This window comes from Hippocampus zosterae, chromosome 2 (genome assembly GCF_025434085.1).
Source record: "Hippocampus zosterae strain Florida chromosome 2, ASM2543408v3, whole genome shotgun sequence".
NCBI classification, from domain to species: Eukaryota; Metazoa; Chordata; class Actinopteri; order Syngnathiformes; family Syngnathidae; genus Hippocampus; species Hippocampus zosterae.
Window position 1 is genome coordinate 5,223,815 of NC_067452.1, and position 71,797 is coordinate 5,295,611.

Sequence of the window (71,797 nt, forward strand, 5' to 3'; positions counted from 1 at the left end):
GCGCCGGGCTCACAGGGCAAACCACGTGTCGATGCATGTGCTGCTTCATTACGTCACGTGATTGACACGTGAACTGCATTGACACAGTCCAGGCTTCTAATTGACACACCGGCTGCGTTGACACAGTCCAGGCTGCTAATTGACACATCGGCTGTGTTGACACAGTCCAGGCTGCTAATTGACACGTGAACTGCACCGGTGCAGTTTAGACTGCATCGGCTGCTTGGCACAGTCCAGGCTGCACCACTTTGTCCAGGGGGCGTCGACTCGGTGCAGAGGGCGTTGACGCAGCAAAAGCCCGCCACACAGTGTTTATAAGGAAGTGCGTCTGGCTAGTGGCTACACAATGCCACCTGCCGAAACAAGCCAGAACTCACTCACGCTCGCTTGTCGAAGTTCGTGTCAGTGCAGACTTCGTGTTCGTGCCTTGCCTTCCTTGCCGATTATGGAGCAGAGACGCAAATCATCCGCCGTGTGGGACCATTTTGATGTCCTGGAGAATAAGGTATTATTTATTTATTTATTCAAATCGCCTTCTGTTGCCGAGTGCCTCTCAGATTATTGACACGTGTTTTACCATTCTAATCCAAATACATTTCAAGGTAACTCTTAGTTACTTCTTATTCACATTTCATTACAGGTGAAATTTCGAATTTGCCGGGTCGAATTGTCATACACCAACAGAAGCACCTCCACCATGCTGAGGCATTATCGGGCCAAGCATGAGAATGAAGTTCGCGATACACCCAGTATTACGCCAGGTATACAAACGTTCACTCATCTTTTCACGGTTGCTATGTTGATGATTAATTGACAATCAGTAATTATTATTGGTTGACTCTCCACTGCATGTTTGGCAATCAAGGTTCCAGGAAGCAGCTGTACTGGAAGGACCAACACACTTCTTTCCCAAACCTCTCCCACCTCGCAAAGGAGTTACTTTGTACGCCAGCCTCATCCGTCCCTTGTGAGCGTGTGTTCTCCACAGCAGGAGAAATTACTTGTAAAAGACGCAACAGGCTGAAGTTTAAAACATTGGAGCATCTTATTTTTCTCAATAAAAAATTGTGAAGTCAAAGCCCACAAGCATCCTCATTCAAATTATCTTCACATTATTTGAACACATTGAATGTTGCAAAATGAATGCATGGATGTGAATGATATATGTATACACTTCATCATCAAATCGATGAATGACCTTATGAAAATGTCTTGGAACAGATGCAGATGCAAAACCATGCTGGCAGCTACATAATAGATAATAAAAGAAAAATATCCCAAACCATAGGGATCCTCCCAAAAACTATGGATGTGCTGAATAAGAGATCCTTGTACACATTATACTTTTATTACTTCCATATTTGACCTATTGTGTGGAAATATGGGGAAATGCCAGTAAAACGCACTGTTTTAAAACTACAATACAAAGCAATCAGAACAATCACTGGCTCCAAATAGACGGAACCCACAAATCCACTGTTTATCAAATTAAACGATGAAATCGCCTGACCTGCTTGACTTCAATTAATGTACAAATCACACAACAACCTCCTTTGCCAAAACATCCAGAAGCTTTTTAAAATTCGAGAAAGTTGTCATAATTAAAGGGGTACTAACCGCTTGATCCTCACTAGGGGGGTGCTGGAGCCTATCCCAGCTGTCTCCGGGCAGTAGGCGGGGGAAAACCCTGAATCGGTTGCCAGCCAATCGCAGGGCACACAGAGACGAACAACCGTTCGCACTCACACTCACACCTAGGGACAATTTAGAGTGTTCAATCAGCCTGCCATGCATATTTTTGGAATGTGGGAGGAAACCGGAGCACCCGGAGAAAACCCACGCAGGCCCGGGGAGAACATGCAAACTCCACACAGTGAGGCCGGAGCTGGAATCGAACCCGGTACCTCTGCACTGTGAAGCCGACGTGCTAACCACTGGACTACCGGGCTGCCCGGGGTACTAACCTATACAAAAAAATCCAAATCACGAACAAACATCACGCAAAGGAGTGTATCTGTAATAGGTGTAAATCTGTGGAATGATTCTGAAACGGACCAGTAAAATGAGTAACTCTCTTGCTGAGATTAAAAATGAATTCGAGAGTAGTACAAGACAACTACACAAATCAGAATTAAGCTGATAAATTCGATACACTCATGAAATATAGCAATACATCAGAAATACATTGATGAGATTTAATATATTAATGAAATGTAGCATCCATTATGAATATTAGAAAATCGACATATACATGTGCTCCAATGAGTATGTACTGTATATACAAACCTAAAGTTGTAAAAATGTATAAATACAGCATACATAAGGGTAAAAGCATTTGTTGATATGTAGACTTTCTTTCCTATTTTGAAAAATGATCAATTCATATATAAGAAGGGGTAGGACTCGGGGTAGGTTTTTTACTTCTTTCTACTCCTTTGAACACATATTTGTGATGATGACTATTTTCTTTTCCTTTTTTTATATCTTACCTTCACTTTTTGCCAATTTATTACTGAATTGTATGTTTATATGTTCAATATACAAATAAATTTATCAGTCAGTTCAGTCTGTTAAGTGGGTTGGCTGCAGGGATCTTGAAGGTCCAGCAGGTTGCAGTGGTCAGTGACACAGTATCAGCACAGTATCAACACAGTGTGTCAGTGTGTCGACACGCCTCATGAGGCCTCATGGACCCATCACTGGAGCCAATGATGTCACTGACAGTTGTGACTGTCACTGACATCATTGGCTCCAGTGAATTGAACCTAGTGTCCCCTTACTGGTCCAAGTAGAAACCCGTTGTCTACCCATAGTGTTTTATCATCTCCAGCAATTATAAAACAAACGTAGCCCTTGTTACACTATTTTGCAGAAGTGGGCATTTCCTCTGGATAGACGGATGGTCCCTCACTCCGTGGCGGACGCTCGTTTTCCTGATGATGTGGGGAACTTTTAAAAAAATGACAGACTAAGCACTGACGTAGGTGGATTTTTGTCTGTCACTGACCGGGTCAAAGACCAGTCTGTTAGAAACACACCCCACCTGTCTTGTGTGTTTATTTGCTTGGCTGAACAAGCAGTGTTGCTTTCATTGAGTACCTGTATACATGTAAATGCTTTGTGCCTCTGTACAGTAGGTGGCGGTATACACCATCCATCCATCCATTTTACGATCCGCTTATCCTCACAAGGGTGGTGGTGGTGGGGGGGAGGGTACTGGAGCCTGTCTCCGCTGTCTCCGGGCAGTTGGTGGGGGACACCCTGAACCGGTTGCCAGCCAATTGCAGGGCAGAAAGAGACAAAGAACCATCCGCGCACACACTCACACCTTGGGACAATTTTGAGTGTTCAATCAGTGACTGATTGATCGAGAATTTGGCAAATTGACGCCACAGAGAGTCACATGCTGAAAGACATTCAAGGCTGTCTGATATTATAGATGACCTGTCCTCTAAATAAGTTGTTATCTTTCACTGGATGAAAAAAAAACACACGGACGCGAGTCCTATCCCTCCTATTGAGGAGAATGGTTGGAGTCTATCTGTTTTTTTCCCCTCCTCTTCCCGACTGTTTCCTTTCACATGTAAGATATCGGGGCGCTTAACACTGACCCACTAGGCTTCTCGTTCTTTCTCCCCCATGTTGGTTATTGATGTCTTGTCTATGTTCCTCTGAACGGGTTGTAACTGGGAACTAAATTCCTTGTGTGTTTCTTGCAAATAACTGATTCAGATTTAACTCATGTCACATAATTACCCCACGATTGTAAGTATTCTGATCAACTGCAGAAACATTTTCAAGACGCAGTATTACATTTTATGCTACCTGTGGATTGATAAGGAGAGGAAAACGGGTTACCATGTTTTTCATGTGTGGACTCGTTGATTCTGAGCCTCAGCAAGAGTAGAGGCAAATGCCTGGGCACCGTTTAGTAAACATTTGCAACCTTGAACAAACCCTGACGAGAAAGCAACATTCACTACCTTTGAAAACCCATGCAATTTTTCGCAGCTCAGTGGGATGGGAGCTTTATCCAAGTGTAGATGACCGGTCACAAATGACAGATGATGGAGAATTGATAAATGGTAGATGGGAGTTTTTGGAGATTTTATTTTGGTCATGGACTGTACCAAACAAAGCAAGCTTGCAATGTCCTCTACTAACCTTGTTTACTGTTAAAATGTGGGTGTTTATAATAAAAACATGTTCATTTTCTTTGCTCTGGCCCAGCATTTATTAACATGTAGCATCTCAGTGTCAACTCCTTGTCACACATTTCCGGCTTCAACTGCAACCAACTGTATAACATCACCCGCTATTTGTGTCACTGATAATAACCATAAATCATATTGAGACATCCTTTCTTTTTTTGAAAGCTTCTCTCTGACAAATTTGACCTGGTGCTGAACAAACATTGCGCATATTTCCATATTGACACACAAACCATGGCAATATGAACAATGCAGACACACTATTTTCTCATTTTACCAGTGAGGTTTCCAACCTCTCAAACAAAACAGCGTTTGAGCCCCAAATTTTTTTTTCATCTACAAATAACTTTTCCGCTAACTCAAAGTGTCTGATTAATAATCCTAAGTCCTTGTAGCATGTGTAGAGTGTCAATAATACTATCCACTTGTATTTTGTCATTTTGTCTCTACTTGACGGGCCCATATTGGGAAGGCTCGTGCGCGATTTGGCTCCTACGCAAGGACACAAATCTCAGAGTTTACTACTCTTTCCCACACCCACTCCTCCTCCTTCGCCCTCTTTTTTCTCAGGTAGGAGAATGAAAAGCTCAGCAGGTTCAGAGTAGATGTGTGGGACAGACGTGGGAATAGTGATGCAGAATTCAACCATGTGACTCTGCGAAGCGTCGCAAAAGGAATTGTTTGAAGACTGAAGAAAGGAGGAGATTCATGGAAAACCCCTGGAGGGAGAACACAGGCAATGAGATGGAAAAGACTGAGAAAACTCATTTTTACTTGTTTCATTGGTGATGTTCTTTTTTTTTTTTTTGGGGTGAGGGGGTGTCTAATGGTTTTGTCCGGTGGTTTACTGGTTAGTGCGTCGGCCTCACACTGCAGAGGTGCAGGGTTCGATTCCGGCTCCGGCCTTCCTGTGTGGAGTTTGCATGGGCTTCCCGTGTCTGTGTGGGTTTTCTCCGGGTACTCCAGTTTCTTCCCATATTCCAAAAACATGCACCATAGGTTAATGGAACACACAAATTGTCCCGAGGTGTGACTGTGAGTGTGAATGGTTGTTTGTCTATTTGTGCCCTGCAATTTGGCTGGCAGCAGGTTCACGGCGTACCCCACCTACTGCCCGAAGACAGCTGGGATAGGCTCCAGCAAGCCCCGCGACCCTTGCGAGCATAAGCGGATCAGAAAATGGATGGATGGATATTGTCCCTCAATTTAGGTTATGAACTAAAATACTATTACTATGGAACTGCTTTTGTGACCAATGTGTTGGTTAAAAGCCAAACCTTGTGTTTAGTGTGCGTGTGCTTTCCGGCCTGATGAGCTGACGCTGCAGTTGGTCACATTGGCCAACGTCAGATTGGTGTGTAGAAGCCTAGAAAAAGGGGTAGGGTTGAGAGGACCCTGAGAGCCTGTTTCTAGCGCTTGCAAGGCGTGCAAGGACCACCCAGGAAGCTCTCTTGCTGACAATCACATGAAAGTACCACACAGATTTCATGCTCTTGTTGAGTTGAATAAAAAAATGTTCTTCATGTGACCCTTTAAAGCCGTATCTCACTGAGTGGTTTACAAGTGTTACAAACAAATGTTGGTTTTTCCAACAGTGTTCGTTCACTGTTGCAAATGGTCGTAAAGAAGAGTTTATCTTGTCAAAGAAATTTGACATGTTCAAAATGTGATGGCGATAATAAAATCTATTTACAACAAAACTGTTTGGGGGTGTCTGGTGAACACTGTTTGCAAATAGAATGCTATGTGCATGCACTCAGTGAGATACAGACTATTTAGGAAAATAATAGGTTGCGAATGTCAGTGTAACATTTGACATTCTAAAACTGCATACCCTCTCGACTTTTTTGGTGTCATGGCCACCAAATAAATCCAGAGGCAGAGGGAGGCTACCTTCTCGTCCACCGGTGTGAACCCCAAAGTACAGCCACTGAGCTCTTCCCTGCAAGAGAGGTGACATTCCGTGTCCCTCAAGCTAGCTTTTGGAGCCGGGGATCAGACCGCCAAGGTCCCCGCCTTTGGCCGGCGCCTAGTTCACCTCATACCTGACCCTTTTGGCCCCTCCCATAGGTGGTGAGCCCATGGGAGGGCGGGGACCCACGTTGGCTCTTCGGGCTGAGCCCGGCAGGGCCCCATGGGTGTAGGCCTGGCCACTAGGTGCTCATCAGTGAGCCCCACCTCCAGGTCTGGCTCCAAAGAGAGACCCTGGTGACCAATGTCCGGGCAAGGGAAAACGCTATCCAATTTTTTCGTTCCATTATAAGGGGTCGATGAGCTGTGCTTTGTCTGGTCCCTCACCGAAGATCTGTTTCCCATGAGAGACCCTGCCTAGGGCATAAAGCCCCAGACAACTTAGCTCGTAGGATCATTGGGACACACAAACCCCTCCACCACGGTAAGGTGACAGCTCACGTAGGGGTGTCATGGGAAATGGAGCTTATCCCAGCTGACCATGGTACTCTGGACTGGTTGACAGTCAGTCACAGAGCACCTACAGAGACACACCACAGTCACCAAATGAGAAGTGAACCCACTCTGCCTTCAACGAAGTCAGGCAAACATACTACTCCACCATCCGTGACTTCTTCTGTCGGTTGCAGCTAATTTCATGAGAGGCTGTTTTACTCTTTTTCTGATGGAGAATAACTTTACCCATTTGTGAAAGGTGCCATATAATAACAGTGGCATTTCCTCTTCTTGCAAACTCATAATGACAAACATAATTCTGTAGAGTGTGTCATGTCCCGTGTTTGCCAGCAGGGGTCTAATTACACGGGCTTTATTTGTGCGCTCTGGCAGTTGACTTACTGTCGGAGTATTCCACGCCGTGCCAATCTCTCACTTACTACTAATTCCATTCGTTGCCTTGAAGCCTTGTGGCTGTAATTGCGCGTCTTTATATCCGCTCGTGTGAATTTCTATAGTTGCCAATTCATTCTCCTTGCTATTTTTCCCGCAAGCGTTTTCTGTTACCTCCTTAATTCATTCCTGGTCCTTATTTTTGACCAGCGCTTTTTGTTGTTTCTCCCGGACGGGTATTTTGTGTTTTTGTATTAAACCTCTTTTGTTCTCTGACAAACCTTTTCTGTGTCTGCTATTTCGGGGATCCACTTCCTTATTTTGTTGTGCACGAAGCGATCATTCTATCGCTTCGGGCACAACGTGACGGAGTGATTACAAAAATCAAGGATGTCAATTGCTTAAATTACTGTTGTTAAAATGCATGCACTGTATTGTGGTGGCTCTGTTATAAACTGCATGCATGGTGTGTTGCAGGTGGCAGCGAAGCCCAGTGCCACGGCTGTGCTGAGTATTGCTGCGAAAGGCCCACCACCTTTGCGCTGCTCCGAGCTCAATTATGTAGGCGGCATGCTCTTATGCAACATGAAACGGTTGATTTCATGAAAAAGTGGGTTTAAGTTTCGAGTGAAACCGCTAGCTCACTTAACAACTGTCTTTTAATTTGCCAGAACTTGACTTTGCTGACATGCATTTGTGTGGTGACTCAAGTACTTCTCCCCACTATCACTCCCAATGCTGACTCTTTTAGGCCTTCTTCACAATTTTTCTTCAATTTGTAGCCCAGACAAAGGCTACATGCTGACTTATTTTGACATTGACAACACGATTCACAGGCACCAGAATTGCCCTGTTCGTGCTCACGCCCACGTCACACCGCTGACTTATATCAGAAGATGCAGTCGGTCACTGTGGCAACAACCTAAAAGTGTTTGTTTGATATTGCTTCCTCCTGCTCATGTGTGACCGTGTGTTCCAGGGGCACTGCCATTTCTGGCAATGTGTTCAGTGTGGTCTTTCTACTGAACGCAATGGCAGTCTTGTTGCTGTGTGTGTGCATGTACGTGAAAAATGGACATGGTGCCAGGGTCGGTGTGTTCAGCACATCATGCGTCAACACAGTGACACAGGGCTACCCAGGTTTGTCCCCACTCAAATTACAAATCTCCTTCTGTATCAGGTTCCATTGAAATGCTCAATGCATGCTGCAGTGTTATATGCCATAATCTCTATTTTTTTCTTCATTAGTCCTTTTTCCTGTCTCCTTAATGCGGGGGTTGGCAACCCAAATTGTTGAAAGAGTCGTATTGGACCAAGATAAACAAAAACCAAATACCGGTATGTCTACCGCAAAAAATAAAAAACCTTATAATGAAGGCAACACATGCTGTATGTATCTATATGAGCTATATTAGCCTGCTGTCAACATGACTAAGTTGGCTACAAATACACAACGAGCGTTCATGATTAAAAGTTGTTTTCCCCCTGCAGTTCATCCTGTCGAGGAGGGGTGCCCAAACTTTTTGACGGAAGATCTACTTTTCGAACAACCAACCTCCCGCAATCAACCTGTTACCCCACACGCGTGCATACGCACAAACTTACACACGCATGCCGTAATGAGCAACAGCTATAACGGCCACGAAGATGAACGAGGCACGGCACGCACCTTTGTGCACCTTATGTCTTTTTTTTTTTTACAACACCCCCCTGATTGACATTCCGCCCTGCTAAAAGAAACGTGTGTCACAGGCTGACGCAAATATTCGTTGACGAAATGTTGACATTTAATATTTATTCTGTTGACATTTAATATTTATTCGACACATTTTTACAGCATTGGAGAACGTTAATACTATTTGTGTCATGTTTGTTCTCTGACAGAAACCATCTTAAAACAAAAAAGATACACTTCCCTCCCATCTTTTTCCATTTTTAAACATTTTTGAAAAAGCTCGAGGGAGCCACGGGGAGGGGGGGATAAAGAGACGCATGTTGCCGACCCCCGCCTTAATGTGACCAACAGCCACATGCTGAGAAGTAAATTCACTCCCCTCCATTTTGTCACGTTACGCACGAAGCAGGAAAAGGAACTGCTTCGTACGTAACAGAGCAAACGAGAATAAGTGGATCCCCAAAATAGCAGACACCAGCAATGGTTCATTTAAGGTTCAATGATTTTGTTGTTTACGATGATACTAGTGCAGCGTGTTATACCGGAGACAAATTCCTTGTGTGTTCTACATACTTGGCCAATAAAGATGATTCTGATTCTGATTCTGACCAATGAGGACTTCGTCAAAACAATAATATTTATTATAAACAAAAACTCCGCCTAATAAACAACAGAAAACGCTTGCAAAAAACGGCAAGGAAAGATGATTAAACAATTACTAGTTCACGTATGCGCTTAGAATAATTCCCTTGTGAAGAAGAAAATATAACCAACAGCAATTGTATCGCATAATGTTTACAAACATGGGCAACAACTGTGGCACAGCATGCAATACTCCAACAATGAGTTGGCCGCCGGCGCGCCTAGATATAGCAGGTGCAATCACCGGCAAATAGGCAGCATGTGTGCAGGCGGCAGAAATGAACGCCTGCCACCTGCTGCCAAATACTGAACATGACACATTTAAGTCTAACACGTATAACATATTAACAATTGTCAGAGGAATTGTTTGAAATCATAGAGAGGTTTTCATACGCAATACAGTGTTAACACCTGAGTGAATCAACTGCACAAGCGATGGGGCATGAACTACTTTCTAGTTATTTGGCCGTTTTGTAACAGTTTGTTATCACAAGCTGTCAAAACTACCGACATGGGTCATTTGCATCTTTTTTTTAAAGTCTGACGTCTACTGCTACATGCTGAGCCCTTTCATGCAGACAGTGAGGGTTCAATTCCTCGTGAGTGCCCCTGTTGCAGAAAAAGCTGTGACTCCCCTTATTGTAATTTGTGACCGTAAGGGGTGGTGTTGCCTATGGCATGCACTTCAGGAGTTTGACAGCAAAAGGAAAGAAGAGTGCTTTAGTTAAAAGTATGGGTGTGCATCTCTCTACAAAAGACAATTTGATGTGGTTTATGAGGCATGTGGTGTGAAACGATGCAAGGACTGTTCGATTTGAAAGTGCAAAGATTCGATTTGGTTCAACTCAGTGGGATTACGATTCGGTTTGGGAAAGTCGGTGAGAGTGAATGATACAATTACTTTTTTGTTGTCGTTTTATATACATTTGAGTCAAATTGTCAGGACCGTATATGTGCCACTTCCTCCTACGTGAAAGATATATCTGTCCAATAAAATACAATTTTGTACATATCTCAATAGTTTTGTATTGCACATTTGTGGAACAAGTGGAAGGATTTGATTCAGTTTGATTCGATACACTCGCATCTTTTACATTTTCTGGTTCAAATCAGTTTTTGTTGCACCTCTAGTTAGAAGTGTAAATTAGGCTTTGTCAAAAGATGATGGTAAGGAGTTGGATTGGGGATAGGTGTAAGCACAGATTTAATAGCTCACTGTACCGCTTCTGGGATCACAAATTCTGACAACTCGTTCTCCCCCCCCTGTAATGCTCCAAAGCTTGGCCAAAGCCAGTCCCATGATTATTTTGAAAAAAAAAGGGTGGATTGGATCAGGATGGCAAGGAAATCAATGGCATAGAAATTGTGCCAAACAAGTGAGGCACAATTTTTTAGTACAATAAATGCATCCTCTGTGAGGCTTATCTGCTTTCCCCAGGCAGATGGCAAGATACAAAAGGAAGCATGATATTGGATCCACCTGAGGCACAACTTCAGGCACAACTGTTTAGCTACAGTCAGTGGTAAAATACTGGTTTGAAATATTTTCACTATCGCCAATTAATGGTGACCAGTGTCCAGAAAAGCACCATGTAAAAACATTATTATTACTATTATTTACTATTAATATTATGAGGAACCACAAAGCTGCTCTTTTCCTATCCTGAAAATACTTCTTCAACCACCCCCATACCGACATGTTTTGTTCTGGATTGGGGGGGAGTGACGACTCAGCAGCAGTGTTTGCGAGTCAGCTTGCAGGCACATCGTCTGCATGTTCATCATTATTTATTTATCACCTTTCATTCTGCCTTCTTGCAAGACCGGACTGACAATTTGGCTCCGCCATGCATGCCTCTGATCATGTTTCACACACATTAACAAACTGGTGTTACAGAGCCAGACACTTAGGTGGGAGGGGAGGGGGGGGGGGGGGGGGGTTCTGCAGTTCATTAAGTGGTTAGAAGAATGAAAAATGCACCGCACCTTGGATTTATTTTGGAAACAAGAAGTCAAGATCATATTTTCAAAGATCCTTGCCTGGCATTTTTTAATTTCAACTGCCAGGGGGCTGGACTGCCGGTGTTAAGAAAAACGTGACTTCCAGGAAGGCTTCAAGTTACTTCATCCTACTCCCTTGAAATAATAACTGTGTTGAATGAAGACTGATTTCTTTCTTTTTACTTTTTTTATCTACCTTATTTTCTGTTAAATTATTACTGTATATGTATTATGTTCAACAAACAAACAAACAAACAAGTTGGAGCTGGGGCTGACAAACTCCATTTCCTTTCGTCTCAGCTCCTGTGATGTTTCAGTGGATAATTGAAAGCAACCGTGCCGGGATTACGTGTATCATATGCGACTGTACTGTTTGACCGCTAGAGGACAGAAAGGTCTCATTAAATGAGGCGCAGCATTGTAAGGGTTTATTCCAGAAGATTTGACATTAAATGTACAAAAGAAAATATCATTTTGGTGACGTGAAAGTTAACATACTTTAACTAAATCTGAGAGACAACGGTTCCTTATTCAGGAATCGGATGAATTTATAATTTATTAAAAAGGTTTTTTAAAAAACACTGATGTTGCCGACATTTATCCGCGCATCTCTACCTTTTAGCATTGATAATGGTTCCTATTATTTTCCTTTAGCTCAGGCTCCTGCAGTGTCACACAACAAATATTTTTTTTCTTACTGGCATCAGTCTCCCTAACATTAGTTACTTCTCCATTATTTGTGAACATGTTTCGTTCTGATTAATATCGGTTTCACAGTTTCATCCATCAATTCATTTTCTATAACGCTTTCTTATCCTTGCGGAACTGTTCTGAAATGGAAAACCAACCACAGCAACCTAAGGTAACGGTTATGTAATGTCGGCTGACGGAGCAACATGGCGTAATCTTTACGTCTATTAGAAGAAGCAACATATTGATGTGATCACGGACATAGTTTAACTAAATATTTGAGCAAAAGCTATCCGTACTTTTTTTTGTTATTCTACCCAGGTCCACCATCTCCATAAACCTGTGACATTGAGATGCACCGTCCACCTTTCAGATCGATTCAGTCAGGGCCGGCCAGCTACTCCCCTCTTCCTCGTTACTCGAGGTGCACGAACAAACGATTGCATGGATCTTCAACGAGTGGCTGAAGTGAAGCTCTCGTGGCCTGGTTATGAAAGCAAGAGAATGACCTCAGGTGTGTTGAGCAGGGCTCAGTGCAATAATGATTCAGCACTCAGGTTAGCTGAGCGGTGAACTGTTCCTCTGAGTAGATGAAAAAGGACCATAGCGTTGAAGAAATTAATAATAATTTAATACGATGTCGGAAAGGACAACGAGGCACTGCAACTTGCTGTGCTAGCCTGCAACCATAACCAAACGCTTATTGGGCTCTGGCTGTGCACTTCAAAGGGTGAAGCTGCCTTTTTTTAAATTGAGGGGAAATGGGCGAATGGACTACTTTTCCAAGCGTATGAGTGAACACCAGGAAGAAAATCGTCACAGTCTAAGAAATCGTTTTTTCAAAATTATTTCATCAGTCCTTGTTTCTGGAATGTAACCAGGTGGAAAATGCATTTCTGAACAAAGCAAGGCAGGGTAGAAAATGATATTTCTTTTCCCACTTTTACTTGAAACAATGTGAAAAGAATGAGGGTGAATTGAGGTCACATGCTGAGTCATTCTGAAACTTCAATATTGTGAAACATTTATCACATGAAGTGCAGTAGTGCTGATTCAAACTGCTGTTTTAATAATGTGATTGCACTGTGACTGAATGGTGGATGGTACGTAACCATTTTCAGTGCAGAAATGACTGCCTCGCTTGGCTTTAATTATTGGTATTGTGAATTCAAGATGCAACAAAATGTGGCAGTAATAGTCAACTGGGTTTCTTTCTCAGCTTCTTCCTGTTTTTTCATTGCCAACATGAATGTGTGCTGTTTACCCTAAAGCAGGGGTGGGCAATTATTTACCCGGGGGGGGGGGGGGGCGCAAATGAGAAGCAGAAAATATTGTGGAGGGCCGGGCCAAAAGTTAGAAATATAAAATAAAGAAGATAGCACAATGTCTTTGTATGCCAGTAATAATGTAACATTCTCAGCACCGGTTCTCCTCAAGGATGTGTACTGAACCCCCTGTTGTTCGCGCTCTACACATTTGACTGCTCTCCGACTCTTATTAGCGGTCCAGTTTTCGGAAAGTTTTTAACATGATAACAATCAAACCATTCTAGGAATCGTTCATATACTCGAGCCACAAGCAATTCACTCGGAGCATGGAAATTGCCAGAATCGGACTGAGTAAGAATTGCTTCCTTGTTTTTCAAAGTCTCGTAGATTTGAGTCTTTCCGACTCCAGGCGTCTTCTGAATGTTTCGTACTTTGTTCGTTTAATCAGATACATATCACTTTCCCTTCCATGGTCATTACTCTCTCCCTCTTTCTTCATCTTCCCCGCCCTCCCTGTACTCTGCAACTTGAAGTAACTCCGCCACCTGGTGTTGAAATACCTGTCATTACAAGTCCAAACAAAATGAATGCAATCAAACCTTAATTGTGCATCAATCTTCGGCGGGCCGGATCAAAAAGACCAACGGGCTGGATCCGAGCCGCGTGCCGTAGTTTGCCCACCACTGCCCTAAAGGGTCAAATTGACCCATTTTGAAATGCAAAACTCAGAAAAGAACATTTAATTACTTAATAAAAATGAAGACTTCTTCTAAAATATGTTTTTACCCTGGTATATTAAATAGAAAAAAAAGTGTCTGTTCTATTATGATTATTGAAACCATTCTTCTTTGTTACACACACACACACACACACACACACACAGAATGGTGGTGACAACAGACCACTTCTCAGTATATTTTGTGGCTGATGATTTGGTCACTTTTCAATATGTACTGGCAGTGCTTCAAATCGAGTGGTAGCATGAGACAGAGTCTTCCGCCAACACAAGTGGCTCAGGTAGTGCAGTTCAAACAGGAGGGTATATCAATTGCTGTGTCTGTCAGCGTTGTGTCCAGAGCATAGAGCTCTACCAGGAAACAGGCCAGTACATTCCGAGATGTGGAGAAGGCTCTAAAAGGGCAACAACCCAGCAGCAGGACTGCTACCTCCACCTTTATTCCATGGAGGAATATGAGGAGCACTGCGAGAGCCCTGCAAAATTACCTCCAGCCAGCCACAAGTGTGCATGTCTGTACTCACACGGTCAGAAACAGACTCCATGAGGGTGGTATGAGGGCCTCAGGTGGTGGTTGTGCTTACAGCTCAACACCGTGCATGATGTTTGACATTTGCCAGAGAACACCAAGATTGGCAAATTTGCCACTGGCACCCTTTGCTCTTCACAGATGAAAGCAGGTTCACACTGAGCACATGTGAGAGAGTCCGTGGAGAACATTATGCTGCCTGCAACATCCACCAGCATGACCGGTTTGGCAATGGGTCACTAATGGTGTGGGATGGCATTTCTTGGGCGTGGGGGGTTCTCACAGGCCTCCATCTACTCACTAGAGGTAGCCTGACTTCCATTAGGTACGGAGATGAGATCACCACACCCCTTGTGAGACCATATGCTGGTGCGGTTGGCCCCGGGGTTCTCCTAATGCAAGACCTCATGTGGATGGAGTGTGTCAGCAGTTCCTGCAAGACAAAGGCATTCATGCTATGGACTGGCCTGCCTGTTCTGCAGACCTGAATACAATTGAGCACATCTGGAACATAATTTCTCACTCTGTCCACCAATGCCACATTGCACCACAGACTGTCCAGGAGTTGGCGTATCCTTTAGTCCAGGTCTGGGAGGAGATCCCTCAGGAGACCAGCCACCATATCATCAGGACCTTGCCTAGCCCTCCTGTTGTCCTCATTTTCTGTACACACCCTGTGTCCTCTGGGTCAAAATGACCCATCTTCACTAAACCCCCCAAATAAGCAGCTTAATTGAATTTTAAATACCAAATTTCATATTGCTTGAAGAAACAACTTGTCCTTCACCACATTATGTGTGATATAGTTCTTCCTCTTCACTTGTATTTCTATAGCTTAAGAAAAGGGGAAAAATGGGCGAAAATTAGTTATGGATGCATTTGTATTCATTGCAATGACTAAAGTTTCTTTCCTTTTTTTCCTCCAGTGAACTATTTAGGACAATACAATACAAGACAAAACTATGAAAAATAAGTAGTAGCGCAGTATGCAAGTGCACAGCCTTTGCAGATATATTTCTTTCATCTATAGCACACAGTATGTGTTTTACAGTCCTTCTTTTGAGGGCAGAACTGGCATTTCTTCCTCTTACTTGCCCTCGCTGGGGAAGTGGCTGTGGAAGGTGGATCGTCAGGTTTCTCAGGAGCCCCTGTACGTTTTGTTCTGCATGCCTCCCTTTTTGGTTGAATGCTGCTGCGGACCATGTTATTTTGCCATTTTTTGAAAAGAAAGTCTCTCTTTCAGCTTCAGGGATTTCTTCTTGTTTTGGAGATGATTCATCATGCTCTGGGTTATATTCCTCCCCATCTTCTTCTGATACATCCTCCACTTCCTCTTCTGAATCAGTTGTCTTGCTGGACAGCATAAAAGAATCTGCTCTAGAGCCTCTTCAATGTCATAACTCACACTCATGGTGTCAGAACAGAGAGAATTCAGGGTCCTGTCATCTGTAGCACGTTTATAACTCCTTGAAATCCACAAAAAAGAGTTCTGCCATCTGCGAGAACGCCACCTATCTTGTCTTGTTTATTTCTGCTACTGTCATGTTCACATGTTCTACTAATTGATCTGAGACACCCGAATACCCGAATACCACCTTTGTACTTTTTTTGTGGAGCATCCATGGAAATGTGAATAAAAACAACATTTCAAATTTTCTGCAGTTGGGGCCAATCTAGGAAAAGTAAAAAAAAAATCAAGTTAAAAAAATATCATTTAGGGGATTTTTGGGGCGTTTTTAACACAGTGACGGGTCATTTTGACCCGAGGACAACAGGGGGGAGAGGCATTGTTGGGAGGTCATACAACATCTCATTTTTTTCTGCAGTTGGGGCCAATCTAGGAAAAGTAAAAAAAATCAAGTTAAAAAAATATCATTTAGGGGATTTTTGGGGCGTTTTTAACACAGTGACGGGTCGTTTTGACCCGAGGACAACAGGAGGGAGAGGCATTGTTGGCAGGTCATACAAGCACGTGGAGGCCACACACACTTCTGAGCTTCATTTTGACTTGTTTTAAGAGTATTACATCAAAGTTGGATCAGCCTGTAGTGTGTATTTCCAATATAATTTTGTGTTTGACTCCAAATCCAGACCCCGTGGGTTAATTTTTTTCGATTGATAATTTTTGTGTGATTTTTTTCAGCACATTTAACTATGTAAAGAACAAATTATTTAATAAGAATATTTCATTCATTCAGATTTAGGACGTGTTTTTAGTGTTACCCTTATTTTTTCGAGGTGTGTGCGCGTGCATGTCAACTACCAGCAGTTTTCACAGTTTTCCCTTAAGACTTGAATTTGAATCCTTTCATGTGTCATTTGGAAAGAATATAACTATCTTGATTAGGAATTATTTCCAATTGTCTGACCGAAAGACAGATAAAGTGGATACCTGCGTGACGTGAACGCGCGCGGCTCGATGACGACAGCTGGGATGTGCGCGCTTATCCCACTCCTCCGTGGTCACGTGATCCGACACGAAGCAGCTGTGCAGCTCAGGTCTCGAGCCTAGTCTGACAACGGGAGACGTTGCAGGCGCTGAATGTACGTAGTCGTGCACCCACGAAACCTGTAACTGTTCGGAGAACTAGTGCCCACAGGAGCGTTGTCCACGAAACGACATGGGGGATCGAGTGGTTTTAATGCTGCTGGCCATTGCGGCGGTGACTCTGGCTGCCGAGGTAAGAAGCTGTTTTCATTCCGTTACAATGCGGCTGTCATTGGAACTAAACCCGCTAATGTTAGCCTCAGCCGGACCGGAACCTCTACGTCCAAGCCTTTCACAACATCTGAATCTTAATCATCAAGGAAGCCCCCGACGGGCTGCTAATAACCATTGGCTGGCAAACGGTAGAAACTACAGTCTTATAACATTTGGTCACTTGGACACTTCTGTTTCAAAGCTCGGCTATAACATACAATTTTGGAGATGATGGCTATTTTAACTGTAAAAGAACCGGAAGTGTACCTAAGGCATTGGTTTGTCCAACACCGAAATTGACTTTGATATTCGGCCAAGCAGAAACCGCATTCAAATTGTTATCAAGCGATAAATATGAGAGATGCGGATGCCCCGTAATGCAATCATGTTGTGTGACTACATGAGTTTATTTTTTATTGTGGTGAAAGCCTCGGGTCAAACCTGTGGCAGCAGCCCCCTCCGCCTTCCGACCATTCGAATTTATGTTTTGATTTTTAACCTCGGAGAAGTAGCTTGCGTTTGCCCGCAGTGTCAGTGAATTTATACCCTGTCACGTTTATCTTGTTACGAGTAAACGTGACAGAGTGCCCTTTCCGTTGTTTACAAATAATGTTCCGGTTATTAAGTAAAACGTTGTACCCTTGTCCAGGAACCGAATACTAATTTTAGGCGAGTGGGCGTGTTTTGGAGTGAAATGAGGCGACACGAGTAACGCATTAAGTGTTAAAGATTCCCTCGGCGTTAAGACGCCAAGCAAAGCGACCGCGTAGACGCGACAAAATGAACAATGTGACTGACAAAGCGAGGCATTTCAGTCGTTTGATGCAGAAAAGCGAAGTAAGATGGCGGCGGTGCACTGCAGCATTAGGGTCGAAAGAGCTCAAGAGCTGGGAAGCCACGGACGCTATTGTTGCATTCCTGCCCTTATTTTCTGTTTAAAATACTGCCAAATTGTGTTCAAGTACTTGACCACGTAGCTTGCAAAATCCTTGTAAGATGTCAAAGGAAAAAAAGCACATTTCTTCTTTCTTGACGCACACTTAAAAATGAAGCACGTGTACGTAAGTCGGAACGCGCTCGAGTCCTTCATCGCCCAACTCATACGCAGTATTCATGTCTTAATTCGGGCAAACATTTCAAAGAACATTTTTAGACCAAAGCATACAAATTCCGAACAATAAGTGCAGCGGTAGCATGGCAATACTTTCTCATTGGCCGCGTGACGCCGTTGTGCTGAAAATGACGAATGAGGGAGTCGTCGTATACCGAGGACCCCCTGTAGTTCAGCCATTGAGAGGTTTTTAGTCTCCCCTTCTATTCAGACTGTATTTAGCCAGCATGCATTACTAACAGAGAGAAGTGCATAAAAAAAGACTCAATTGATGACCTTTGTCTAGAAGGCTACAAGAGTTTGCCATTTGACACACACTTAAATTAGTTTGCAGGATTTTGCAAAACGACAAAGAAATTTCCAGAAACAATTGTAGAGGGTCGAGGAAGGACAAAATGTCAGTGCATATCCTGGTACAGGTGTACATGGTGGAAATATTAATTGCGAACCTTGAAGACTTCAAAGACTTCTTGAGATAACATGCATTTTATGCAAAATAGGTGATTGACTGTAATGTCATAATTCGGGTGATGTATTGGCATCAGTCAGATCTGCAAAATAAGATTTCACAGCAAACACAACCTGTTCACTCTGGGGTGTGCGTGCGTGTGCGCGTGTGTGCGTGCGCGTGTGTGTCTTTTATTTAATTTTAACATCTCTTGAATTCTAAATTGCTTTCATTATCTGAACGCAGATTCAGCCATTCACAGATGCAATCAAGAGGCAGGCGTGTTGTTTGAACTAACCTGGAAATAGCGTAGCTGTTGACAGACACACAAAATGTTTGCTTAACCAAGGATACGAGATAAACTGCGTTCGTGACGAACGTGATTTGAGCCATGCTCACAACCCAATAAGTTAAGTTAAGTTAAGATATCCTTTATTCGTCCCACAATGGGATATATGACAATACATATAAAGTCAATCCAGTTTTTGAATCTGTCCAGCTGAATTGCAGTCAAATATAGAATGTGTTTACTATGTCACATACGACAGGTAAAAAAATGGACAAACAATTCAGGAGAAAATAGTACAACATAGCCACCTTTCAATATGAGGCGAAAAAAAAATAGGCTAGTACTTGGTGTAGATGCTAAATAAGTGTATAGACTTGAATGGCTAGCAATGTTCATGCTTTTACTTTTCATTCGTGTCAGGGAAGGAAATTATGTGAACATGTCAACATCATGTAATATATATCTCATAATATAAATGTTATATTTAATGGTAATCAGGTTTTTAAAATATTTTTTGGAGGGGTTAATGATCATTTTATTCCAATGCATTTTCTCTATGGCTGTTGAGTAAATATACAAATTGTTTGATGTAGTCACTGTTGTTTTATTCGGTTTGCCCATGCCGCCCGCATGTTGCCGCTGATGCTCGAAGGTCACCACAGAAATTTTGCCAATTGATATGCACCATGGCTTGAAAACATTGTGTTTGGTGGCTCGTATTTTCTTGATTATTTGGACTTTTTGTACTTCTTTCCATTGGCTTCAGCAAGTGCTTCTATGACTTTTAATGTTTGGCCTTGGCAGAGTGAATTGTGAATGGGGTTGGGCATTGTTTGAATTTGAACACGTCCGATTCTGGTCCCTTTTTGGGTCAGGTGATGTACAATGTCCCAAAACAATCATTGCCTGTTAAGCCGTGTGTGTGTCGATTATTTTGCATAATTTTGTCGCCTGACACGTGTTACACTTCTTTGCTGTTCAAAATTGGACGCACAAAGCGCTTCCACCGAGACCTCTTGTCGAGTGTGCTAAATCACGCAAAGCACTTAATTTCAGTCTTTTACTATAACATCTTTCCCTCTGTTAATTACTCCTCATAATCCTTTTGTGATTATTCACCGCCATGGAGGCTGTAATTCAGGCGTGGGCAATTATTTTTTGCATAGGGCCACATGAGAACCAGAAAATACTATGGAGGGCCGGATTAAAAGGGTGAACTAAATTCGACAGAATATTAATTGGATTTCTTTATTTAAAAAGCAGTATTTTGCATTTTTTTGGCACGTTTTTCAGACTTTAATAGTACATTATTCCGTCGTATCGAACGGGATTTGCTTGACTTGGCGCCACTGCGGGCTTCCATATCGTCTCCCCCTTCCTCCCTATGCTCTGCAACTTCAAGTAGCTGTGCCATCTAGCGTTGAAATGCCTGTCATTACAAGTCCAAATAAAATGAATGCAGTCATTAACATCAAACCTTAATTGTGCCCCCCTTCGGCGGGCCGGATTAAAAAGACCAACGGGCCGGATTTGGCTCGCGGGCCGTACTTTGCCCACCCCTGCGTAATTACTGATTTAAGAGCAAAAACTGCAATGTTTTTATGCGCAGTAGTAGCCAGCTGTAGCTCATTGCTAGCTAGCTGCTACGGCATAGGTAGGAGAGAGAGAGAGAGAGAGAGAGAGAGAGAGAGAGAGAGAGAGAGAGAGAGAGAGAGAGAGAGAGAGAGAGAGAGAGAGAGAGAGAGAGAGAGAGAGAGAGAGAGAGAGAGAGAGAGAGAGAGAGAGAGAGAGAGAGAGAGAGAGAGAGAGAGAGAGAGAGAGAGAGAGAGAGAGAGAGAGAGAGAGAGAGAGAGAGAGAGAGAGAGAGAGAGAGAGAGAGAGAGAGAGAATTATTCTCTTATACTAATCTATAAATACTGTTGACTCGACTTTACTCTTTACATTTGATTATTTTATTTTTCAGCACCACTGGATGAATTTCTCTTTTGATAAAGGTCTATTTAATGTCATTTCAAAATAAAGTGAGAAAACGTAACCAGTCATAGTTTGCTGTGTGATATTTATTTTTTTAATTGAATAAGTGAAAATGTATATTGTGGCTTGTCTGTATAGTGTTAGGAAATGGCCTTTGTTGTGATCGATTTTTTTTTTCGTATCACACAGCTCCATTTTGAACATTTCTCCACTTCCATATCCCTGCGTCTACACGCCCCCTGTGAACAGTTCCCGTGGAATGAATCATTTGGGCTGCACCTAAAGCAGGGCGGTGTCTTTGTTCCTAATCCTTCGCTTACATGACGCATGAACACTCTTTACTCTCTGAGCCCGGAAAAAACCTCAAGGATCGAAATCATGACAGAATCACAATTAAACCTAACTCGAAAAGGCGTGTCGTTATTAAAAGGCATGTTCAGGCTTGTTTCTGCCCTGAGAAAAACGCACAGCCCCATGAAGTTGCTTTCCCTGGTGGACATACCTTGCGTACGTTGTGGTCATGGACATCTTAGGAGTTGGATGCCTGCATTTGTGTGTGTGTTAAAATCACAGGAAACTAATTTTAGTTTGAAACTTTTCCATCATACCTTTTGACAACATGAATTTTGTCCCAGGTCAACATCAGGTCAAAACTATGTTAAGACATTATTGCTCCTGTTTATAAATGACGTTACGGGTAATTGTTGGAACATTTCAAAGTGTTTGCATCAATGTGAGCAGGTTAATTTTCCTGTACACCCTGCAAATGTGGAAAAAAAAACAATAGTTGTTAGGTAGGACGTTCGGGGTCATTTGCTCAGTTCAACATTGCCAGCAAAAAACAAATGTGCTGAATAAAATGTATTTTTTTGCTCACAAGACGTGAGTGAAGAGACCTAAGGCAGCGTAAAACTCGGCGAATCAGTCGCTCATGTGATATGCCACAATGATAGTGTAATGTGGAAATGTTTCTCGATTTAAAAAGTAACAGCGACGATAACATTTATTTCTGTCGGGCTGATCACATGTCGTGCCTCTCATTAAGTTTTGATGTCTGGTAGCTTGCTTCGCGTACTTATTCTGTATATTGCCTATCGGTTGAAGACATTGCCAAAAGAAATGTGGTCAAGAAATTTTGAATTTTATTCCCATCTTTTTTTGTCCGTCTATCTTTTTCTGTTAGCAAATTGTGACCAATGATTTACAATGCTTTGTAATAGTGTTATTTATTTATTTACTTACTTACTGGTACTTACTTACACAAACGTTCAAGCCTATAAAATCCATGAGAGCAGCTAAGCATGGCACAAATTGCACCTGCTGTTTTGTCATGAGGCCTAAAGCCTTTTAAAACAATTCCTGCAAGCTTGAAGGTGTACTGTTAGGCACGCACCTATCCACTGTCATAAGTAACCTTTCTTTTTTTTTCACCTCGATTCTTATCCGTAGGCAGAGGATATCTTGTTTACCTTTGATTTGAGTAAAGAAATACACATTGACCATAAACAGATGACCATAATTAGAAAGTCCAATTGATCTGAACAAAGAAATATATGGAAACAATTTGAATAAAAGAAAAAAAGGAAATGAATCAGCTGTTGTTTACTTTTTTTCCAGCGTGGATACGATGAGGGCCGATGAGATCATCCATTTGTACATCAAAATGCTTTAGTTTCGTTCTGATTTTAAGACACTCAAAATCTGATTCCAATGGTCAATTTGGAAAAGTTGTACTCTAGCCTGTCTTCCTTTTTTTCTTTTTGACACGAATGAGTGGGACTAATATCAAGCAAGAAGCCTCAATAATGTGCTCTACTGGGCCCAAAATGTCCATTACATCCTGCTTCTTGTCCACCAGTAGCGTCATTCATCACTTTCAGAGTGTGTCAACCACCTGTAAATGTCACCAGTGTGCTGCCCGAGCATGCCCTTCATTTCACAGCTGGCGAGTAGGCAGCTGTTAGTGCCAGATGTTATTAATAATTGTGAAGTGAGTTGTACCGATCTGCCTCCTTACTCTGCACAGGCGGCGCTGTGCGCGCTTCAGCCTGTCTGCCCTTTCACGTCCAGATGATGGTGCGGCCATGCCTTTATAGTGCAGAGATGAAAGTCCTCCGGATTTTCAAATTTTAATGAAGATTTCTCCGTAGAATTTAAGAAAAAATCCCTAAAATTAATCCGGATATTAGCTGACAACATTGAACAAACGCGCGTTTGAGTTCGTTGTTTGGCTTTCACGAGCGAAGCCATGTTGAGGCACTACCACTAGTAACAGTGAATAGATTTTTGTCTCTTTATAAACACACTTGGTAAACCCCAGTGGAGTGAATAAAAGACACCGTGGGCAAGACAGTTGTTGTCGTAAAAAAATGTATTTGGACAAAAAGGGAAACGCACAGATTGGCAGAAAAACGTGTCCGTCCAACTTCGAGTGTTGTCTCAGCTAGCTTAGTTTAGCTGTTGTCGTGTGTGACGTCGGTTGCGTCGGCGCTGATTGGTTGAAATCAAAAGACGTGCTTGCTTACATGTTCGCGCTGACGCACGCACAGCAGAGAGCAGCGGACTATGTACTAAGGGTGTGGAAAATAATCGATATTAATCGATACATCGATGCGCACGTGCGCGATCCGAGTGCATCGGCTCATTCACTGGGTACGACGCGATTGACGGGTGAAATCGCGATTCATCACGATGCATTTATGGGTATCGGTAAAATCCGATTCAAGCGCCGTTTTATTCATGTTAAACGTCACATATCTGCCCTTTCCTAGGCGCAAATGAATGCACCATCATTGCTTTGCGTTTTGTGTTGAATACGGACGGTAGCCGTGCGTCACATACAGTCCAGTACACAACGAGCGAAACATTATGGAAGTTAGCGCAAGGGGAGGCGAGGAAACTACTATATTTAATACAGCCGCAACATTAAAATCTTATATTTGGAAATACTATGGCTTCGAAAAGAAAGACGGAAAGCTTGATAAAACCTCCGTAATTTGCAAGGAATGTCGCACTAAGAAGCCATACAACGGCAGAATCACAAATATGCAGACCCACTTAAAACGATGGCACCAGATCACCGACAAGTTTCCCTCCCGCTCCCCCGCTTCCACGCCCAGTTCCTCGTCGGACACCGGAGAAACTCTTGGTAAACCAGGTCAGGATCAGAAAAAAATTGCCTCTTATTTTGGGAGTCCCCTTGCAGCTCACTGTGACCGCGCAATAGCTATAACTAAGGTCACTGCTTATTTCATATGCAAAGACCTCCAGCCTTAGCGTGGTGGACAACGAGGATTTCAGACAGCTCGTGCACGTTTTGGAACCCAAGTATAAAATATCAGACAGGTCTGTGTTCACTTACATATTCCCGATGTGTACAACAAAGTAAGAAGTGAGATTACTGTGTCGCTGAACAGTGCACAAAGAGTTGCACTTACAGTGGATGGGTGGACATCTTGCGCTATAGATTCATATATATATATATATATATATATATATATATATATATATATATATATTATATTTCATATAAGACACTCAGTGAGAATAGTCTGTTTGTGTTTACACTATAGCAACAGCTGTGAGTCTCAGGTGCCAAATTGTTTACATTTTCTTTGCACAAAACCCAATTGTGAAAAGGCTTAAATAAGTTGTTTTACAAGTTCTACTGTTTATAAGGAATAAAGTGGTATCCTTTTTGTAATACCATACTGAATTCCATCTTTTTAAAAGCTTTTTTTCTTTGCTTATTTGCAACCTATTTAATTGCACAATATCGCAACAAATTGCATTGTATCGTATCGGATCGCATTGATTTGAACTTAATGTGTATCGCATCGTATCGCATCGTATCGCCAGAAAATTCCATGTATCGTTTAAGTATCGCATCGCTGGCAGTGCATCAAGATGTGTATCGAATCGTCCTCAGTGCTGAGATCAACATCCCTACTATGTACTGCTGTGGCGTGCTTTGCTCAAGTGGCGTCGCCACAACAGTAATACCCTCGCCTTGCCAAATCTCGGAGATTTAGAAATTTTGGCGAGAGCGGAAGCCACAAAGGCTGCACCTGTGCACACAAAAGGAAGATTAATCATTGAATGTCGAGTATTTGTATAGCGTTTTGTGTAAACTAATTCATGTGTGTCTGTGTGTGCGTGTACATGTATATGTATATGTATATGTATATATATATATATATATATATATATTAGAGCTTTCAAACAATTAAAATATTTAATCTAATTAAAAATGCAACTGTCATAATTAACTCAAATGTACTAAAAAATTAATCATGATTACTCACACATTTTTTATCGTTTCTGAATTTCCTTTTACATTTTTTGGCCAATTTTTCTTCCATTTTAAGATAAGATAAGATATCCTTTATTCGTCCCACAATGGGGAAATTTACAGCCTCCAGCAGCAAGAATGTATGTAGAAAGAAGAAAGGAGAAAGAGAAAAAAAAACAACAACAAACATCTTTCAATTAAATACAATATGAACACCAATGGATAAATCGCAGTACTATTTACAATTTACCTGCACATCATTTAAATATTATTATTATTATGATTGTTATTTTTTATTCATCAGCCTGACAGCAGTCGGTAGGAACGAGCGTCGGTATCTCTCCTTCTTGCAGCGCGGGTGTAACAGTCTCTGGCTGAAGGAGCTACCAAGTGCTGTCAGGGCGGGCTGGAGGGGGTGGGAGGCACTGGCCATCATAGCTTTTAGCTTAGTTATCATCCTTCTGTTGCCCACCTCCTCCAGAGTGTCAAGGGAGCAACCCAGGACAGAACTGGCCTTCCTGACCAGTCGCTCCAGTCTCTTTCTGTCCCGGGCCGAGATGCTGCCTGACCAGCAGACAATGCCATAATGGATGGCCGAGGCCACCGCCGAGTTATAGAACGTCTTAAGGAGTGACCCCTGAACCCCAAAAGACCTCAGTTTCCTGAGTAGGAAGAGTCGGCTCTGTCCTTTCCTAATCAGGGTGTCCGTGTTTGTAGACCAGTCCAGTTTGACGTTGAGAAGAACACCAAGGTACTTGTAGGAGGTCACCCTCTCTATGTCCATACCCTGGATGTTCATCGGTGCTGGTGAGGACTTTTTCCTGCAGAAATCCACAACCAACTCCTTAGTTTTCCTCGGGTTGATCTGGAGGAGATTCTGCTGGCACCAGTCCACAAAGTCCTTTGTCAGTCCCCTGTACTCCCGATCGTCCCCTTCTGTAATGAGGCCAACAATCGCAGAGTCATCGGAGAACTTCTGAAGGTGGCAGTTTGGAGTGTCGTGTCTGAAGTCCGAGGTGTAGAGGATGAACAGGAATGGAGCCAGAACAGTCCCCTGCGGCGCTCCAGTGCTGCAGAGAAGCCGGTCCGACTCACAGCTCTGCAATCTCACGTACTGCGGCCGATTTGTGAGGTAGTCTACGATCCATGCTGTGAGATGGTGGTCCACTCCGGCGTTCTGCAGTTTGCCTCCCAGCAAATTGGGCTGGATGGTGTTGAAGGCACTGGAGAAATCAAAGAACATGATTCTCACAGTGCTCCCAGCCTTCTCCAAGTGTGACAGCACTGAGTGGAGGAGGTAGATAATGGCGTCTTCCACGCCGATGCCAGGCTGATAGGCAAACTGCAGCGGGTCCATTGACGGGCTCACCAGCGGTCGAAGGTAGGCGAGGATGAGTCTCTCCAGCGTCTTCATCAGGTGAGACGTCAGCGCCACCGGTCTGTAGCTGTTCAGCTCCTTAGGGTGGGGGGTCTCTCATCAACATGGAATCATGAATCAGTTTTCTATGTGCCAAATGCAAATACTTACTGAAATAACAATTTTGATTTTCAATTTTACATAAACATTTTTCACTTGGAGCAGTTATTCACACATAATCTCTCACACAATATTACTCTCCATCAACCACAGTGAAAATATTTTGTCAGACAACAGCTGCTTTAACAACTTTTTTTTATAAAATCAAAACAGAGCAATATAACATTATAAAGTGCACATCTAAGGTAAACTAGTACTTGGCCTATAGTAGATTTAAACCATGGTTGCATACTGCGTTTTTCTCAAGTTTACTTTGAACACAGCAGTCTGTTTCTGTATGTTTGTTGAAGAATAACGAGACACCGGACACCAGTGTTCATTATGTGCCGCTGTATTCAAAACTGTCGGCCGTACAAACAAGCGCAAGCACTTCCCCCGTGCTGCTGGGGCAAACCATTCTGAAAGGGGGGGGGTCACTCCCCCTAACACAGTCAGGCTATGTTGATTGTATTGGTCCTTCTTTTGCGGAAGTCTCTCTACAGTTTTTGTGTAGACCTCATTTCGAATGACAACACTGGAGACGTTTTATTTTGCCAACCGGTTCAGGGTGGAACCCACCTCCTGCCCAAAGACAGCTGGGATAGGCTCCAGCACGCCCTTGACCCATGTGAAGAAAAAGCGGTTCAGAAAATGAATGGATGAATGTTTGATGCTGAGTCATGCTGAAACAAAAGCCGTAGAATAAAAATGTGTTTTAAAATTAGACAGAGAGGGGTTTTGCTTAATGTTTAGCGGGAGGTCATTTCAAAGAGAGGGACCAGAAAGACTTGAGCGAAGTTTTAAAATGGGAAGTCTGATTCTTTACAGAGAGTCCTAAATGCAACACATAATTGAGTGCCGTTGTCTTTTTGTGAGCCAGTGTGTTTACATGCACAGCCACAGTCCCGTACAATTGCAGCTCAATCGACACATCAAGTGTTACCTGAACAACCTGATTCTGACCGACTAATCAGCTGCGTCTGTGTATCTGTGTTAAATTGTTTGCTTGAGGTGATCTGGTGCCGTACAGATTACACAGACACACACAATGATGAAATTCATGCTCCCAGGTGACATGAGTAAAAGTGTTGCCTCGGTTGCCACAGTGACGATGGCAGACAGAATTGTCGGTTTCCCACTGGTGGGGTGGGGGCGATGAGTTTAGCTTCAGGCTCAGTCTCTATGGTAATTATGATGAACGGAACATGGAGTGCCTCCGTCCAGATACACTTGAATATGGATTTCAATCTTGTGTGTGTGTGTGTGTGTGTGTATATTGGAGAAGTAACGACAGCCAGTGGGAGGGACATTGTGGTAGTTTTCACAAGAAGCTAGCATTATAGTCAAATTGATAATTGAGCATTTTGCTTGGCGATAAGGAGGGACATCGTTTAACACGGGTAATTTAACAGACCACCTGAAAAAACACCCCCCCAAAAAATGAAAAATCATTTAAATGTCTCACTTAGGTGAAACCACTACCCATATAAAAGTTGTCATGTTTGGATTGTTTTGTTTTTTAAAAAAACAATACAAAACAATTTCCCCCTCTTTAATACATTGCCGAAATTAGGGATTGGTACTTATCCGTATCATGAGATCCTCAAAATCAGGTGACCCAGACTCCAAAAAAAAAAATCGATTGGGACACCAGTGTCTAATTAATTTCATGTTCTGAGTTCAGAAAGAACTGCTATCACATTTCCTTCCAACAAATTATTGTATGATGCTCTTAACTAATGGTGCTTTCTTAATTTATGTGTGCATGAGGGAGCCTCATTTATTTTCCAATTGTGTGCGTGTATGTATGTCCGTCATCGGTGGCCACTCTGGGTGTGCATCTCTGCACAAAAGATGATTTAATACAATTCTTGATACTTGGTACAATACGATTCAGGAATGAAACAATTGTGGAGTGATTTGACTCAGTGATGGGTCGATGAGGCGTCATGAAGAGTGTTGACACAACGACATACTGTGTCGACGCTGTGTTGAGACATCAAAATGGTCCCACACGGCAGACAAATTTCCATTTTTGGGCCCGTTCCGTGATCGGCAAACACATCAAGCACCCGTGAGTTTTGGCTGATTTCAGCAGTTCCATCACCTTGACAGATGCGCTTCCTTATAATCACAGTTTGGTGGGTCGACGCAGTTCATCCATCGGTCACATGATTGCATTGCTCTGTGAACTCCGCGCATTGGTGTTGCTGGACCCATCACCGTTTGTTTGTTTATTTTTATTGAACAAATAAAACACAATACAACAATAAATTGCCAAAAGTGAAAGCAAGCAAAAATTGTAAAAAGGAAAAAAAACAGTCATCATCACAATTCTATGTTCAAAGGAGTAGGAGGAAGTAAGAAACGCATCGAGTCCTACCCCTTGTTCTGTAGCAATATATGAGTTAGATTGTTTTTCAATACAAAAATAAAAGAAAAATCAACATATCATCAATGCTTTTATCCTTATGTGTAGTGTACTAATGTCTCTATACAGCTCTCGGTTTGTATATACTGTACATACTCACTCTTGCATTTTTATATCAATTTTCTCATATTCATAATAAATACTACATTTCATTCATACATTTAATAAGTTGATCAATGTAATTCTGATGTCTGACAACGTGATTTTCACCTCATTATCATCGGTCACGGCTCAATCCACCAGTCAAGGTTTCCTTTGATATAGGGGCAATTTTACAGTGCGGTGCATCAAGATATGGTTCCACAGCAACCAACGCCCAACTCGGGAACAACCTCCGAGCGGTGTTGGGTGTGCCTTCGGGCTACAAACAGTTCCCAGTCAACGGCCGACAACTGGGTCTGCAGGACACCCAGGTTGCTGCGGCTTTAGGAACCGCTTTGGGACCCAGTTGGAGGTCACTCAACAACAACAACAGCAACCAACAAAGGGCTACACACATGACGCATCTTCTTTCTCACACGTAGGCCTTGAAAGCCTTTCATGCATTTTTGGGCTCGATAACAACGCCCTTAGCGAACACTCAGTGTCATAAACCCACTTTATGATTCAATTTGATCTTGTATGGCTATAGCTTTTGTCATGTTTTATTAATATGGAACATGTAAAAGCTGTCAAAAGGGCCAAATTATCAAAGTTAAATTCAAGCAACAACAAATCATCAGCTATGTCAACCCAATTTCTATCTTGCATACATCTCTCCGAAAAGACGATTCTCTGTGATGCACTAACATGCTACAGATGCATTAATTACAACTCACTTCCACATTCCAAAAACATGCATGGCAGGTTCATGAAACTCTCGAGATTGTCCTTGGATCTTTGGTGGGACAAGAAATACCACAGATGGTATGCATGCACTTGATGTAGTCTGCCTCCCCCACCCCATCCTGCTCCCCACAGCAGGCATGGGCCACACTGATAAGGCTGCATAATTAATAGTGGAGCAAGACGAATGGACAGCCAGAATTATGGGGGGTATGAAGGGGGGGGGGGCACTTCATTGAATGAGTATTCGCTAAGGGCGTTCTTATCGTGCCAAAAAATGCATGAAAGCCTTTCAAGGCCTACGTGTGAGAAAGAAGATGTGTCATGTGTGTAGCCCCTTGTTGGTTGCTGCTGTTGTTGTTGTTGAGCGACCTCCAACTGGGTCTCAAAGTGGCTCCTAAAGCCACAGCGACCCGAGTACCTGCAGACCCAGTTGTCGGCCGTTGACTGGGAACGGTTCGTAGCCCGAAGGCACGCCCAACACTGCTCAGAGGTCGTTCCCGAGTTGGGCGTTGGTTGCTGTGTAACCATATCTTGATGCACCGCACTGTAAAAATTGCTTTATGTCAAAGGAAACCTTGACTGGTGGATTGAGCCGTGACCGATGATGATGAGGTGAAAATCACGTTGCATGCCCTTTCATGATTTTACTTTCCTGCTGTTTGCAGTTTGTCTTTATAAACTGCATAACAAAATGGGTCAAATTGTCTTTGCGTTATTTACCCGGAATCATAAATAAGATAACTTAAGTCCTCCAACAGCTGCTACGTATGTCTTGCTTTCATGTTTTGGATTGGATTGGATCCCTTTGGTTTTTTCATTTTTAAGAGACCAAGGGCACCATTTACGAAAGAGATGCGTGTGCAAAAATAGGGCATCAACTTGATTGCGCACACAAACCAATGCAGAAGTTGATCTACTTCCTTCTCTCCCGAATAAAAACTGCTCAGTCGTCCCAGGAGAGCATGCGTGTTGCTTATCTGAAGCGCTACCTGAAGTCACCACGAAAGGAGGAAAAAATAAAACCGAGACTGTTGTGCTGTAGTTTGCTTGGGGGATATCAACTCTGAACTTGAGTCTCGAACCAGCTCCCACACCAACCTGGTGCCCCCATCGACCGCATGGGTAGCCTTGGGTCTGTTCTTAAAATAGCTCATCAGTCTGTCTTGTGTCCGCACGCTAATTTAGAGCGCGCTGTTTGGGATCTTAGTAGATCAGGCCTCAGTTGTTGCATGCAACGCTTAAGCCACTTGAATTTCGGCCATGCAGTGTAATTCTGTGATCCAGGTTGGTTGAATGGCCACTGCCTGCATTTTGTGTTTGGAAATCAGTAAACAGGCAGCTTTGTTCTCCGCGAAAAATGTGCCTAATTGCATCGTGTTCTAGCTTATCTCATAAAGCACCACTGCCAAGTCAAGCCAAGTCTTTCATTTTTGCTGTAAACTCAAAACACCAACACTTTGGGACCCTTTCGTCACTCAAATGAGACAGCTGGAGCAGTTAGCTCCAGTACGCTAGTAGCACATCTGTGGGCAGTTGGCTTTGGAAGCCAGCGGGGTCGCCGTTCCAAACTCACCGCGCCCCAAATTAAAAAGACAGCAACTAAATGCTGCAGAGACGTCTGTCTGCTTCCTGGCCACTGTCAACGTGCCTTTGAGCAAGGCAGCCTAAAAGGCGCGGCTCTGAATATGCACCTTTCACTCTGATGGCTTGCGTGTGCCTGATTCGGTTCTCTGTTTGGTGAAATAATAACTGTTAAAAGGTGCGTAAATCTCACTGAGAGTTCGAGGAATTGCTTGATTGCGGTGATTGCCTCACGAGGTTGTGCAACAAAATATTAAGTTCAAGGTCGTATCCCATTCGCTCAGACAAGTTTCATTTTTTTACTTTATTTTTAAGCTAAATATAGTTGGACCACAAAAACAAGCAGTGTTTGGTTTTAATTCGTGTTAAGTAAACATTTATTGCCTCGACTACTATTGACAACTTTTGTCAATTTCAGCTTGTATCCGTGGCCAATGTATTTTCTTTGCTTTATGGAAGGTACTGACAATTTTGTCCGTGTGTGCGGTCTTTTCAGGCAAACTCAAAATCTGAATCTGACAGATATTTAACGCTTTTTGTTTCAATAATCAAGGTACAATGATAGGACATTCTGTACCTCGGCAACAAAACAGACCTGTCAGTTACATGGACCAATATTTTTTGCTAAAAAGAAAAATGGAAAAGGTTCAAACAAAATGTGGCCTTTTAAGTTGCGTAGCATATGCTGATGTAAATACCTCAAAATAATTTGGCTCCTTTTTATCGTTTGAGGTCAGTTGCTGTATTGGGTGGGGGGTGGGTGGGGGTGCTTCATACTGTTTTTCATCAGATAATCTTGCAATAGTTTCGAAAGCATTTCAATTACTTTTATAGCATCATGTATAATTTCTACTGCAGTAGAATTCGCACACCTAGCAGTTATGTGCCCGGACTTTCTGCTGACCTAGACAGAACTATTTTCTCCGGGTCAAGCTCATATAACATCGGTTCCAGTTCTCCTGGTTTATTCCCTGCAGATATGTATGGCAAAATATATTATGGCAGACTCAGACTAATGGGAGATGTTTTCTCTGACTGGGTTGCGGTTCTAATCCTCAATTTCCAGACTAGCACCCCTGAGAAGTAGGGACGCCTCAATCACATCTTTTTGCACCTGAATCTGAGTCCAAGCCGCTTGATTTTGAGTTTCAGCCACCACCAAGTCCCAACATCCAATCCCTATGCGGTGCAATTCAATGGAGAAAAAGACCACATCCCACTTCTCTCACTTATCTTTCTTACTTATTTATTCATTATAAAGACAATGTACATGCCTGTAAATCGGCAGTGGTTCAAATCAAGTAAAGAACTAATACATGATATTGTAGAATTAAACTAAGAATATTTAAAAATCCGATCTTTTTAGCCGATACCAATCAGCTGAAAAATCACACTTACCCCTGATTTCTGATCACATCGATCGCATTGGGGTGACCCTACTGAGAAACAAAGCTGGAAAGGATAAAGACAGAAAAACAAGTTCCTACAATAATCAGCATTTATGCTTTGCTGTTGACAGGCTTTCGGTCTGTCAGTGCAGTGGAGCGCAATGATATTCTTGCCTTCACCAAATAAAAAAAATATTTACCGTGTACATTCGCTTTGTGCTGCATCTCATTGGGACTTTGAACACAAGTTTTGAGCGCCTATCCATAAATTCAGTTATACTCTGTTGATATTTGCATTTGGCTTGTCGACAGAACATTCTCTTAGTCTAAATCAGGGGTGCACAATCTTTTTGGACCGAAGATCGACTTATCCATAAACCGACCTCCCGCGATCGACCCGTTAACGTGCACACACATACACACGCACGCCATCATGATAAACAGCCTGACACGGAGACATACGACGCACTTTTGCAGCCAGTTAACTATCGTAGCTCGATTTCTTTGCTTTGCCCGTGCCCTCGGTGAATTGGACTTGAAACAAACTCTGAATGAGAATAATGATAACGATAAAAGATAGTTCAACAGCTCTGATCACAAGCTGCAATTGGAGACTGCTAAGCGCCAACAACTTCCGGTGACACGGGTCATGCACCACCGTAGTTTAAAGATTTACCTTCTTTATTTTATTTTAAATACCGTATTTTCACGACTATAAGGCGCCATTAAAAGTCTTAAATTTTCTCCAAAATGGACAGGACGCCTTATGGTGCGGAGCGTCCTTTATATGCGCTGAGTTCCAAAATCTGACTGACAGCCGACACGCTGTTTATATAGAGAAAAGGCGGAAGTGACTGTGGCCAGGCATGCGGGAAGAAGTTGGCCAATCAGGGAAGGGTGGGCGTGTATATATACATATATGGAGAGGGAGAGAGAGAAAGAGAGAGGACAGGCAAGCTAGTCCGCCAATGGTGAAGGGTGGGCGTGTTGGACGCTAAAGGGACGTCTCAAGCCAGTACCAACACTTGTATAGAGTGCGGCAATGTGCATTGTTGCAAAACAACTCCGGTTTTGGTTTCGAAGAACCCCTGAAAATAAATTCGACAAAAAGACACGCCTACGAAGCTCAGTTCAAACTTAAAGCCAGATTGGCATGCGTGCCCATCTCACAGCAGCGGTGAAAAAAACAAGTCAAGCAAATGAACTCTGAACTTGCCGTTATTCCCGGAGGCTTGACTAAAGAACTCCAACCGCTGGACATCAACCGGGCGTTCAAAGTAAAGTTGCGAACGGCATGGGAACAATGGATGATCGGTGGCAAACACAACTTTACAAAGAGTGAGAGGCAGCGCTTGGCGAGTTACGCCACAATACGCAACAACGAGAGGGAACGCGGCGTTTTTGATGGATTACGGTACTTGCACAATTGTTCAATTCTTTCTACACACACACGCGCTGCCACCATGTTTCGCTCTGTTCTTTACTTTCAAATGTGGGAAAGCTTCACACGAGAGAAATGTTGACTTTGCTGTTGCTACTCCTTCTTTCCGCTCGGCAATGCGTAGCAACTCACACTAGCATGTGATGCATTCATTGACAACTGAGATGTGCAGTCCTCTGCTTCTGATACAGAGGATGAGGACTTTGATGGATTTCTGGGTGATGATTGATCGATAAATGTGAGAACATTGTACGATGGCTAAATAAAATACACCCGAACTCAGTTCTGCTTTCGTTGCCTTTTTAAAAACGTGTTTTTATCTTATCTGTATGTCTTGGCATGCTACCGTATGCTTCAAGCTAACGTGTTAGAGTGCGCGCATGCATGCCGTATGTTTAAGCTGGCGTATGTTTTACCACTGTAAAACTGCGGCTATTCGTACGATGCGTCCTGTGTATGTGTAAAATACAGAAATGTCACGCATTAATGAGACTGCGGCCATTAGTACGATGCGTCGAATAGTCGTGAAAATACGGTACTTTTTGTGAAAATGAGACTGATAGGATGATTAGGTTGCAGTTTATGTACATTATCACAAATAATTGAATGGCAACATCGGCTCCCCACTCTCACAGCCTGCTCCTTTTTTGCTTGCATCCACCCGCATCACCTCAAATGCATCAATCATGCTGCCTGGAACGAATTTGCATCCAGACTTCATATGTAATTGTGTTGCAAGAATTGCTCCGTTTGCAATCAGTCTGACTGCAGCATTCGAGAGCACAGGATTAATTAATTTCAGGGCATATTGAACCTATACTGTACTAAGCACCAATGGTGAAATAATTGCTTCCATGATTCATAAATTAGCAGTGTTTTTTTTTTCAACCTTCACACTTATTAAACTGAGAATCCATTCTTACTTGTGAAGAGGATTTCATCCCGAGACTGCTCTGAGTGAATCAGTCTGCAGGGGAAAGGAGGCTCCATCTCATAAAACAACATTTGTTTGCCTGCCAGGGGCTTCAATACCATTAACAAGATTAGGGAGAGCACAATGGCACCGGTCCTGGTCCCTCTCCTCTCTCCCTGTGCTGCCACCCCTCACTATCCCCTCTGATTTTGTACAAGCTGATTTGGAAGTACAATGCCAACAGTGTTTTTCTGCAGCATCTCCGAAAATGTCCACACACCCACCCCCTAAAAAAGTATTAAATTAAGGCAGTCTTCTGTTGCAGCTCACGCACACCACTACACTCTATTGCTCTTGCGATGACAGAAGTGTCCCATATTTGACTCAACAGAGAGATTATGTCTTTCACATTATGTTGAGGAAGAACATGAAAAAGCCTGCAAGGGCACAGAGGGAATAAAACTGCATTAATGTTGTAGGTTGAGACTTTAGCAATTTATCATTGTAAATTGTCTCGTATGATTAAATCACTGCTGTGTTTAGAGGTTGCCAAGTTTTAATGTTACTAGTGTGGTGCCAATTCACAGGACAAGTTATCTTATGGCGCTTCACACATGAAGCAGATCAAGGAGCCACACTTGTCATGCATTATACATAACCTGTGTATGTATTTAACCCTCGTAGTGCACCGCTTGCGATAAATGTAAAATGATGTCTTTGAATCAAAGGCAAAGGCATTCAGAAAAACACGAGAGAGCTGAAACTTATGGAGGGGTTCTAAAATGGCCTAAATTTCATGACGTCACCGGCTGATAATTCTCAGGCATTGCAGCAATAATAAAAAAACGTTTTGATACCTTAATCTTCACAATTTACATATTTTGCACCATAGAGACCTATTATAATTCATATTTTTGAATGCATCGTAAACCTAATGTGTAAACATGCATTTCACGCGATTTTTACGTCAATCGCTTTGTTTTCGCTTGGACAGACGTATGCATGCCACATTGTTGGGTTGAGGTCATTCCAATTGTGCAACTTTTAGGTAGCGCCAGAGGATCGCAAATGACTTTGCCTTTTTGCAGGAGGCTTCAAACCAATGCATTTTACATGAACACGTCCGGTCGCGATTGTTAGTAGGGCTTGGTTGGGACCTCCAGACACAATTTTTTTTTTCCTTTTGCAAAGAATAAAGAATAAAAAATCCCAAAGAACTAATAAAAACTATATGTATGGATAGCACAGATGCCTCTGAACATTTTGAGTGTTTGAAAAAAAAAAAGAATGTTTTTAGAACACAAAATACATCATTACAAAAATTGTAAAATGCGTAACTTAAGGCCTTTTTAATTTGGAGCACACAAGGGTTAAGGAAGCTGTTTAGCCTCACATGAGCAAGCACTTGTTGACAGAGGCAAGGAATAACTCCATCTCAGAAAGAAACCTTCATCAGAACCCTGGGTCTGATGCATACCATTCTGCCTTCGCCGGTTGGCTTGAGATGAAGAGCAGTAGTTCTTAACCTGGGTTTGATCGAACCCCAGGGGTTCGGTGAATCGGTCTTCGACGGAGCCTCTGCCATGGAGGTTGTGACACACCCGACTCAACATGTCAATTAGTTATGACACGCCCCCTTGGCCATCACTGGCTGCAAATGATCACATGACATTGCTCGTCCAATCAGTGCTGCAGGAAATTTAGTTAGCCTAGTTGTCAACGTGTGACTGTCATGATTGTACGTCATGCACTGTTCATTTTCTGCAAAATAAAAAAAAACGTTTGCTTATGTCCTGAAATTTTGACTTTTTTCTCTTTTTTAATAAATGTGTTTTAATGTCTTGAATTTGTAAAATACAGGCTAGATTTTTTTTTTCCACGAATGAAGGGTTTGATGAATATGCATTTGAACTGGTTGGGTTCAATACCTTGAGCAAGGTCAAGAACCACTGGACTCAAGGGACATAGAGAAAACAGGATAGAGGGATTTGGCAACGAGAGAATAACAAGCACAGTTATAGCTATATCAACAACAGTACAGTAGTGGTTCCATGATGATGGCAACAACGGCAATACTGGTCCGCTTCCATTACAGCTGTCCTCACCACCACTGATATAACAAACTGATAAAGGTGAAGCCACACCTCCGGAAACGGGGAGGACAAGACACAGGACAAAAGCGAAGACAAGGGAAACATGTTAGTAACATACCACATCAATGGCAATACAACAAAATCTTACCCAGCAATAACTGTAACTCGGGCTGGGTGATCTGACTGAAAAGTATATCATGATGAAAATTAAGGACACATACAAAAAAAGACTGAATTTAACTTCTTTGATTTGAACTTAAAATTAGGACAACATGCAGATGATAATGACAACGTGAGCATGAATGTTAAAATAGGAAGCAATTTAACTTTTCTCCCAAAGTATAATTGTGAGCATGACTGGTTACAAACTGCAAATGAAGTGAATAAAAAATAGAAGATCCATCAGACTGATGCTACAAGATACTACACCGACCAAATGTCTGGTAAACACTCAGACAGCGACCCATTGTGAAACTCTGTGGACGATGACTTTCGCCGCGGGTGATCGGTGGCCCAACAAAGCTAGCTGCTAATGGTAATATGAATGCGCTCATGACTCTTGTTGTTGTTGTTATCGTGCTAGTGTGTGGCAAGCTTTCAACTTGTTTCAAAGAAAACACATCTGCATCAACGGTCGTGATCACACAGCCCAGCGCAGCGTCATTTGTCGCCGTAATGTTCCCATCAAAGGCAATGCATGTCCATTGAAAATACGCCTTGCCTTGCTCATGTCTCAACGGATATTCGTGACTTTTAATTATTTTTCCCGCCAAAGCATGTGTTATCAATACAAAAGATGCATCCTTGTTATTTGGGGTTATGTTCCAACAACAAACATGGAATGCACCAACATTTTATTCATACTAGCTTAAACGTTGTGCTTTAACTGTCACGGTTCTGGTTGATTTATGTGACAATGCTCAACAGAGCGTTGCTCGTAAAAATCACAATTCATGAAGCACTGGTTGTCAGTAGAGATGGGCGTTGAGGTCTTCCTTCTAATTGTGCTGAAACCTATTCGGAGCTTTGATGCTTCACTAACCACAACTTTTACTTGTCAGTAAAAGATCAATACAATCCCACACTTTAGCACGTTCTTTTTCCACTGGTCACCATTATTAATATCACCCCCAAAAACATTGTCCAATAATGTTCTGGTTATTACACAAGTTGGCGCCAAAACAAGTTGTCTAACCAATGACGGACACCAAACCATTACGAGCCGTCAGTCTGCGTTGACGTGTGATGCTTTGAGCGTAATCGGACACATGATATAGCAGAAGGATCCAATCTCCTAAGCACTATTTCGAAGCCATGTGATTCAGGAAGGCTGACGCAAGCTTTGGCGTTATCCGGTTCATCTGACCATCTCGAATTAACAGAAGCATTGAATCACTTTTTGTACTGATGCAGGTACATAATGAAGAAAAACTTTGTTCTTTTTTTCTGTGACGTAAACTATGACGTATACTGGCAAACACTGGCCGATTTGCAGATGATTGTTGCCAATGCTAGAAGGGCTACAATCGGTGGGTTTAATCGTCAGGCCGATGAATTGGTCAGGCTTTAGCTTTAAGTTCACTTTCGAATCGACAGAGGGTGTGTGCCCCCTGAACTATGTCAGAAAGATGTTTCCAGAGGAGGTTATAGCTCTCATTCTACTTGTAATATTTTTGATATGAACCAAAAGTGAATCTAAGCGTTGGCAGCTGAGCTTTCTACAAGTTTGAGTGATAGAAATAGATGGATCGGGAGCATTGAGGCAATTTTCAGCCTAGTTTCGGTGCAGAAGAGAAATGGGTATTTGTTTTTTCAATTAAGATGAGTAACAGGCTCTCCATTACAGAGGGCCTTTCTGTTAATTTTATTCTTTTTGTTTCCAATCCCGAGGTACGATAAGTGTTTCATGAAACAATGGCGTCTGCCCTCATTCTGCATTTTCCCAACAAATAGAATTTGACTGCAGCCAAGTCCCCTGTGCTCAAAACATCTTAATAAAATCCCTCTCGCCCTGTCTTCCAGGTGCCCACAGATGGCTTGACGGGACTGCTGGCTGAGCCCCAGGTGGCCATGTTCTGCGGGAAACTCAACATGCATGTCAATGTGCAGAATGGCAAGTGGGAACCAGACCCCACAGGCACCAAGAGCTGTGTTGGTACCAAAGAGGGCATCTTGCAGTACTGCCAGGAAGTAAGAGGCTCCAAATTTATTCTTGTATTTTCTGTTGGTAATCTTAGGGTCGTGGGGGGGGATAAGCGAACCGAGAAGCAGTCAGAGAAGTAATTTCCTCCCAGGGCATTTTCATCATCTCCACCTTTGATGCATTCAGTACTTGATCTGTATTTAGCATATTGTTCGTTGTTATAACTATGGTTATTTTTGTCGCAGCAAACAAAATAGAAAGATGCTACAACATATTTTCCATTTACTTGGTAAAATAAGGCACATTTGGCCACACATATTTTCCAGCAGATTTACTGCATCGCCTTATTGTGTCGGGAAGGCGTGGACATAAGTGTGTCAATCTGTTGTTGTTAAAATGACAGAAGGAAAAACAATTAATATGCAAAGTGTTTTTTATTGATCATAAACTACAGTGTTGCTGTAGACACAACACAGTTTAAAGACAGGACATTCATGTGAGCTTCGGAGAGGACTATGGAGGTCAAGACTCGGATCTGTGGAGAGACCACACCATCATAACTACATTTAAAATGTACCACAACGTACAAGTCTTTGGGAGGAGATTTCCTTTTCAGAGCGGATCGAGAAGGATGCTTTCAGAGATCCAACAGTGTGATAAACTGTGTCTGAAAACCTCCAATAAATTTGTCACGTGTGCAGGTTTATCCAGAGCTCCAAATTACCAATGTGGTGGAGGCCAACCAGCCCGTCAGCATACAGAACTGGTGCAAGAAGGGTCGCAAGCAATGTCACAGTCACATGCACATCGTAGTGCCCTACCGCTGTTTGGGTGAGTTCATCTTCATGGGAGGAGTACCTTGATTCACAGATCCTTTTTCCCCCCCAAGCATTTGTACCTGGGGTTGGTAGACAACTGCAAATGACAGTTTGGATAGTCCAAACCCCATTTCCAATACAGTTGGGATGTTGTGTAAAATGTCAATAAAAACGGAATACGATCATTTGCAAGTCCTTGGCAACTATATTAAGTGGATACACTACAAAGACAAGATATTGAATGTTCAAACCGATCAACTTTTTCTTTTCTCCAAATACTAATTTTGAATTTGATACCAGCAACACAATCCCAAAAAGCTGAGTCAAGGGCATGGTTCCTGCTGTTTTGCAACACTCACTTTGCATTTCAGAACTGAGGACACTAACCATTGACATTTTTTCGGTGGATTTCTTTGTCATTCTTGCTTGATGTACGTCCTCATTTGCTCAACAATCTGAGGTCTTCGTTGTGGTAATTTGTTCTTTATAATGCGCCGCCTATTTTCAATGGGAGACCATTCTGAACTGCTGGCAGGCCAGTCTAGTACTCTCACTCACACTGTTTTACATTTTGCATGCTGCTGTAACAGGTGCACAGCTGGTTTCTCACTGTCTGCCCGATGATGATATGGACCGTATATGATGATATCCCTCAAATCTTTACAATTGTTAAATGAGAAACATTGTTCTTACAACGGTGGGATGTTTGCTTGTCCAAAGTGGTGAGCCTCGCCATTTCGGGGACGCCCCTTTTACACTCAGTCATGACACGCACGGGCTTTCAATTCACCATTTCACCTGTGAAATGTTTCAAACGGGTGTTTTTTTTTAGCATTCCTCAACTTTCCACATCTGTAGTTGCCCCGTACCAGCTTTCTTTGGAACGTTTTGAAGGTATTCAATTAAAAATGAGAGAATGATTGTCTTAAAAAAAAAAGCATGATATAAATTGGTTTGAACATCACCTAACGCGCCATTGTAGTTTATTCAATTACATAGGTTGAAATGGATTTGCAAATCATTTAATTGTGTTTATTTACATTTTACACAAGGGCCCAACTTAATTCAAATTGAGGTTTGTACATAGCCCTGCTCAATTGAGTTTTGCAATTAAGTTTAATGCATTTTTCTCTGGAAGAAAAGAAAATGTTTCAGTGTTGGGAAGCAAATGAAACTAATTTGTTTTGATGGTAATTGGTTAAGTTATGTTTGCCTGCTGTCAACATTGCAGTCAGTCAAGCATCGGTTAAGGTAGTGTTGAAATTTGTTCCCTGGATGTAACCACGCTCTAATGATGCCAACGCAAGCCGTCCATTTATTTCGTGTTAAAATATGGGTGTCTCCATGCTGCAGTTGGAGAATTTGTGAGCGATGCCTTGCTGGTTCCTGACAAGTGTAAGTTTTTGCATCAGGAGCGCATGGACCAATGTGAGAGCCACCTGCACTGGCATACTGTGGCCAAGGAAGTGAGGACACACACACACATCACGATTGCATCAAAGAGCAAAAAATAGATCTTTCCTCTCCCACTGTCTTTGTCATTCTGGATTGAATTCTTTAGTCCTGCACAGACCGGACCATGAATCTCCATGACTACGGAATGCTTCTGCCGTGCGGTATTGACCGTTTCCGAGGGGTGGAGTTTGTGTGCTGCCCAGCAGAAGCTGAGCGCGACGCTGACAGCGCCGAACAGGATGGCGACGACTCAGATGTTTGGTGGGGTGGAGCAGAGACTGACTATTCTGATAACAGGTACTTGATGAACCAACGCGGTGTGCAGAATTTGAGAAAGATGAGAGATCCTGTCACTCAGCTGAGCAATTGAAAGACTCTAATAATGTAGTTGACACACATTACACGTTTCGAGTAAAGGTGTTATGGTCGGCCGATCTTTCCAGCTCATCATGGAATTGTTCATTGCTCACAAACAACTCGGGTGCATGTGCCAACCTGCTGCTTTTCCTCATGACTCGACTAACCCAAACACAAGGAGGAAATAACCACAAAAACATTGAATTATAAAAGGGGGAGGTCTAAGTGTTGAGTTGACAGGTAGCATTATTGTTAGTTTCATTGTGAGATGATCATAGGTAGCATGCAGATGAAGTTGTCGTCTGAAGTTGACATGAATTCATGTGGGGGTTTTCATTTTTTCATTGTTTTCTCCACAGTTCATTTTCCAAGGTGCAATCAGTATAGTATCGTCAAGAATTTTAAAGTGTAGTTTACAGCTGATTGGTGGCCAGTGGAAAGCCTTTTGGACTGGAGTAACATGTTCTCATCTTTGTTCTGGGCAGAACCTGAACCGCGTTATTCAGAATAAACGCCAGCTGTTTGATGCGCTTTTGAGGTAGTCCAGTCAGAAGAGAATTAAAATAATCAAGTCTACTGGAGATATAAAAGCATAGATGAGCGTGTCTGGGTCTGCTTGGAGCATGCAACCTTTTATTCTGGATTTTTTTCTGCTGGTAAAAGACTGTTTTAGTGGTTTGTAGCTTGAGACTTATTTCTTCACATTTCGTTAGCCGACTATGTGTCATACAATAAGCTTCCTTAACTTAATTGAACCGCGACTCATTCAGAGGAAGGTATCTTTGATAGCAGATAAACATATCAGACCAAAGTGAAGACAACGGCTCCATGAGCTTAAATCTACATCAAAACTGTTTTGGGAATTGATGATGTCGGCTCCAAAAGTGTTTGATGGAGGTCAAACTTGCCAAGGGAGGAAAGAACGGTACAAATAAATCATTGAAAGCCTTACCATAAACTGAATATGACATTCTTCCCCCGTGGACGAGTGTCTGCAAACGTTTGACCTCAACTATTCCCCAAGGACCACATGAGTAGCCGCGTGAAGGTCCCTAAAATAGCTCATCAGTGATCGGACATTTTCATTTCCTTGGAATGTTGAAGAAGTGATCAATTCAACACTTGCAGAGACTTACAGAAATGGAGTGCTGGGCAGTGTTACACATTTGTTTCCTTGCTGTTTTAAGAATTTTTGATTGTTATTAATTGTTACTGTTGCTAATTATAGCTTAAAAACATTCACGTGATCAATGTCTGCACACGGATTGAAAGAATTGGTGATTATTAATAACTGACCATTGAAGAACATCGGAGCAAATCTTTGATGCCAGAAGTGTGTGTCAAATTGGTAGCCAAGAAGTTTCTCTCTGTATCAAAAAGGGGTTGGTGAGTCCTGCCTTGAGTGGCTGTGAGCAGTACAACGTTTTTGTCAGAGCTATTCTACTGAATGGCAGGGGAAGATGGGAATCATCTTGGCATGTCAGCAGCTTCAAGTGATTGAACTGTCAAAAGTCAAAGCCACACAACCGGAACCAGCTGCACTCTATATTCTGTGTTTGTGGTTGATTCCGTCGAAAGATGGGGCCGTGCTATGCCGGGCTGTTAAAAGGTGAAGCCAAAATGCATGATTAATGATAAATGGTGGACAATGCTGCAGAAAGAATCAACTCAAATAGTTGGGACATGAATATTGAGGACGAGTGACTTTCTGTCCTCATCCCCTGCTTCATTTGTATCGCCATTTTTTTCCCCCCTTCCGCAACTTCCCCTTCCCATCCATGCCTCCTCATTGCGCTTCCTCTCCTAGTATGGTGCGGGAGCCAGAGCCAGCAGACCAACAAGAGGAAACCAAGCAATCTGTGGCGGAGGACGAGACGGCTGAGGCAAATGATGAGGCAGAGGATGCGCTGGACAATGACCAAGATGGAGATGGGGAGGAGGACGAGGAGGACGAAGAGGAGGAGGAAGACATGGCTGCCGACACACTTGACGACGACGATGACGACGACGAGGCAGCCACCAATGTTGCCATGACAACAACCACCACCACCACCGAGTCAGTTGAGGAGGTGGTCAGGGGTGAGTTAGCACTTCACTGGCGTGTGTTGTAGTCTCATCTCATCTGGGAAGTTGTATTTCAGTGTGCGTATGTTGGCGTTCGGAGGGGACGGGGGTTCCTTCTTCGCAGATGTATATGACATGATTACTGACTTGGCTCTATGCAGTGGATGTGGATGATGACAGGGTTGTGTGTGTATCCTCCAAGATGTGTGCTGGGCCAGTGCAGAGACTGGTCCATGCCGGGCCATGCTGCCCCGCTGGTACTTTGACCGCCAGGAGGGCCGCTGTGCTCAGTTTATCTACGGCGGCTGCGGAGGCAACAGGAATAACTTTGAGTCCGAGGAATACTGCCTGTCTGTCTGCAGAAGTGTCAGTAAGTTCTGCCAGCAGCAGATGACCCAGACCAGCTCCCCTTCTGACAGCGTGCTACTTGTTTGACTCTAACCTCCTGCAAGACGCTCACTCCTCCTTCTGAACTTTCCCGAGCTCCTGCCTCCATTCCTGGCTAATATTTTAACTCTTCTCTGCCTTGTGTGTTTTTCATAACATGTCCTTCATTCGACCTGACTTTATGTTGCCGTAATTTTCATGCTGCTGCAACTTATTTCAAGGTTCATGGTTAATGCCCGTCAGATCATGAGAGAATTTCAAATAGTTACTCACTTTGATTAAGTCCAACTACTAGGATGCTTCATTACATGAGGAGCTGCTTCATTGCATGGTCTGTCCCACTGATCCCCTCTGGCTCGACATCTATTTTCATGACAGTTATTGGATGCGTGTTTTTTTTAGGGTTGTGAGCATAGTCAAAGCGAGAGTTTACTGCAGCAGCCTATAAAATGCTAATATTCACACAGGTGCGCCTCAGCCAAGAGTCGAAACATGTCCCGAATTGTTGTGGCTTGCCATGAATGTGCTGGTGATTTTTTTTACATTTTTATTTTTTTAATAGAAACTGTGTTTTTATAGTTTGACTGCCGTGTGCTCCCTCATAGCGTGTAACATCGTGTGATGTTTTTTTTTTTTTTTTTTTGCGTCTTGTGCAGTCATGCACTCTCAGACGACATAACCAATTTCAATTTATGTCTGACCTTCATGCCTACACACACACACACACACAGACAGAACACTTTTTGATTGGTTTTACTAAAGATAATCAACTCTGCTGATTACCGGTAATTCTGGTTTCACACCGTGTGACTTGGCAAGAACTTAACAGTCATGGCTGTGGGATTAATTTGAGCTCAGTATATTTGGAGATACTCCATCCCTGCTTTTTACAGCTGTATAACTGAGTGGGGGGTTTTAAATTTGTCATACACAGGATGGGCAACGTGAGGTGTTTACTTTTGCTCGTTTCCTTTAGAATGATTCAGGTTTCATGTTTCCTTCCTCTCGTAACCTATTTTGAGCTCTGTGTCCTCATCCAGCCAAATGTAAGAATACAGGGATACTTTATTTGTAATCCCATCCGCCTGTCTTCGCTTTTCTTTCCTCGTGTTGACAGTGCCCACAGCCACACCCGGCTCTCCTGATGCTGTGGACCACTACCTGGAGACGCCTGCCGATGAAAATGAGCACACCCATTTCCAGAAGGCCAAAGAGAGCTTGGAGGCTAAGCACCGTGAAAGGATGTCCCAGGTATGCATCGAAGGGTGGCTTTTCCCATCATATAATACAGTAATCCTTCGTGATAACGCGGTTTACCTCCCGCGGCTTTGCTGTTTCACGGATTCTTTCAGCATTTTTTATGCTTTTTTTTTTTTTTTGAAACAGTGAATCGTGTTCTGCATCCTGATTGGCTACAGTCTCTGCACCTCGTCTCTGTACAGCTTGCCAAATTTCCCGGATGTAAAATTTTGGTCTTTGGTTTCATTGTATCAGTGGCGGATGTTGGTCTGTCAAAGGAGGGGAAGCTCAATTTCGGCCTTCATCATAAAATGTGTCGGTTTATTTATACGGGAATTCTACTCTCCGTTCCTTTTTTAAAAAAATGACCGTCCGCGCGTTCTACGCTCAGCGTCCACACAGTTTAAAGCACAGTGAAGCTGCGGGAATGAATAAGAAGAGAGTCGCGTCTTAACCAGTAATAAGAAGCTGATTTGGAACAAAGGTTGAGCGCGTTGTAGCGCATGTCTAGTCAATGACATGTTCACACGATTGTATGTCCACACATATATTTGATCACTTACTTTTTGACATTTTAGGGGAAGCTGAGCTTCCCTTGCAGTCTTCGAGCAATCGCCTCTGCATTGTATACATAGTTCAGTAGTGTAGCTGACTATCAAGTACAACTTTATTGTCAAATGTGCTGTATGTGAAACATTCAGCACATTTGAAATTTCTTCCCTTTGACATTTTTTTGCTTTAATTAAAAAACTTTTTTTTTTAATAAATCCTACTTCACGTATGTCACATCACGGGTTCTTTTTGGAACGTAACCCCCGCGATAAACGAGGGATGAGTGTATTCAGTCGCTACTTTCATGACAGTTGACAATAAAGTCTATTAATAAATTCAATTGTAGCCCGAAGGATTGCTTATGGAGCTGAGAAAATGAACAGTGTTTTCATTTTTAATAGGAAATTGAAGGCAGAGAAGTTATAGCAAAAAAGTGCATCCGTTAATCCTCCCATGGGTAGGATGCCTGCACAGATTATTGTGATTTATTTATTTATTTTTAATTGCGTTCCTTAATGGAGTGGTTCGCAGCAGATGGTGCACGCTGCACAGCAACAGCTTCAAAGCTTCAGACGAGGACACTTTGTGCAGAACTTGGAATGACTTTTCCTTGTGCTGGAGTTTGTTCTGGGTGTTTGTTTTTGCTTGAGTGGCTTCAGGCCCCGCATCATCAGGTTGCGCACGGTTGACTTCCCCTTTATAAACGCTGCTGTGTGTCGGCCGCAGGCCTGAGCTCAGCCAGTGAGTCGGAGAGGATGCAACCAAAAAAAGAAGAGTATTCACACTTGTGAACGGCATCTCTACAATACAATGCAATACAATACAATACATGCTGATTTATATAGCGCTTTCACAACAGCGGCAGCTGTAACAAAGCGCTCTACAAAACTGTTAACATAAAGTAAAATGATAAACACAACACATAACATAAAACACGGACAGTCGTGCAGTCCTAACCACTTTTCCGTCACACGCTTTGTTGTTTGAAGCGGTTTGAGATGAAAGAGGAGAGAATCAAAGTGTCCTTTAACCAGTGGATCAGAGACGTCATGCTCAAAATGTGCACACGTCGGCTACAAGCTAAGTTTCAAAGTCAACAAGAAGCTGTAGCATCCATTGACGAAAAAAGAGATTGATTCACTTCTCCTGTCCCATGGAAATCCATTTCAATTCCAAGCGGCGACTCACGGTTCCAAATACGCAACGGCGCTCTTCGCCAACGCTCCTCTCTCCTCATCCTCAACTTCAGCGGCCATCCATAAAGCCGCACCAACGCCAACTGTCCAACAGCGCTGACATAGCCACTGAACAAATTGGGGTTGTGAAAAATGCTGCCCATTACTGGCGCAAAAAACACAAGCGCCCCAGGTCTGTCCAGCACCGACAGTCAATGGCGCCGACATTCCTCCCAATCAAAATCTGTGCTGGTACAGGCGTGCTGCCGAGAAGGCGCAACCACCAAGCACAGATACTGCTCCTTTGACGAATGTCGTGGCCAAAAAGCGCTGAAAACAGTCCATATCAGGTCCACACGATGAAACAACAAACAGCATGTGACAAAACAAAAGACAAAAACAGCAAAAAAGAACAAAAAAGCAAGGCTCTTGAAGAGCACTTGCCGAAGGCTGCCTACTCGGGCGCCATCTTGGAAAAAAAAAAATCTCTCTGCGAGCCTGCAGTGAATCATTTATGTCAATGTGTGACTCCTCAGTCATTCCTGCAGATGCTATTAGTACAGAATAATCTGGTATTATTTTTCCTCCACTTGTCTCTGAAACCATACAGTATGATTGCAGCCGTTGTTGGGTTAGTTTTCCCAGCCCAGACACACATTGGTTTCAAAATCATGGGCAGAAAAGCAGTTGTGCAGCAAACAATGTCGTGTTGTCCTTACAACTCTGCTCATAGAGTGCAGAGTGCATATGTCATGGCATATTGGGATGGGTGTCATGTGTTGTCACTGTTGTTTTCCCTCAGTTTGGCGGCAGCATATTCCAGCAGTCACACTAACAATTATTAGCAAATTCCAATTGAATGGACATGATGTCTCTCGACTTCTGCTCAGGTGATGAGAGAGTGGGAAGAGGCTGAGAGGGAAGCAAAGAATCTTCCACGTGCAGACAAGAAGGCAGTCATCCAGGTAACGTGGGCATATTCTGAATGCCGGCTCTGCAGATTGTTGACCTAGCACTACTTGAAATGTTTCAACTGTGCATTTTAGCGTTTCCAAGAGAAGGTCGAGACACTGGAGCTGGAAGCAGCCAGTGAACGCCAGCAGCTGGTGGAGACTCACATGGCCCGAGTGGAAGCTCTTCACAACGACCGCCGGCGCCTGGCGCTGGAGAGCTACCTGACCGCCCTGCAGCAGGATCCCCCCAGGGTGCAGCACACACACACGCGCGCGCACACATCCAGGCATAAATCCACCATGTGAAGTGTTTTCAGTGTTTTCTTTGCTTCTCCTAACCTGCTACATTTGATTTCTTTTAACAGCATCAAATCATTTTGTTTACTGTTTATTTGTAAATGAGATATTTTGAGTGGCCAACTATCTGTCTGGTCCTCTATTGCTTCCTCTGTCTTCTAAAGCACTGAGACCAGACTGATGCGCTAATGGAAAAGCTTTGCAACCGACTCAGAAGCTTCAATTTCACACTTGACAAATTGTCGTTTCTCACCAATGTTTCCAATCATGCTGTCCTGAGCCTACACCTCACGAGCTGCCGTGTTCCGCTTGTCGCAGCCTCGTCATGTCTTCAGCCTGTTGAAGAAATATGTGCGCGCCGAGCAAAAGGACAGACAGCACACCCTGAAACACTTTGAACACGTCCGTATGGTGGACCCAAAGAAGGCGGCGCAAATCAGGCCTCAGGTATCGCACACTCAAACACAAACGTTTGCACTGTGTGTGAATTTGTGAGCAAATTGAGTGGAAATCATCATTATTTCGGTATTCTGACCTTAAGTGACATCTTTGTTTAGTGAAGTGCCCCAAGATTTTCCTAATGTGAAAATCGCTTGTTGGGCTCAATAAAGGTTGCGAAACACTGCGTCTAATGCACTTTGTGTGTGTGCGCGCGCGCGTATGTGCGTATGATGCTGTATAGGTGCTGACCCACCTGCGTGTCATTGAAGAGCGTATGAACCAGTCATTGGGACTTCTCTACAAGGTGCCCGGTGTGGCTGACGACATCCAGGACCAAGTCGGTACGTTTGGCGCCACTCTGTTCTCGAGAGTTTCATGCCCGTCGCGTTTTGTAGAAAATGTGACATTTCATTCTTGACAAAATACCGCAGATTCTTCAGCTGTCTGATTCCTGCCAAATTCCAAACCTTTGCGAGACAGATGTGAATTGTAGCGCTGATTATGTTACTCGTAACAGCGGGATTGAAAGCTCTAAATTCCAATCTTTTCTTTTTGCTGATAAGAATTTTGCAGCTGTTTGACCCAATTCTTCAGCGCATTTAAATCAAATTGTTTGTCGGGAAGATAAATCTGCTGTTCACCCCGTAGTCTTCCCCCCCCCCCCCCCCCTGCTTATTGGAGTTGCATGCGTCACACAACCATCTGTGTCTCTGAGAGTGTGACCGTCGGTACGGCATTGTGGATGATGCACACAAACTCTTGCCGGAAGAAATGCAAAAACTGTTGACACATTCTTGGAATCATTCGCGTGGGGCTGGATAGTGAAATGTGTTTCTTTCAAGATTTCATTACTTGAACCGACAAAGAAACGATCGTGTATGTGCATTCTTCATATTTATTGTGTGAAACCGACAATGAAAAGAATAATCCAGAAGATTCTAACTCTCATCCTTGACCCATGCATCCCCTTGTGATTTCTCCTCTCTCCAGATCTTTTGCAGAGGGAACAGGCTGAGATGGCCCAACAGCTGGCCAACCTGCAGACAGACGTGAGGGTGAGCTACGGTAACGATGCTCTGATGCCCGACCAGGAGCTGGGAGACGGCCAAACCGAGCTGCTGACTCAGGAGGACACGCTCGGCTTGGGAGGAGTCGGCTTTATCCATCCCGAGAGCTTTAACCAGCCCAACACTGACAACCAAGGTCTTTTCTCCAACATTTGCTCATTTGTGATAGTGGAAATCGGTCCTTCAAAACTTAGTCTTGTCCTCCTCGTTCCAGTTGAACCCGTGGACTCTCGCCCCAGTCTTGAAAGAGGTGTTCCCACACGGCCAGGTGAGCCTGCATGAAATGTTTATCCCACTGTTGTTTGGGCAGTCTTGATTGGGACAACTCACTGTTATTCAGATTGCATTTTCCCAAACACCGAAGACAGTCAAGGTCTCCAGTTCAATGCATGAGGATAATTAGACACACGGTCGATTTAAAAAAAAAAATAAATAAATAAAAAAATCACAGGTGTACATGCCTCTTTATATAGCTGGGGATGCGGTTGTCTTCAGAATTGACCAGTCACTTTCAAACTCCAGTTAAGTGGGAGTCAGGACAAACTTGGCACAGTTTCTTAGATTGCCTTTGACCCAAATAATGTTCAGACATTCCTGGCATTTCCTTTGTCACATCTTAAAGCATAAGCTGCTCTCCGCAGAGAGCTTGAACAGCGTCAGGGGGATGTCGTTGTTCATCGTCATCTCAGTCAGGGAAAATGGACAAAAGAGTTTCAAGGCCTTGAATATATCACGGGGCACAGTGAAGACAATCATCATCCAGTGAAGGAAGATATGGCACCACAGTGACATTACCAAAAACTGGACGTTGCTCCAAAGCTGATGAAAAGACGGGAAGAAAATGAGTCAAGCTGGTTGCCAAGGAACCACAGAAATTTCTGGCCAGGACTGGCTGTTTAGAGCATGTTCTTTATGACTCGGCTTTTTTGTGCTTGGGCAATTATACAGTGGCAAGAAGGGCGGGCTTATCTGATAAAAAGAAAAACGTGCACCGGCTACATTTTGCAAAAGAACACTCACAAATCTTTCAAGCGCATGCTATGGTCTGATGAAACCGAGACTGAAGTTTTGTGCAAACACAACATCGCTCATCAACACAGAACAGCCCCACGTGCTTTGGGGCTGTTTTTCTTCAGCTGGAACTGGGGACTTAGTCAAAGTGGAGGAAATTCTGAACGGTTCCAAATTCCAGTCACTGTCACCACAAAACTTTGAGGCTTCCACTAGAAAATTGAAAATGAAGAGGAACTTCATGAGCATGGTAATGACCCAAAGCACACATCAAAACCAACAAAGAATGGTGCATGTGATCGAACATCTGTGGGGTGATCTAAAAAGGGCTCTGCGCAGAAGACAGTTTTGCAATCTGACACGTTTGGAGCATTTGCGAAAAGAAGAGTTGGCACATATTGCCACATCAAAATGTGCCCCATATACTTCTCCCCCAAAATACTGAGTGGAGTTTTAATTTATTCTAGGTTCACCTTCAAGATTTTCGATTTGTTTTTTAACTCATTCACTCCCAAAGACGTTAAACGTCTTTTCAGACTTGGTCCAGAATTGGCTGGTACTGAATGAGTTAACTGAGTTGTTCAAGTTTTAAGCCACATAAAAGGTTGCTTCTGACTGTTACGCTCGATAATACAGTACTTTTCCTTCTCTTGCCAGTGACTGGGATAAAAATGGAGGCTATTCCCGAACTCCGAATGGAGAAGGGGGACAGACAGAGTACTGAATATGAAGTTCACCACCAGAAACTGGTAAACAAACTTTCTCCCTCTGACCCTCGCTCCCGGTGCACGACAGCGTGCAAAATCCTCCGTTCTCAGATCAGGCTTGTTGTTTGTAGATGCCAATCTAATACACTGCACTAAACACCTCGGAGGCTGTGGAGTTCCCAAAGTCAATCATCTCTCTAATTTGATATCCAGAAAAATGTTCAAATCAGATGCAAAATTAGGATGTCTAACATCTCATCACACACAATTCCCGGCTGGTGAATGCATGCGTGTCACATGACAAGTTTCTCTCCATCAGGTCTTTTTTGCTGAGGATGTAGGCTCCAACAAGGGTGCCATCATCGGGCTGATGGTTGGCGGTGTTGTCATAGCAACCGTGATTGTCATCACCTTGGTGATGCTTCGGAAGAAGCAGTACACCTCCATCCACCATGGAGTCATCGAGGTCAGAAGCAGCTGGCGCGTGTATTGGGGCGGGTGATGGGCAAGCTGTTCTGGTCCCCCTTCATGAATGTTGCGCATGTGCACGCGGGTAACCCATCCAATCTCTTTTGGCTCTGCTCCAGGTGGACGCCGCTGTTACCCCCGAGGAGCGCCACCTGTCGAAAATGCAGCAGAATGGCTACGAGAACCCAACCTACAAGTTCTTTGAACAGATGCAGAACTGAGGAGGGGGATGTCCTATCCACACATACGCACACATTTCATTCCACACCTTAAGCACCTTCCCTCCCCCTCCCCCTCCCAGAGTAGAGTGATGTCAGCAGTGTGGCATGATACCAAGCAGTGACTGAGTATATGGAGCTTTTGTAGCCCGCGTTTCTTCCACTACTGCCTGGGCGGACATTGTGGCCGAGCCAATTTGCACGACGTTTGTTCACTTTATTGGAGCGACACGCCTTTGACTTAAGAGAGTTTTTTTTTTTATTATGTTGCTCTGTTTGGGCCTGCTGATGCATGGGGGTGGCCTCACCCAGTGCAAGCGAACCCACCATTAATGGAAGAAACCTGTCCTTTCAATACAGATCCAGAGCCATTGTGTTGTTGTTGTTGTTTTTTTCTTGGCTTGTAGGTGTGAAAATCCAAATCTGGCCTGCGAGCAAGAGGGCTACGGTTACATTGCTCCATGGGCCTCATGTACTCAATTTTCATGAGGGGAAAAAAAAAACATCATTTAGTTTGTAATCATATAAGTTTAGGATAAAGTCAATCGACATTTTTCCAGAAATGAGGTCTGGTCTTTTTGTTTCCCCCCTTTCCTGCACCACTGCTGCACTCTACTCTCTGCACTGGAGAATAATTTGTGTAATTTACACCAATAGCCTCCACCCACTACCCAGCCTCCCTCTTTCCTCTTTTATTTGTGCATTTTTATGACAGCTGGGCTGTGTTAGGTGACACAAGGCTCTTAAGGCTAAATATCTAGAGTTGATCATGAACATGTTGATGATGATGCTAGTGATTATGTATTCTGAATGAGCTGTGTTTATTTTTGGTTTCGGTATAGGTTCGATTTAGTTTTTAAAAGAAAAAGGAATGAAAATAGGGGAAAAAAAGATGTCAAATCATTTTTTAAACTTGTGTGTGATGTACTGAAGTAATGCTGAAGTTGTAGTCGTTCATATGTAGTGCATGACCATGATGACAACAGGATTTGGAAAGAAAAAAACTGCTCTCTTGAACCTCTCACTTATAGATTATGCTAGCAAGATTGTACATTTCGTATCCTCTCGTGATCTTGTGACTTCAAACCATGGCGAAACATACAGTATATAAATATAAACCTCCATCGACAGGCTCTGCTTTGATATCTCACCCACACTTAAACCTGATCTGTGATTTTTTTGGAATTTTAAGTGTGGTTCTTTGTTTCGTTTTTTTTGTTCGACATTCTCTGTTTTCCTGAAGGAGTAGGAGCTGGCTTCATCTGTATATTATTTTCATTTCATTCAATATTGTATCATGGGAGATCCTGATATTAGGGGCTCAACCCGTTTTCAATTTGGCTTTGAAGTTCAACGCTTTGGTTGTTTTCCCTGCAAGGTATCTTATAGCTATCTGGGTGATGGTTTGCAGGAATCTAGCAAAGGATGGTTTAGACTTGGGTGTGTACGTTTTGTCATTTTTAGTCTGGTGTTTTAGCTGTCTTTAAGCTGGCATTTTATCCCACAGTGGTGGAGTCATGACAGATGTATACGGTATATATTTTTTTTCTGTCTGCTGAGAGGACAAGTGGAGTGCCGACGGGAAGGAGGGGAGTCGTGAGGGAGGTAGAAAGGAAATGACTTGCAGTTCTGGATGGATAGTCAGGCTGTCAGGCAGTCTGTATTTATAATTGGTTTTTACACCATTTGCCACCCCCTCCCCCATCCTAATCCCCAGCGCCTCTCTCCTTTGCCTTTGTTTATCTTCAGGCATGCTACTCACCTCTCCATCCCAACCATGCTCATTGGAGATCTGTGCTGTCTGCGTCATGATCATTGTGCCGTAGCTGGAAGAGAAATTAGGAAGGCATACCTCCAAACATTCATTGGATTCTAATGATAAGCAACAGTCACAAAAGCAGACAGCTCTTTTTCACAGGCTTCTCGCATACCATTATCACGTTGAAAGTAAAGTGTGACCTCTCGCTCTGTGAAACATTTTAAATACTTACGAATAGCCAATTATCTTTGGCAACATTTGCTTACATGCGAGTGCTCACAAGAAGCACGACAGATGGTGGGGGAGAAGTGGAAGAGGGATTTTGTTCTGTTGATTGCATTGCTTTTTGTTCGCCGTGTGATATTCTGCAGGCGATTTGCATTGACTGGGGAAACGCTTTCTACACTGTATTCCATAATAAAGTTTTGAATGTACCAATAGATGGTGTTTTTGTTTATTTTTCTTTTATCAAGCAGCATGTCTAAAATTTGTTTTCACCTCAGAAATTCAATATACCGTCTAATAAATTTCCTGTGTCTCTGTTTGGAACTGCTGCCACTCTGGTGAGTCTGAGTGTCAACGTTTCTGTTTGGAGTGAGCATCACCATGTTGTACCTGCGCGGACGTGGTTTTCCTCCAAAGACAATACACCTTCCTGTTTCAGTATAAAACATGCTTGCAAAATTACCTTACGTGCGAGTGCGTTTGTATAGTTGTCAGTCTCAGTGTGACTATGGCTCTCATTACGGATGACCACCACTCCTGGATGAGTACTAGCTTAGCTGTAAATAATGTGTAAACTATCAGAACGTGGCTAATATCAAATTTGCATACACATCCTGTGATGGGTCCAGACGGTGTCCAAGGCCTATTCCAGGATCTCATTGTCTACCCCGGAGCAGATCCTTCTTACTCAACCCATTATATACTGTACAGCCGGGTCAACGGAAGTGTGGAACTGATGATATGTAGTGAAAATTTTTGACAGGGCCAACTGCAAAGTTGTTCAAACGTATTGGGAAAGTCATTCGAACCTCTTGGTAAAACGTCGGCGAAAGGATAAAAACATAGCATTTCCCCCCCCCCCCCCATAATGGCATGAATTTTCCCAGAAAGCTACATTATGAGTAAACAAAAAGGTAATGTTTTTTATCGCTTGACCAATATGTTCCAACCGACTCCACATTGGCGGTTTCCATATGAAAAATCAAATTTACTCAAATTCACTTTAATAACGTTGTCTGTTAGAAATAATAAATGCTGTTCTTATCGGAAGACACTAATTATGTTCATGATTTCTCAATCATTAGGAAACATGACTATAAACCTGAGCCAGTGTTTAGATTTTCGTTTGATCACTTCTGCAACATTCTTTGAAAATCATAATGTCTCATCAGTGGTGAGCTATTTTGCAATGCGCCCGCGGGCTAGTCGTGGTCCTTGGGTGCGCCCTGGTGCCCGTGGGCACCACGGTGGTGGCCCATGCTGCACAGGGTACATGCTGATCTACTGATTCACTGTCGGATAGGCGTTTCCAAGAATGCTAAACCGAGCCTGCAAGAACTGATCTCTGTTCAGAATACCGTTGACCAATAAGAGCTGTGGAGTTTGTGTTGTACAGACTTGTCAATGTTACTGTGATGTTGGCCCGTTCATAATCATGGGGTTTTGCCTCTTGCAGCAACAGAATGAAATTAGTTTAACTTTGTTTAAATTGCCCTTTAGTTCTTAATGCACAGCTTCGAAAGGTAAAGGAGAACCAAAAACCCAGGCTTGAGCAAGGTTTTGAATGCAGAACCATGCAGAAACCACTGCCGTGGCAGGTCCACCACAAGGTCAGGTCTTGTCTTAGTTGTCACCAGGCACCAAGGATTCTCGCAAAGGTGTGTGCCGTTTGCTTACCCATAAGTTCTTCATGTGAATTTGACCCACAAATTAGTTTTAGCATTTCGAAGAGTCTAAATCTTTCATTTGTTAGTTTCTGTGTCTATGTAGTCATAAAATATTCAGTCAGCCTCGAAAGATCAATCTGAATGCTCTAAATTGGCTGGCACACAATAGGTTCTCTTGTTTTCTGTTTGTTAATTTTTTTGAATGGCTGGGATTGAAAAAGTTGATATTGAAGCACCTGCGGTCCATTAAAGTAAGCAGGTAAGCGAGCTCCCAGGTTGTAAAAGCACCTGAAGCACTGTGGCAGACTTTTTGGTCTCTGGAGCTGGATTTGCCACCATCCTGATGGTGTTACTTTCCCATTCGCATAAAGGCGAACGTGCATTTCATAGTTCAATGCCCAATGGTTAAACAAAGAAAAAAAAACAGTAAAACATCATTAATGACTACGTCCATGTTGAGGAATGGGAGCTGTCAATTTGCTCTTGGCCCTTCCTTGGTTACAGATTCTTTTATCTCTCTATAAGGTGGAAGAAGACCCAACACCACGTAGTCTTTTCTTCAGTTTATCGCAACGCAACACGAATCGATTCGGGCTCCTGTGAGTCTCAGATTTCATCAGGAAGCCCCGAGCAACTTCAGTCACACGTACATATAGGCATAGTATGTTAATTATGTTAATTAGGGGCGGGCAGTCCTTCCCCTTATGTAAAAATCTGAAACAAAGAAAGTCAAGCAAAGTTCGATCTTGGCATTTTGACAAAGTACAGAGAATATCTGCTGGTCCACAAATCTTGAGATTAAGTTTCCTCTTCGAAGGCACTTGACAGCCTTCAGGGACTTTTACGATGTGGGGGACGCAAAAGAAGACGGCCAGGGGACTGTTAATCATCAAGGGGCAATAGGACCCCAACTTCACCCTACACTCTTTGTTTTAACTATTTCAGCAGATGTTCAGGAGAGAAACTAGTGTCAATAGTTCTCATAGCAAGATGAAATTCATTAACAATGTTCTACTACTACTTCTAGCGGAATAATTCCTTAACAGTCCATTAAACACAAAATGGAAAGGAATAAAGGGTTTTAAACAAATTTTAAACACATTTTGAAAGACTGCAAATCCTCTGTGAACATTTTCTGATTTAGCAAATTATCCTTGTGTTTGAAACAAAACAACATATTAATAGACTGAAATAATAAATCTCATCTCTCATCCCATCTTCCGTACCGCTTGATCCTCACTAGGGTCGCGGGGGGGGGGGGGGGGGGGGGTGATGGTGCCCATCGCAGCCGTCTCCGGGCAGTAGGCGGGGGACACCCTGAATCGGATGCCAGCCAATCGCAGGGCACACATAGACGAACAACCATTCGCACTCACACTCACACCTAGGGACAATTTAGAGTGTTCAATCAGCCTGCCATGCATATTTTTCGAATGTGGGAGGAAACCGGAGCACCCGGAGAAAACCCACGCAGGCCCGGGGAGAACATGCAAACTCCACACAGGGAGGCCGGAGCTGGAATCGAACCCGGTACCTCTGCACTATGAAGCCGACATGCTAACCATAGGACTACCGGGCCACTGAAATAATAAATCTAATCCCCATTTTCTGACATGCATAAGCAGGCAGTCATTCCAATACATGAAAGAGTTCGGGGGGGCAGTTTAAAATCCTCTGAGACCTACAAAACCTTAATCGCAACTTCCCTCAGCGGATGTGACCAAGATAAATAATTCCCAGTTACTGTGCCGTTTTCCATACACAGTCCTTTTGCATTGCAAAGCGGTGAGCACAAATAAGGAAAGTTTTTGATTTGTTTGTTTTTCAATAAAATGCCTAGCAAGTGCAGTCGGGAAGTAATAATATCAAAATGAATTTGCGGCAGATTGACAATATGATGACACAAAGTATATTACAATGCTCTTAACCTTCTATGCGAAAGGGCTTGAAGGTATCCGACGTCTCCCCATCAGTGGACTTTTCACACTAAGAACCGACTCGCTCCATTCATTGTCCAATAACGCCACCAATGTCTTTTTTTCACAAATTGTCCACGTTGTCAACACTGCTTGACTCGACTCAAATGACGGCACGGTGAGCGTCACTCTGCGTACTACATACAGCATGAGTCAAAAGAGTGTGTCATCGATAATGGGTTCGCCATTGAATATGATGCGTTCAGGCGCGGCTCGGAAATGCCTGAAACAGCATGTTAAAAAAGGAATTTAAACTGTTCTTGTTGCAGTAAAAGTGTGTGTATGTGAAGTAAATAAAACCGGGTGTTGCAAGTACAGTACTTGATTTGCTTGCCCTTTGATGGTGACCCAGGCACCATACTTCCGGGTTTGAAAAATGGCCATCACAACTCATATTTCAAAAGAAATTAGATCTAAGTTCTTATGAAATATGAGAACCAACAACTAAGTACAGTATAGTAGTTACTCCGTGGCAATCAGTATGTAGCCGGGTCTTTGGAAAGACTGGACTGGACACCAAATAATTTTTAGGTGGGCTTTATTCCCGACTGAACAATGAAAAATTGTTCAGCATTAAGATGAAAGACTGAGATGTTAACTGAATTTTAAAAGAGGTCGAAAAGGGATCTAAGAGATCAAAGAAAATCATTTAACAGACAATTACGCCACAATAGACAACAGCAGTGGCTTGCTTAATAGGAACACAGAAATAAAAATACATTATTTACAAGCCACAATACTTCTTAGTGCAGAACAAATAATCATTACAACCCAATGTTTTGAGATGCAGCCACACTTACTCGATATGTTCCGGTGTGTTGGGTGTGTACAAAGCACGTGGTCAAACATAAATGAACAGATAACAGTTCATATAATTTACAGTAAAAAAACATATTTACATCTTATAACATTGCAACACTTACGCTGTACAGTTGTTCACACGACTCACTAGTGGTAGATGTCAAACTCCAACCCAAACCATTCCAGATATTGTGCTCTACAAATACCATTCAAGTTGGGACCTACAGTGGGCACAGTTCAGCGACTACCCTCCTTTACGTGCATGTCACCCTTTATGGTCTGATTCTCACACGCTGCATATGTTCCCGCGTGTTTTGATCTAGTGTGGCTCTTAAAGTGACAGTGCTACATTTGTTAAACAAGGAAGCCTTCACTACAAGCATCTAAGTAAGGTTCACCTGGTTACAAGTAGAATAGGAAAGACTTCTTTCACAAAGTTAGCAAAGTCTTGAACAGTCAATTACATTTTCAAGTCAGCGTTCAGTCTTAATCCCATAAAATCTGGTCTGATTTACCATTAGACATAAGTGAACTAAGCAGCTGCTTGACAATAGTGATGGGAATTCCGGCTCCTTTTAGAGAGCCGGCTCTTTTGGATCGGCTGCCTAAAAAGAGCCGGCTCTTTCGGCTCCCAAATGGCTCCTCAGTTTTTTTGTTGCTTAAATTAATTTAATACCAAAAATAACGTAATATTATGTGTAAAATGAAGTACTAATGCAAAAAAATAGACATTATATCAAATATTTATTATTTATATGGCTTTATTTATATTCTTCTGAACATACTCAACATGGAGTGCTACAAAAATAAAAACAAAGTACAAAGACCCATCTCAAAGCAAGGTCGTCAAAAAGTTCCAATCTCTGAATGTGTATATTTATAAGCTTTTAACTATTTACAGTAAAACAACATAAGTAAGCTTTGAATACCACACAACAAATTATAAATTAAAATTTGTAAAACAAAAAGAAAAAAAGCAGCATCCAGGTAAAGGTTTTAGCTTGTCTTTAGCGAAGATTGGCATGAAGAAAAACCAAGTGCCTCAGCTTTGAGGGGTTGATCCTCTTTCTCCTCTCTGTTAATATTTGCCCTGTTTTGGAGAATATTCTCTCTGAGGGGACAGATGTTGCGACAACACACAGCCAACACGAAATGGATGAAAATCCCTTGCAATCATTTTACCCAGTACAGTCAAAAATGCCATCTGACAATGCTCAAGAAGGATTATTTTGCTGTCATAAATCACAGACTACTAATTAAATGAAGTGTGAAATTTATGGGAACATAAAAGGCAATTCAAGACATGGACAAAACATTTTTGAAAAACGGACCATTTATTTTATCATTTGTATTCTGTTTGCGGGAAAAAAAGCAGTTACTGAACCATCACATGATTTTATTTGCCAAGCTCAGCATCACCGGAATACTTTTTATAACATATTTTATTGGTCATACATATTAGCTGTTTGGCGCAGCCCTGTTACTGATACTCAGACGCTGGGGGAAAAACGCAGCGGCTCCTCTTGTTGTCTGTTTAAGAGGGAGGAAATTTCATCTGTGCTGTATATTACAGCACATTTGACAATAAAGTCGTACTTGATACTTGATTATTTATAAAATCATGCTGAATGTGAACTATAGTCCAATTTCATTTGAATACTATTTTAATATTAGTATCACATAACTCCAATTATATCCAGTAACATATTAAAGCTACATTTTGTCAGAACCACTGTTACTTACACAAGAGATATAGGTACATGTTTTTGTACTTTGTGTACCAATTATTTGGGGAAAAACAAACAGTCCAGCCCACCGCGACCACTATTGTCCCACAATCCACCGCGCGCGGTCCTCCACATTAGTTTGCTGGCTCCCAAGTGTCAAATCCAAGGTGAGTGTTTCCCTAAATGAATGGTACCAACTGTTTTACCGGTCTCCGTGTGCTCAATACGAGGTTAAATGAATGTGTGTGCACTTCGAATACCTGTCGTTAGCATAACTCACAAAATGGCTGAAGAAATCGCTTCTGTTTGCTGTCGCGCAAGCTAAAGCTAGCATGCGTGTCCGAGTCGGTAAATGCAACAAAGCTTAAGCTAACTAGCCTTTAGCAAAACTAAACGACCTTGTATTGATCATTGGCGAAGGGCTGTTATAAGGAACTTAATGAATAAACTGTGATCGTAGCAAGTCTTGCCGGTGATGGACGAACGTGCTCCTGTAGTTTTGTATTTCCCGAAAGAGGCTAATGTCGTATTATTATGTACGATACACACGACCAGTACACACATGCTAACGCTTTGCCGTAATGGATTCAGTTTTCTTCTCCGTAACGAAACCTAAAATATTCAAGGAAGAGCGTACTGTTAACACTCGGCGTTCGGATGTCGGTGCATATCTGAACCTTGGTCTTATCGCCGGTGACCAGATGAGGTTTTGGTTTTCGTAACGCTTCCTGGGTCCGCCTTCAGATGGCGCTCCATGCCTTCCTCCAGCTATCCTCCATGCTGCGTTCTGCGGCCAGTCTGACCCTGCGCAGAAACATTGGGCTCTCTGCTGTCGTCCTGAACCGGGCCAAAGAGCTAGACCCCGTGCAGAAATTGTTCCTGGACAAGATCCGTGACTACAACACCAAGATCAAGTTAGTCATTGATGAGTGAAAAACAGCTTATTTTTCTAACACTGTAGGTCAAGTGTTCAGTTCCACATTTGGAAGAGGCGCTGACAAAAGTTGTATCCCCATTGTGTCTCAAAGTCGAAATTGTCATTTGAACCATGCAGTCTAAACCCACTGTAATGAGTGACGCATGAATGGAAACATTGATGGAAGCTGCTGTTTTCCTTCATCTTTGTGTGCCCTTTTCTTTTTAACTTTTGATTTCATGACTACCCCAGGGCTTCTGGCGGCATTGTGGATGCAGGACCCGCATATCAGAAGAACATGACCGAAGAGGTTTCCAAACTGGAGAGGCTATATGGTGGGGGAGACCTCACCAAGTTTCCCGACTTCAAATTCCAAGGTGGGAATTTATTTGCCTTGTCCTTTAACTGAAAGTAAGAAATGTGTATGTTGACACATGGAAGCACCATTTCCTTTCTCTCGAAAACTGTCTGATTGTTAGTTAACGTTGACGACAGTTCATGTTATTGTGGATGATTACCCGTCCAAGTAGGGCTGAGTAAGTATATCATGATCTAAGTATTTGAAATTGGTTGATTTCATTATATTCATGGCCTTTTTTTTCTTTTTACATTTGAAAAATAACGACCTAGCGAAAATAGGCTGAATTTAGGAAATGTTATTGTCATATAAGGTTCTTAACCTTTTAATAAGAGGTCAGTACACCTATGGAAAAACAAACTGCCCAATATAAATATTTTATTCCTTTTTAACCAATGTGCTTTGTCGGGCTGGGCAATGTGGCTAAAAAGTGTTCACCTCAGGACTACTTTTTGTGGGCTCATGATTGCAATATTCCCTTCATATTTTACTTGTATGATTGTAACTAGGGGCATGTTCAGAATTTGATTCTGACGCCCGAGCACAACTCTTAGCCGGTTGTGTTTGAAGAGTTACTCATTTCCGAACGTAGCCAGTGCGGGCACCGGCACTCTGTAAAACCAAGTGGCAAATTCGAGCAGCGCACTCGGTTTCTGAACGGTCAGATGAACGTCCACACTCAAAGAGAGTATATTTCCAAACGTGTCCGTGAGTGTGATGCCAACGTTTGGACATGTTAACACGAGTGGTATAGCAAAATCTAAAATGGGGAACTTGTGTACTTCAAAACATCATCTCCATCCGGTGATTAGTCTGGTTCATATGCAAAATGTCTTCTTACAAGAGCTGTACTTTGTCAACTGGTCATTTATTTGAATGAAGTTACCCCCCACATTCGTTCCGTGTGAGTATGCCACATGGTTACTTCTTCATTGGTTTAGTTCCTTCTCCGTGTTTGGAGGCAGCAGCATGCTGCCTATAATACGCACCATGCCGGGGTTTGAGTTTGTGTTCTGTTTTTCATTGTGTTCAAGGTATCTTCGATTGATATCGATCAAGTGTCGATCGTGACACATATTGATATTGACTTATCGCCCAGCTCCTCCATCCAAGCCATTTTCACACGGCCTGTCACTGTTACATTCTGAAAAAACCTGACCCACTTAATGCTATGCAAAAGTTCTGAACATTACTATTTCCTTCATTCCCTTTTTTGTTTTTAAAGTGATGTGATCAAGCATTCTTTTTTTGTGCTGTGATTCATTTCCATCTAAGAATAGTCAATAGTTGTGACCTCATTCAAGCGAGATAACTTGAGACCTCAAGTTGTTTTGGGACCATTTTATCTCGACGCTTCAGGTTTTCATTTTGTCGTTTTTCTCTTCATCAATCTTCTGTCATCCAGGTCCATCTTGTTTACTTTGCACTAATGTTTCTCTTTGTTTTATCCCCCTCTCCTTAGACCCCAAGTTTGATGGCGTGGCAAAGTGAATGCTGTTCATCTTGTAAATCACCCATGTATTATATTTAATAATAAAAAGATCAAAGATGGTTGAATCTTTTGGGTGCTACCGGAGAGTTGTTTGTCATGACACAAACTGTCGTAAATGGATAAACAATGCATGGCTACTAATTGACTCGAGCAGGGTCGGGCAACTCTGGTCCTCGAGGGCCACTGTCCGGCCTGTTTTCGATGTCTCCCTTCTCCAACGCACCTGATTCAGATCAGCTCATCAGAAAGCCCTACAGAAGGTGGAAACATACCTGATCATTTGAGTCAAGTGTGTCGGAGGATGGAAACATGGAAAACAGGCCGGACAGCAACCTTCGAAGACTGGAGGAATTCTCGCCAAAGTAACAGCTCAGCATATCCCAGACACATGGAGAAATTATACAGGTTCATTTATATTGTCCCGGGCCACCATTGGATTTGTTCTAGGAATGGGTTTGTTTTGTTTTTTGGGATAATACATACTGTATACCGGTAATTGTTTAAGAATACATCCAAAATTTCAATAAAACAAAACCAACTGCTTGGAATGGCTAAAATGAATGCAAGTTGCCACTCTTAAAATGGAATGCAATCAAATGAAACCCTATATGGCTGCATGCCCTTTTTATAGATTATTGAGTGGTGTTTCCCCTCCAGCTTGTAGTAATCCTATGGATGGAAATTCACTGATAAGTGCAAGCAAGCCAAATGTCAGATGACCTAGTTGAGGGTCTGCTGTCGCTTTGAATTGGTCTGCAATGACATCACTCTAGGGGAAAGATCTGCGATGACTTTTATCCTCTCCGGGATGAAAAGTTGTGTCACACGGGGACATTCCCATCTGACCTGTTACCTTTCTGCGCAGCTTTAATGTCAAGCCCTTGAGACGCACCAAACAAAAGCTTATGTGATCTGTGGAAATTGTGATCCAGATGGAGAGAATGAATAAAAATAGAACGGCATAATGACATTTTCCGTTGGAATGTCAGCTTTGAACTCCGGCACGTCAAGCTGGAAGTCAGCATATGAATTTCTTGACAATCTTCCTGGGAATACGCAGTAACCTCACCATGTGTGTTGGGATGCAGATAAAACAACCAAAACCAGCATGACACACAAGCGCGTTACCCAGGGTGTAAATCCAAAAGCATGTTTTAAATAGAAAACTTTTTTTAATTAGTGATACAACATTCAAATAAAACAATTCATTCACACTGTCTAAAAACACACACCTTTTGATTAACTGGCACAAAAATATATGGACAGAAAAGTAAGGCAAGTCTTACAAAAAAAGAAAAGAAAACCAACATCCATTGATAAGTTTGACAAATAAAAAGGCACACGGTATATATTGTATATATATCATTAAAAAAAGACCATGCAGGCACATTAGGATGGAATGGTATTGGTCTTTATAAATGACTAGAGTGACTTATTTTCCTGGGCTGGGTTTTGTGTTTTACACAATACTGAGGTAAGCAGTATTTTTGTTGTTGTTTCAAAAGATCGACAATGCAGTGGAGCATCATCTTAAGAGGATTGTTTTAATGCAACATCGTTCTTAAGGAAGCCCGTCTTTGGTAAACGACAACAGTAAAAACAATTAGCCTGTTTTAGGGAGAAACCAATTTTTTTTTTAGGGGTGGGATCCATATCCAATGTAGGCCACCAGGGGGTAGCAGAGCGACATCAAAGTACAGGAGACGGACTGGAAATCCACAAATTAGGCAGAATTGAACAGGCGATGCACACAACAAAGCAAGAGTATCAAGCTTTGCAAATTGGGCCGTCAGCGCCCCACTAAATACAAGAGTGAATTCCCACCCCAAAAAATGACATAATTGGAGGATCAAAAGCTCATTCGGAGTCTGCAAGGCTGAGAATGAATCCAGAATCCAGTATTGGCACCTTATCAACAGCGTAACTGATGTCTTGTCAAGAGGAAGACCAGCTTCTCAGAGCATGAATGACTGCGTGTGTTTGAAATCCTGCGGCTGAAGCACACAGAAAAATGGGGGTGAAAAAACAATACAATACTGTACATCATATTGGGTGCGCATGCTCTTGTTGAATTATGTGACCTGCTATTAGTAGTTGTGTTTGAAATACTGCGGCATCAACAGTTAGCTTGTCTCTGGAGTTGCTGTTTTAATAAAACTTTTATGGTCTCCCTGGCGGCCCGGTAGTCCAGTGGTTAGCACGTCGGCTTTACAGTGCAGAGGTACCGGGTTCGATTCCAGCTCCGGCCTCCCTGTGTGGAGTTTGCATGTTCTCCCTGGGCCTGCGTGGGTTTTCTCCGGGTGCTCCGGTTTCCTCCCACATTCCAAAAACTTGCGTGGCAGGCTGATTGAACACTGTAAATTGTCCCTAGGTGTGAGTGTGAGCGTGGATGGTCTCTGTGTGCCCTGTGATTGGCTGGCAACCGATACAGGGTGTCCCCCGCCTACTGCCCGGAGACAGCTGGGATAGGCTCCAGCGACCCTAGTGAGGATCAAGCGGGTCGGGAGATGAATGAATGAATAATCCTCACGTGGGGGGATGGGCTACGGGTGGCTCCCGACCACACGGAGTGGCCCCCTGATAAACTACTGTCATTTAAAAAATGAAAAAAAAAGTTTGTTTGTTTTGGTTTTGGGTTGGGGGAATGTTCAATTTATTTATTCAATTTTTACAAACGACGACAATTCAAAAAACGCTGGTAAATATACAGTACAGTGGTACCGCTACTTATAAAATTAATCGTTTTGGAAGACATTTCTTAACTAGAAAATTGTACATGTAGAGACGTGTTTTCCATGTAAATGCCCTAATCTGTTCCAAGCCCTTTCCTTTTCTTTTCTGATGGATGTAAAAAAGGATCTATTAATATATTAATACATAACAAGAGGTAGGGCTAGATAATGTTTTTTACTTCTTCCTACTCATTTGAACGTATAATTGTGCTATATGATGACTGCTTTCTTTTCCTTTTTTACAATTTGACTTATCTTTACTTTTTTCTTTTTTTATTAGTGTATATATTTATATGTTCAATAAACAAGAAAAACAAACAAACAAATGGTGAGGATCGCCCGACTGGTGAAGACTTTTTCTGTGTGAATCATATTTACGTAAAACTATCAGAACTCCTCATGGCCCGAAGAGGCGACTGACAAGGATGCTGCATAGACACAAATCTATCCATCTAAGAGCATAGACACACTCAGTAGAAGTGGGACTGTATTTATACCTGTCGATCTCGAAATTTCTTTTGCAACAAGAGGCACTATTTTCCTGTTTAGGCGTTTCGTAACTTCAAAATTTCGTATGAAGAGACGTTTGTAATTGAGGTACCACTGTATATGTTTTCCATGGGAGTGGGGTGGTTATTGGGGAGAATACCCCCCCCCCACCCCCATAAAAAAATCGGTGTTTACAAAAAGGTTGACCTATATTTTTTGCAGATTTTGAATGAAATGCAAGAGAAATATCCATCCATTTTTAATCACACATCATTAAAAACACACCTGTTCAGGACTGCATACAACACTTAATTCTTCCATTTTTTGTGATTTTATGTCCTGTTTTTATATAATATTTCTCTTATCTAATTTTATATTGTATTTCCTCATTGTCTGGACAGTGTCCTTGGGTGGCATGATTTAAAAAGGCACTTTTAAATCAAATAAATTATTATTATTATTTACTGTTTGGGGCACACCTTGAATTTGTTGCTAGCCAATCACAGGGCAGATGTAGGCCAACAACCATCTGCACTCCCATCACACCTAGGGACAATTTGGAGTGCCCAATCAACCTACCATGCATTTTTTTTTTGTATTGTGGGAGGAAACCGGAGACCCAGAGAAAACCCACGCAAACACGAGGAGAACATGCAAACTCCACACACAGGAAGGCATCTCTGCACTGTGAGTCCTACGTGCTAACCAGTCGAGCACCGGGCCGCCCTAGAAATACATTATGAAAAATAAAATGCATTAAGAGCCATATTTAAAATGTCATTTTTGTCTTGCATTTGGTTCGGAAGTATGTGTGGTCCTATGCGTCCATCGAGTAGCGCTGATGAAAAATGCCCATTGCCCATGAGGCGTGGGAAGATTGATTTTTCTTCCTACAATTATAACTCTTAAAGAAACAAACCATAAAAAAGCAACAGTTTACTACAACCCACGGCCAAAGTTCTGGAGTCACCAGCCCTGGAGGAAGTTCATTCAGTTGCTTAAATTTGAAGAAAAAAAAGCAAACACAGACATGACAGAAAACTTCATAATTTATGAAAAAACATATGGAAAAATTTCATATGGTAAATTTCGAGCTTTCAGAAACACAAAGAACTTTTTTCAAAATGTGCTGCTGAGTAAAAGTTATCTGTTGAGACCAAGCAAAGGGAAAAATGAAATTGAAATTATGAAAAAACAATAACGACAGCAACACACACCACTAGCACTTTTTCACCGCCTCTGGCTTTCATAACAGCTCCCGGACTCAGGCATGGATTTAATGAGTGATGATAGTCGCCTTCATCAATCTAGCTCCAACTTTCTCTCATTGCTTCTGCCAGATCAGCTTTGCAGGTTGGAGCCTCGTCATGGACCATTTTTTCAACTTCCACCACAGATTTTTAATTAGATTGAGATCTGGATGATTTGCAGGCCATAACGTTGACCTTGTGTGTCTTTCCTCAAGGATTCTTTTCACAGCTTTAGCTCCATGAACAAATGCATTATCATCTTGAAAAAAAAGATTTCATCCGCAAACGTCCTTTGAATTGATGGGAAAAGTGTCCAAAACGTGAACGAGCATTTATTGAACATGTCATGACAACCATCTCTCTCGTGCCTTTGCCTGACATGCAGCTCCATAGTCATCAACGACTGTGGACAGTTTCACGTTTTCTTCAGGCAGCCATCTTCATAAATCTCATTGGAAAGACCTCCATCATCATCTATATCTATCTATCTATCTATCTATCTATCTATCTATCTATCTATCTATCTATCTATCTATCTATCTATCTATCTATCTATCTATCTATCTATCTATCTATCTATCTATCTATCTATCTATCTATCTATCTATCTATCTATCTATCTATCTATCTATCTATCTATCTATCTATCTATCTATCTATCTATCTATCTATCTATCTATCTATCTATCTATCTATCTATCTATCTATCTATCTATATTTTTTTCTATATATATATTATATATATATACCGGTATATGGCCTCGGCCATCCATTATGGCATTGTCTGCTGGTCAGGCAGCATCTCAGCCCGGGACAGAAAGAGACTGGAGCGACTGGTCAGGAAGGCCAGTTCTGTCCTGGGTTGCTCCCTTGACACTCTGGAGGAGGTGGGCAACAGAAGGATGCTAACTAAGCTAAAAGCTATGATGGACAGTCCCTCCCACACCCTCCAGCCCGCCCTGACAGCACTTGGTAGCTCCTTCAGCAAGAGACTGTTACACCCGCGCTGCAAGAAGGAGAGATACCGACGCTCGTTCCTACCGACTGCTGTCAGGCTGCTGAATAAAAATAACAACAATAATAATAATAATAATAATAATAATAATTTAACGATGTGAAAGACAATTGTAAATAGCACTGTGATTTATCCATTTTGTGTTTAAATTGCACTTAATTGAACGGTGTTTGTTGTTTTTTTTTCTTCTTTCTTCTTTCTACCTACATTCTTGCTGCTGGAGGCTGTAAATTTCCCCAGTGTGGGACAAATAAAGCATATCTTATTATTATTATTATTATCTTTGCCGAATGCAGATCCGCCTTTCATTCCTGACTATGACTTTCATCCAGTCATCCACAGTGAAGGATTGCTTTTCCACAGCCCACTGTGGGGGTTTTTTCTGTGAAGTTGTTCATGATGGCGCCTGTTTAGCTTTTCTGTATGTAAACCCCATTTCCTCGAGGCACTTTCTTACAGTTTACGGCGGTTTCCTCCCATTTGTTTTGCTCCACATTTTCTGTTTTCAAGACATCTGTCTTCAAGATTTCTGTCTTGACGCTTTGATGAGCCTGCTTGCCTTTGTCAACCTTCCCCGCATTTTTTGCATTTGCTCCAAATTTTAGACAGAGCGGATTGTGCAACATTGCGTGATGATGTAAAAAGTTTGATCATCCTCTCCTTTGTTTCGATGGCCGTCTCTCGCCACGATTAATGCCAGGCCAACAGCTCTCAAAGGTGTAATCACTCCTGTTTCAGTGCAGACCATCGAGCAGATCTAATCTGATGCAGCTGTTCGTTTTGCGAATGGAAATTTACAGGGTGATTCCCAAAAAATTTTTCTCCTCAGAATTGAGTGATTCCGTATTTTTTTCCCTCTGCTTGGTCCAAAAATGTAACTGCTCAAGACGGTCCTTTTTTTCCCCCCTGATTTTTTATTTTCATGTTTCTTAAAGCCAAACATTTGCCATTTGAAATGACTTAAGTTTTGTGTCTCGTCTGTGAATTGACTTTCTACAAATGTAAACAGCCGAATGAACATCCTCTGACACTGCAATTCCAAAATATCTTGCAGGGGTTGCATTTACTTTGGCAATCCTTGCGTTGTCAAGACCGACTCTGGCCGAGCCATGGACTCCCCTTGATTGTGACAGCAAACAGACCGAAAGAATTACGGGTGACCTGAAGCTGGCATTGCTGCCAGACAGACACAAACTGTGTCTCACAAGTCATTCATCACAAGAAAAACAACAAGAGTTTTCTACCAGGGACGGAGCAACATGGCCACCACCACATCTCGAGGAAAATTTTGATACCAGTGACTATTGTACCATTTTTACATGGATGCAGCATTCTTAGACAGGTGATACTCTGCCAAAGGGGTGCCCAACACTGTTTAGAATTGTGAAGAATTCAGAGATTTTGGTGTTATTGTGCATTTTAGATATGGTTTGAATGGATGTGCCATTGATCACAATGTGCAATATGGTGCGGGTAATCGGGAACAACTGATCACCCTGATTGGCTGTTCGCGTGCGAATGAGATCATGAGATTGAAGAAGGTAATGTGACATAACCCAAAAGTGAAGCAATGGCAAAGAAGAACGACATTATATCATAATTTAAATTCCGCAAAATGTTGTTTTTTACTTAGATGTGGTCCTGTTTGTACTATGAGTGTGTTGGACAAGATTCTGTGTTTGTGTGCAGTTTATTTCACGAAACCCTGACTGTGGATGGTAGGGGTAACAATGCCTTCTTGGGTACACGTGGGGTTGCAAGAATGTCAGCGATGGACATGTGAGCATATTCCCATCAGTGTGGTGGTGTTATTGTTATAATGATTATTATGCTGTCCACCCAGCTGAAGGATTTCTGGCAATACCCCTGTTTGCAATCACAGTGTTGTTAGCAACTAAGCTCACATTCATCTGAGCTTCCTCTGTGTCTTTTTATTACAATCCTTTGTTTATATGCTCAGGCTACGTCTAGTGCGAATACACAATTACGGCTTTGCATCGTTTGATGGCATCTTGGTGCCAATCACCTATGTTGAACTGAGGGGAGGTGCTTCATTGAGTCATAGCCTCGTCTCATAGAAAAAGAGTGCTTTGCTGCCATAATATCAATAGTGAATTATCCCCTGCAAATCCATTCACTGTACGGAATAATCATCCATTCATCCCTTTTCTGTACCGTTTGTCTTCATCAGGGTCATGGCTGAGCGCAGCCTATTGCAGTTGACTTTCGTGCAAGAGGCGGGGCGCGCACAACCATCCATTCTCACCTATGGACAATTTAGACCCTTCAGTGACCACCAGCAAAACGCTCGCAAGCACTGGGAGAACATGCAAACTCCACCCAGGAAGACAGGAGATGAGATTCAAAAGTGAAATTTCATCTGTGCTGTATGTTACACATACAGTACATTTGACAATAAAGCTTATCAAATCCAATACCTCAGAAGTGGGAGCCAGAGACGCTAACCACTCGCCAAGATTCT

The 71,797-nt window shown here is 42.6% G+C and overlaps 4 protein-coding genes and 1 long non-coding RNA gene across 11 annotated transcripts in view; 4 read left to right on the forward strand and 1 right to left on the reverse strand.

Annotated features, from left to right (window-relative positions):
• Positions 1-6,641: 6,641 nt before the first annotated feature.
• On the forward strand, positions 6,642-8,255 carry cyyr1 (cysteine/tyrosine-rich 1). Its single transcript, XM_052058355.1, is given in 4 exon segments — positions 6,642-6,666; positions 7,488-7,534; positions 7,536-7,571; positions 7,940-8,255. Coding segments are annotated over 4 exon segments (369 nt in total). The 3' UTR covers positions 8,201-8,255.
• Positions 8,256-12,052: 3,797 nt separating this feature from the next.
• On the forward strand, positions 12,053-12,455 carry LOC127596450 (uncharacterized). Its single transcript, XR_007961481.1, has 2 exons — positions 12,053-12,190; positions 12,340-12,455. It is a non-coding gene; the product is annotated as an uncharacterized LOC127596450 (long non-coding RNA).
• A 4,546-nt stretch (positions 12,456-17,001) lies between these two features.
• appa (amyloid beta (A4) precursor protein a) lies at positions 17,002-55,105 on the forward strand. Of its 2 annotated transcripts, XM_052058741.1 has the most exons (17): positions 17,002-17,232; positions 39,579-39,746; positions 40,401-40,530; positions 41,871-41,983; positions 42,079-42,269; positions 44,137-44,408; positions 44,596-44,763; positions 45,898-46,031; positions 48,637-48,711; positions 48,793-48,951; positions 49,315-49,443; positions 49,679-49,778; positions 50,428-50,640; positions 50,719-50,772; positions 52,173-52,264; positions 52,542-52,688; positions 52,810-55,105. In XM_052058741.1, exons 1-17 carry the CDS (start codon positions 17,173-17,175, stop codon positions 52,909-52,911), a joined length of 2,307 nt encoding a protein of 768 aa, XP_051914701.1. In that variant the 5' UTR covers positions 17,002-17,172; the 3' UTR covers positions 52,912-55,105. The 2 variants fall into 2 exon arrangements, with proteins under 2 accessions (XP_051914701.1, XP_051914702.1); XM_052058742.1 differs by lacking the exon at positions 44,596-44,763.
• Positions 55,106-61,123: 6,018 nt separating this feature from the next.
• atp5pf (ATP synthase peripheral stalk subunit F6) lies at positions 61,124-63,899 on the forward strand. 2 transcript variants are annotated; one of them, XM_052058952.1, is made up of 4 exons: positions 61,124-61,230; positions 61,808-61,977; positions 62,232-62,356; positions 63,800-63,899. In XM_052058952.1, the coding sequence occupies exons 2-4, from the start codon at positions 61,808-61,810 to the stop codon at positions 63,826-63,828; spliced, it is 324 nt and encodes a 107-aa protein (XP_051914912.1). In that variant the 5' UTR covers positions 61,124-61,230; the 3' UTR covers positions 63,829-63,899. The 2 variants fall into 2 exon arrangements, with proteins under 2 accessions (XP_051914912.1, XP_051914911.1); XM_052058951.1 differs by lacking the exon at positions 61,124-61,230 and adding an exon at positions 61,284-61,304.
• A 1,064-nt stretch (positions 63,900-64,963) lies between these two features.
• The window catches only part of jam2a (junctional adhesion molecule 2a), a 15,164-nt gene continuing 8,330 nt past the window's right edge, over positions 64,964-71,797 (reverse strand). For all 5 annotated transcript variants that reach the window (XM_052058904.1, XM_052058903.1, XM_052058905.1 and 2 more), the window contains one exon: positions 64,964-65,823. In XM_052058904.1, coding sequence (XP_051914864.1) covers positions 65,785-65,823 — 39 coding nt within the window. In that variant the 3' untranslated portion in view covers positions 64,964-65,784. The remainder of the gene's footprint in view (positions 65,824-71,797) is intronic.

Bases quoted from the DNA above. Each gene is read 5' to 3' on its own strand.
- atp5pf (XM_052058951.1), top strand. The intron at 61,978-62,231 runs GTTAGTCATTGA...TGACTACCCCAG, and splicing joins GACTACAACACCAAGATCAA to GGCTTCTGGCGGCATTGTGG. The intron at 62,357-63,799 runs GTGGGAATTTAT...CCCTCTCCTTAG, and splicing joins TCCCGACTTCAAATTCCAAG to ACCCCAAGTTTGATGGCGTG.
- appa (XM_052058741.1), top strand. From the start codon at position 17,173: ATGGGGGATCGAGTGGTTTTAATGCTGCTGGCCATTGCGGCGGTGACT. The intron at 40,531-41,870 runs GTGAGTTCATCT...TCCATGCTGCAG, and splicing joins AGTGCCCTACCGCTGTTTGG to TTGGAGAATTTGTGAGCGAT. The intron at 49,444-49,678 runs GTATCGCACACT...GATGCTGTATAG, and splicing joins CGGCGCAAATCAGGCCTCAG to GTGCTGACCCACCTGCGTGT.